Source organism: Oncorhynchus mykiss, chromosome 12, assembly GCF_013265735.2.
Source record: "Oncorhynchus mykiss isolate Arlee chromosome 12, USDA_OmykA_1.1, whole genome shotgun sequence".
Lineage (NCBI taxonomy): Eukaryota > Metazoa > Chordata > Actinopteri > Salmoniformes > Salmonidae > Oncorhynchus > Oncorhynchus mykiss.
In genome coordinates this window covers 2,050,003-2,122,091 of record NC_048576.1, presented here as the reverse complement: position 1 = coordinate 2,122,091, position 72,089 = coordinate 2,050,003, and positions in this window count along the sequence as shown.

The following is a 72,089-nucleotide window of genomic DNA, read 5'->3' as shown; positions in this document are numbered from 1 at the left end:
CCAGTCCAGTTTCTAGTAGTTGTGTTGTAGTCGGGAGTCCCCCAGTCCAGTTTCTAGTAGTTGTGTTGTAGTCGGGAATCTTCCAGTCCAGTTTCTAGTAGTTGTGTTGTAGTCGGGAATCCTCCAGTCCAGTTTCTAGTAGTTGTGTTGTAGTCGGGAGTCCCCCAGTCCAGTTTCTAGTAGTTGTGTTGTAGTCGGGAATCCTCCAGTCCAGTTTCTAATAGTTGGATTCACAGTGATTCAAAATGAACTTTAAAGTCTTGTTTGCTGACAGATTAAAGCTTAATCTACTGGAAGCCAAATAGAGTGTGTTAGGTATTCAGCGGCAGGGCCAATTGATAAAGCCATGTGCAAATGGACCCTGTTGAAATAGTGACGACGCATAGTAGTGTTGTAGTCGGGAATCCCCCAGTCCAGTTTCTAGTAGTTGTGATGTAGTCTGGAGCCAGTTTCTAAGCCAGATGTAATACATACAGCAAAATAATATATAATATACATATAATACATAATACATAATATATAATACATAATATATAATACATAATACATAATACATAATATATAATACATAATATATAATACATAATATATAATACATAATATATAATACAAAATATATATATATATAATATACATATAATACATAATATATAATACATAATATATAATACATAATACAGAATATATAATACATCATATATAATGTACATATAATACATAACATATGATACATAATACATAATATATAATATACATATAATATATAATACATAATATATAATATATATATATATAATAGTATATAATACGTAATATATATATATATAATAATATATCATATATAATACCTAGTATATGTAGTAATATATAATACATAATATATAATATATAATTGTATATAATACATAATATATAATACATAATATATTTAATAATATATAATACATAATATATATATATATAATACTGTATATTACGTAATATATATATATATAATATATAATACATAATACATAATATATATAGTAATATATAATACATAATATAAATATAATTATATACAATACATACTATATAATACATAATATATATAATAATATATATTACATAAAAATAATACATCATGTATATATAATAATATATAATAAATAATATATATAATGATATATAATACATAGTATATAATACATAATATATAATAAATAATATATATAATGATATATAATACATAGTATATAATACATAATATATAATAAATAATATATATAAAATAATATATAATACATAATATATATATAATAATATATGATACATAATATATAATACATAATATATATATAATAATATATGATACATAATATATAATACATAATATATATGTAATACACAATACATAATATATATATAATACTATATAATACATAATATATAATACGTAACATATAATACATATTATATATATAATAATATATAGTACATAACATATAATACATAATATATAATACATAATACATAATATATATAATGATATATAATACATAATATATATATATATATATATATATAATACATAATATATAATACTTACTATATAATACATAATATATAATATATAATACATAATATATAATACATAATATATATATAATAACATATAATACATAATATATATATAATAATATATAATACATCATATATATATAATAATATATAATACATCATATATATATAATAATATATAATACAGCAATATAATAGGCAGTTTCTATTGAGTCTATTTCTATAATATATAAAAGGCAGTTTCTATTGAGTCTATTTCTATAATATATAATAGGCAGTTTCTATTGAGTCTATTTCTATAATATATAAAAGGCAGTTTCTATTGAGTCTATTTCTATAATATATAACAGGCAGTTTCTATTGAGTCTATTTCTATAATATATAAAAGGCAGTTTCTATTGAGTTTATTTCTATAATATATAATAGGCAGTCTCTCTGTCTCTCTCTCTCTCCCTCCCTCCCTCTCTCTCTCTCTCTCTCTCTCTCTCTCTCTCTCTCTCCCTCCCTCCCTCCCTCCCTCTCTCTCTCTCACCTCCTTTCTCTCTCTCCCTCTCCTTCTTTCTCTCTCTCTCTCTCTCTTTCTCCTTCTTTCTCTCTACTTTCTCTCTCTCTCCTTCTTTCTCTCTACTCTCTCTCTCCTTTCTCTCTCTCTCTCCTTCTCTCTCTGTTTTGTTTGTAGTGAAGATGTATCGTGACGACCTCATTAAGTGTACTGTTAGTGAGATCAGTAAATTTCAGGCAGCTCTGCCTGGCCCTCTGCTCTGCTTTCAGGGAAGATAGGGATTCAATAGTCAGACGGGGTTAAAATACGAGAGGAGAGAAAGGTTTGTTTTATTTCTTAATTTAATGAGCTGTAGGATGGTATCACAGTGGACCAGAGCAAACTTTACACTGCTAATTACCACATAACCCCTCAGCCCACCTTCCCTTCCTCACTCCATCTCTCTGCCACTTTCTCTCTCTTTGCTCTCTCCCTTTTGAATCTCCCTAACCTCTTTCCCCCCTCCCTCTCTCTCTCTCTCTCTCTGTCAGATGTGGAGTCAGTATAATGACATGGTAGGTATTGATCCTAACAGTAGCTCTCTCTCCCTCCTCTCTCTCTCTGCAGAGGCGTGGAGAAGAGAGGAAAAAGAGGAGGATAGAGAGACTTTAATATTAACCAGCTCTGTTCTGTTGTTCTTCATCTGGGGAAGAAGCTGCTTGATATCTGGATTAGGAGGAGAAATTAAAGAAAATGACATTAAATAGGGATTGTTCCATTTACTGGCTCTCATGTCTGGGTGTTATGTTCCCCTCCGTTTTGTTTTGTGGTGAATCTGGAACATTCCAGAGCCATCAGACAGCAATTAGTGTTCCCACTGCCTTTAGTAGAGATGGAGCTGTGTGTGATTTGTCTGATTTTACACGTCCCTCTCTTTTCCACATGAATGGATGTTGATATCAAAACTGTCACACTGCTCTCGATGAATAATATCAAATCCCCAGAAGTCTCACATCTCTCCACCTCCACTATTGACTAACATATTTACAGTGTATTCCACCTCTTTGTTTTGACAGATGTTTAATTAGTCTAGAGGATAGTAATAGCCCATGTTAATCAGCCGTATTGAAAGACAATGGAGACGTTAGTTTGTGTATTAAGGTACATCACACAGCGAAAGATGACAGGAGGAGCGGAGAGAGAGGGGGGAGAGAGAGGGGGGAGAGGGGAGCGGAGTGAGATAATAAGAATTGAACCCATAAATGAAAAAGAGGATCGTTTCCCTCAGGGAAATGGCCGACAGGCTCATTGTAACATTTGAGGACCTTGAAATCTCAAAGTGAATTTTAATATGAAACAGGGAACGAGGGAGGAGAGAGAGGGGGGGGGGGGGGGGGAGAGGGGGGTACATGCTGTCCGTCTGTCCCTGTAGTCCTCTCCTCCAGATTCTCCCTCTCTTCTGAATCCCTCTCCTACTGATTCCCTCTCCTCCAGATTCCCTCTCTTCCAGATTCCCTCTCCTCCAGATTCCCTGTCCTCCAGATTCCCTCTCTTCCAGATTCCCTCTCCTCCTGATTCCCTCTCCTCCAGATTCCCTCTCCTCCAGATTCCCTCTCTTCCAGATTCCCTCTCCTCCAGATTCCCTCTCCTCCTGATTCCCTCTCCTCCAGATTCCCTCTCTTCCAGATTCCCTCTCCTCCAGATTCCCTCTCCTCCAGATTCCCTCTCCTCCTGATTCCCTCTCCTCCAGATTCCCTCTCCTCCAGATTCCCTCTCTTCCAGATTCCCTCTCCTCCAGATTCCCTCTCCTCCAGATTCCCTCTCTTCCAGATTCCCTCTCCTCCAGATTCCCTCTCCTCCTGATTCCCTCTCCTCCAGATTCCCTCTCCTCCAGATTCCCTCTCCTCCAGATTCCCTCTCCTCCAGATTCCCTCTCCTCCAGATTCCTTATGAGTCTCTCCTGGAAGCATACAGTGTATCTGAAGATGGGTGTATGTTCGGTTCTGTGCCTGGTTTAAACTATTGAAATAGATGTAACCTTCCCAATACAGGCTGTGGATGGGCAGCCAGACATAGGATTATTGTCCTGCATCCTCTAATCTTATTCTCCTAAATTGTGTTTTCAATTATAGATTGTGGTCTTGTTGACATTTTCTGGGTAACAACCTCCTTTTGTCTTAACTTGACTTTTATAAAATAAATAAAATAAAAAACTTTTGCTGTTTTTGAAAAGTCTTATTTTGTAAGTTTTGTTTTTTTTTGTTCAGAAAAATCTCACTGTTTTTTATTTTATATACGATATATTTTATTTTCCACCCATTAATTTGGGCTTCATATTGATCTCCTTCCACAATCCCTGGCTATCACATTCACCCGTCTGCTTATCGACGATCAATGTAGCCCCACACTGTCTGTGGGAGAGTAGAGGAGACGGTGTTCCGGCTGTGTCCACTCAGCATCATCGCTGAAAAGCAGTGGGTTGCTATTACACTGTTTAGGTGAAGGCATGGGGTTATTGCAAAGTGTCAGTTTCCCTGACCCAGATGAAGCCTAATCCTGCAGATTTTTTCCATTTATAATGATAATCCAGGATCTGTTTCTGGGAAATCTGTGCCTACATGTACCTATGCCTATATGCGGGGTACCGTCCATCCCCAACATTAGTCTTAGAATGGAAAAACAACATTTTTCCTCAGAGGGAACTGCACTATGAAAAGGTTTGGGGGTCAATATCCATTTCAATGTAGTCAGTTCAGGAAGTAAATCAAACGTGTCTAATTATCCAAACCTGGTTAGTAATGGTGGGAATGTCATCGGGACTGTTCTCAAGCACTCTTCACTGTCTCCTGTTGTGTCCTCGGAGTCCTCCCAGTTACATTTAATTTCAGTCAATGTAGCCTAAACTGAAATACCAATTCTTATTTCCTCCTGAATAGACCGTAGTTCTTGGAATGTTATCAAGAGTGTGTTCCGTGTATGTTTAAGGGGCCTCAGTCTTCCCTGTGTGCTTCTCAAATGGCACCCTATTCCTTATATAGTGCACTACTTTTGACCAGTGGCCCATAGGGCTCTGATCTAAAGTAGTGTACTATATAGAAGACATTAGGTCAGTGGTCCCCCATTACATTCAGCCGTGGGCATGTTTTTCCTGGAGCGGATGGTCTGGTGGCTGGAACATAGTTATAAATCATTTGAACGCTGCAAATTGACTACAAGAATCCCAACCAGATATGGTATTTGACAAAAACAAAATCATTTCAAACCTAGATTCCATTGGGATATGCCTCTATTTATGCGTGGGAATACTTGGGAACAGATTCCCTGAATTAAAATCACTTGGAGCTGATTTCCTGAATTAAAATCACTTGGAGCTGATTTCCTGAATTAAAATCACTTGGAGCTGATTTCCTGGTGATTTCACAGTCTTATGTCCAAAAACAATGATGTTTTTATTTTATATACAGGACCAGTTAAAAGTTTGGAGACACCTACTCATTCCAGGGTTTTTCTTTATAATTTACTATTTTCTACATTGTAGAATAATAGTGAAGACATCAAAACTATGAAATAACACATATGGAATCATGTAGTAACCAAAAAATGTGTTAAACAAATAAAAAATATATTGCATATTTGAGATTCTTAAAAGTAGTTACCGTTTGCCTTGATGACAGCTTAGCACACTCTTGGCATTCTCTCAACCAGTTTCACCTGGAATGATTTTTCTAACAGTCTTGAAGGAGTTCCCACATATTGCTGAGAACAAACCATCTCAATTGGGTTGAGGTCTGGTGATTGTGGAGGCCAGGTCATCTGATGCAGCACTCCATCACCCTCCTTCTTCGTCAAATAGCTCTTAAACAGCCTGGAGGTGTGTTGGGTCATTGTCCTGTTGAAAAACAAATGATAGTCCCACCAAGCGCAAACCAGATGGGATGACGTATCGCTGCATAATGCTGTAGTAGCCAAGCTGGTTAAGTGGGCCTTGAATTCTAAATAAATCAAAGACAGTATCACCAGCATACCAGAGATCATCCGTTCACCTACTCTGCGTCTCACAAAGACGCGGTGGTTGGAACCAAAAATCGCAAATTCCCACCGATCTAATGTCCAATGCTTGTGTTTCTTGGCCCAAGCAAGTCTCTTCTTATTATTGGTGTCCTTTGGTAGTGGTTTCTTTGAGGAAATTCGACCATGAAGGCCTGATTCACGCAGTCTCATCTGAACAGTTGATGTTGAGATGTGTCTGTTACTTGAACTCTGTGAAGCATTTTTTTTGGGATGCAATTTCTGAGGCTGGTAACTCTAATGAACTTACAGCAGAGGTAACTCTGGGTCTTCCTTTCCTGTGGCGGTCTTCATGAGAGCCAGTTTCATCATAGTGCTCGATGGTTTTTGCGACTACGTTGACTGACCTTCACGTCTTAAAGTAATGATGGACTGTTGTTTCTCTTTGCTTATCTGAGCTGTTCTTGCCGTAATATAGACTTGTTGTTTTACCAAATAGGGCTCTCTTCTGTTCTGTATACCACTGCTACCTTGTCACAACACAACTGATTGGCTCAAACATATTAAGAAGGAAATACATTTCACAAATTAACTTTTAATAAGGCTCACCTGTTAATTAAGGACTGGCGTCCCATCAACGGGACAGTTGTAAATCATGCAGCGCGTTATGTCAAGATAGGGGGGTGGCACACAATCCAGGTAGCCATTTGATTACGTGTCCAGGTGTCTTATGGCTTGGGGGTAAAAACTATTGAGAAGCCTTTTTGTCCTAGACTTGGCACTCCGGTACCGCTTGCCATGCGATAGTAGAGTGAACAGTCTATGACTGGGGTGGCTGGGGTCTTTGACACTTTTTAGGGCCTTCCTCTGACACTGCCCGGTGCAGAGGTCCTGGATGGCAGGCAGCTTTGCCCCAGTGATGTACTGGGCCCTACGCACTACCCTCTGTAGTGCCTTGCGGTCAGAGGCCGACCAATTGCCGTACCAGGCAGTGATGCAACCAGTCAGGATGCTCTCGATGTTGCAGCTGTAGAAGCTTCTGAGGATCTCAGGACCCATGCCATATCTTTTCAGGTTCCTGAGGGGGAATAGGCTTTGTCGTGCCCTCTTCACGACTGTCTCGGTGTGTTTGGACCATTCTAGTTTGTTGTTGATGTGGACAGCAAGGAACTTGAAGCTCTCAACCTGCTCCACTACAGCCCCGTCGATGAGAATGGGAGCGTGCTCGGTCCTCCTTTTCCTGTAATCCACAATCATCTCCTTAGTCTTGGTTACATTGAGGGATAGGTGGTTATTCTGGCACCACCCGGCCAGGTCTCTGACATCCTCCCTATAGGCTGTCTCGTTGTTGTCGGTGATCAGGCCAACCACTGTTGTGTCGTCTGCAAACTTAATGATGGTGTTGGAATCGTGCCTGGCCATGCAGTCGTGGGTGAACAGGGAGTTCAGGAGGGGACTGAGCACGCACCCCTGGGGAGCTCCAGTGTTGAGGATCAGCGTAGCAGATGTGTTGCTACATACCGTTGAACGCTGAGTTGTAGTCAATGAACAGCATTCTCATATAAGTGTTCCTTTTGTCCAGGTGGGAGAGGGCAGTGTGGAGTGCAATAGAGATTGCATCATCTGTGGATCTGTTAGGGCGGTATGCAAATTGGAGTTGGTCTATGGTTTCTGGGATAATAGTGTTGATGTGAGCCATTACCAACCTTTCAAAGCACTTCATGGCTACAGACGGGAGTCTGTAGTCATTTAGGCTGGTTGCCTTTGTGTTCCTGGGAACAGGGACTATGGTGGTCTGCTTGAAACATGTTGGTATTACAGACTCAATCAGGGACATTTTGAAAATGTCAGTGAAGACACCTGCCAGTTGGTCAACACATGCCCGGGGCACACATCCTGGTAATCCGTCTGGCCCCGCAGCCTTGTGTATGTTGACCTGTTTAAAGGTCTTACTCACGTCGGCTACGGAGAGCGTGATTGCACAGTCGTCCGGAACAGCTGATGCTCTCATGCATGCCTCAGTGTTGCTTGCCTCGATGCGAGCATAGATTTAGCTCGTCTGGTAGGCTCGTGTCACTGGGCAGCTCGTGGCTGTGCTTCCCTTTGTAATCTGTAATAGTTTGCCAGCCCTGCCACATAAGAGGAGCGTCGGAGCCGGTGTAGTACGATTCAATCTTAGCCCTGTATTGACGCTTTGCCTGTTTGTTGGTTCGTCACAGGGCATAGCAGGATTTCTTGTAAGCTTCCGGGTTAGAGTCCTCTACTTTGAAAGCGGCAGCTCTACCCTTTAGCTCAGGACGACTGTATCTTTGCCAAATAAGCACAAATCGGGGTCAAACAAAGCTTGGTAGATAGCCATGGGAGAATCCGGAAACCCTGTCTTGGTCGCTAACCTTTTGTGACAGCATGCCTTTTCCCTTTGGACACAACGTATAAGAATATTCAGAATTATGAAGTTATGAAAACTGGTTGTTTTGCAAATGTTGAACATATAACATGGCTACTAATACTTGGAAAGCTAAATCAAAGTCCAAGTATACAGATGTTATGATGTTCTTGCAGAAAATGAAATACGAATGCGAACGTCTCCTTCACGATTTGCCCAAATGTACCTGGGGACTTCACACTAAAAAAAGTCTTCTGAAATGTGGCAAATACACTGCTGCCATCTTGTGGACACGATCGGAAATACAACCAGAGTGATGGCGACAACTCTGTTGCATTTTAAAGATGGTGGTAGAAAAAAAAGTGGTTGTTTTTTTTCTTTGTATTTTCTTCTACCAGGTCTATTGTGTTATATTCTCCTACATTCATTTCACATTTCCAGAAACTTCAAAGTGTTTTCTTTTAAATTTGACCAAGAATATGCATATCCTTGTTTCAGGGCCTGAGCTACTGAGCTACAGGCAGTTAGATTTGGGTATGTCATTTAGGCAAAAAAATTAAGAAAAGGGGGCTAACCCCTAAATTGAAATGCATTCCAGGTGACTACCTGATGAAGCTGGTTGAGAGAATGCCAAGAGTGTGCAAAGCTGTCATCAAGGCAAAGGATGGTCATTTTTGAAGAATCTTAATTCTAAAACATATTTTGATTTGTTTAACACTTTTTTAGTTACTACATGATTCCATGTGTTATTTCATAGGTTTGACGTCTTCACTATTATTCTACAATATAAAAAATAGTAAAAATAAAGAAATATATATAAAATGTATACAGTACCAGTCAAATGTTTGGACACAACTACTTTACCCCCCTCATAAAACTTGAGCGGCCAAAAAAACCCACACGTGGGCCTATTGGGGAACCCTGGAATAGGGCATGCTATTTGGGATGCACCCCTTGTCTCTCTAGTGGGGGCATCAGAAACAGGAGACAGTCTTTGTTCCAGCCCTGCCCCAGCAGCACATGGGGAGTGTTTAAAAGAGTGCGCTCAGGGGTATCGATTGTTTCAGGCACAAAGGAACAGCGCCGGCTTCATTTTGTTGTCTCCTCTCCTTCCTAAAGAACTAGCCCCTGCCTGCCCGTCTCCTCTCCTTCCTACAGGACTAGCCCCTGCCTGTCTCCTCTCCCTTCTAAAGGACTATCCCCTTCCTGTCTTCTCTCCCTCCTAAAGGACTAGCCCCTGCCTGTCTCCTCTCCTTCCTAAAGGACTAGCCCCTGCCTGTCTCCTCTCCTTCCTAAAGGTCTAGCCCCTGCCTGACTCCTCTCCTTCCTAAAGGACTATCCCCTTCCTGTCTTCTCTCCCTCCTAAAGGACTAGCCCCTGCCTGTCTCCTCTCCTTCCTAAAGGACTAGCCCCTGCCTGTCTCCTCTCCTTCCTACAGGACTAGCCCCTGCCTGTCTCCTCTCCTTCCTAAAGGACTAGCCCCTGCCTGTCTCCTCTCCCTCCTAAAGGACTAGCCCCTGCCTGCCTGTCTCTATCCTTCCTAAAGGACTAGCCCCTGCCTGCCTGTCTCCTCTCCTTCCTAAAGGACTAGACCCTGCCTGCCTGTCTCCTCTCCTTCCTAAAGGACTAGCCCCTGCCTGCCTGTCTCCTCTCCTTCCTAAAGGACTAGCCCCTGCCTGCCTGTCTCCTCTCCTTCCTAAAGGACTAGCCCCTGCCTGTCTCTATCCTTCGTAAAAGACTAGCCCCTGCCTGCCTGTCTCCTCTCTTTTCTAAAGGACTAGCCCCTGCCTGCCTGTCTCCTCTCCTTCCTAAAGGACTAGCCCCTGCCTGTCTCCTCTCCCTCCTAAAGGACTAGCCCCTGCCTGTCTCCTCTCCTTCCTAAAGGACTAGCCCCTGCCTGCCTGTCTCCTCTCCTTCCTAAAGGACTAGCCCCTGCCTGCCTGTCTCCTCTCCTTCCCAAAGGACTATCCCCTGCCTGCCTGTCTCCTCTCCTTCCTAAAGGACTAGCCCCTGCCTGTCTGTCTCCTCTCCTTCCTAAAGGACTAGCCCCTGCCTGTCTGTCTCCTCTCCTTCCCAAAGGACTATCCTCTGCCTGCCTGTCTCCTCTCCTTCCTAAAGGACTAGCCCCTGCCTGCCTGTCTCCTCTCCTTCCTAAAGGACTAGACCCTGCCTGCCTGTCTCCTCTCCTTCCTAAAGGACTAGACCCTGCCTGCCTGTCTCCTCTCCTTCCTAAAGGACTATCCCCTGCCTGCCTGTCTCCTCTCCTTCCTAAAGGACTAGCCCCTGCCTGTCTCCACTCCCTCCTAAAGGACTAGCCCCTGCCTGTCTCCTCTCCTTCCTAAAGGACTAGCCCCTGCCTGCCTGTCTCCTCTCCTTCCTAAAGGACTAGCCCCTGCCTGCCTGTCTCCTCTCCTTCCTAAAGGACTAGCCCCTGCCTGCCTGTCTCCTCTCCTTCCTAAAGGACTAGCCCCTGCCTGCCTGCCTGTCTCCTCTCCTTCCTAAAGGACTAGCCCCTGCCTGCCTGTCTCCTCTCCTTCCTAAAGGACTAGCCCCTGCATGCCTGTCTCCTCTCCTTCCTAAAGGACTAGCCCCTGCCTGCCTGTCTCCTCTCCTTCCTAAAGGACTAGCCCTTGCCTGCCTGTCTCCTCTCCCTCATAAAGGACTATCCCCTGCCTGCCTGTCTCCTCTCCTTCCTAAAGGACTAGCCCCTGCCTGTCTCCTCTCCCTCCTAAAGGACTAGCCCCTGCCTGTCTCCTCTCCTTCCTAAAGGACTAGCCCCTGCCTGCCTGTCTCCTCTCCTTCCTAAAGGACTAGCCCCTGCCTGCCCGTCTCCTCTCCTTCCTAAAGGACTAGCCCCTGCCTGCCTGTCTCCTCTCCTTCCTAAAGGACTAGCCCCTGCCTGTCTCCTCTCCTTCCTAAAGGACTATCCCCTGCCTGCCTGTCTCCTCTCCTTCCTAAAGGACTAGCCCCTGCCTGCCTGTCTCCTCTCCTTCCTAAAGGACTAGCCCCTGCCTGCCTGTCTCCTCTCCCTCATAAAGGACTATCCCCTGCCTGCCTGTCGCCTCTCCTTCCTAAAGGACTAGCCCCTGCCTGCCTGTCTCCTCTCCCTCATAAAGGACTATCCCCTGCCTGCCTGTCGCCTCTCCTTCCTAAAGGACTAGCCCCTGCCTGCCTGTCTCCTCTCCCTCATAAAGGACTATCCCCTGCCTGCCTGTCTCCTCTCCCTCCTAAAGGACTAGCCCCTGCCTGCCTGTCTCCTCTCCCTCCTAAAGGACTAGCCCCTGCCTGTCTCCTCTCCTTCCTAAAGGACTTGCCCCTGCCTGCCTGTCTCCTCTTCTTCCTAAAGGACTAGCCCCTGCCTGCCTGTCTCCTCTCCTCCCTAAAGGACTAGCCCCGGCCTGCCTGTCTCCTCTCCTTCCTAAAGGACTAGCCCCTGCCTGCCTGTCTCCTCTCCTTCCTAAAGGACTATCCCCTGCCTGCCTGTCTCCTCTCCTTCCTAAAGGACTAGCCCCTCCCTGCCTGTCTCCTCTCCTTCCTAAAGGACTAGCCCCTCCCTGCCTGTCTCCTCTCCTTCCTAAAGGACTAGCCCCTGCCTGCCTGTCTCCTCTCCTTCCTAAAGGACTAGCCCCTGCCTGCCTGTCTCCTCTCCCTCCTAAAGGACTAGCCCCTGCCTGCCTGACTCCTCTCCTTCCTAAAGGACTATCCCCTGCCTGCCTGTCTCCTCTCCTTCCTAAAGGACTAGCCCCTGCCTGCCTGTCTCCTCTCCCTCCTAAAGGACTAGCCACTGCCTGCCTGTCTCCTCTCCTTCCTAAAGGACTATCCCCTGCCAGCCTGTCTCCTCTACTTCCTAAAGGACTAGCCCCTGCCTGCCTGTCTCCTCTTCCCCTGTCACTGACTGAACCACAGTGCCAAATGGAGACTTCCTTCACCACGATATTCTATCAGCTCCTTCCCCTCCTTTATTCACCAGTCCATTCCCTCTCCTCTTTTGATGTGCCTGTTTCAACACCAGACATGTAACCTCCCATTAAAGGGGGCTTATTTGACCAACATTCGGTGTGATTGGCTTGATGTTTCTGCTCTCTGTCTGTAATTCAGACCAATCACTGTCAGAAGAATCACTGCCTCTGTTAGAGTTCAGAGCGAGAGACCAGAGAGGGAGGAGCCTATAGAGAGAAGCGCGCTATTGAAAGAGGGGCCTATAGAGAGAGGGGCCCTATAGAGAGAGGGGCCTATAGAGGGAGGAGCCTATAGAGAGAGGGGCCTATAGAGGGAGGGGCCTACAGAGAGAGGGGCCTATAGAGAGAAGGGTCTTATAGTTAGAGGGGGCCTATAGAGAGAGGGGGCCTATAGAGAGAGGAGCCTATAGAGAGAGGGGTCTTATAGTTAGAGGGGCCTATAGAGAGAGGGGGCCTATAGAGAGAGGAGCTTATAGAGAGTGGAGCCTATAGAAAGAGGAGCCTATAGAGAGAGGGGGCCTAAAGAGAGAGGGGCCTTTAGAGAGAAGGGTCTTACAGTTAGAGGGAGCCTATAGAGAGAGGGGGCCTATAGAGAGAGGGGCCCTATAGAGAGAGGGGCCTATAGAGAGAGGGACCTATAGAGAGAGGGGCCCTATAGAGAGAGAGGGACCCTATAGAGAGAGGGGCCTATAGAGAGAGAGGCCTATAGAGAGAGAGGCCTATAGAGAGAGGGGCCTATAGAGAGAGAGGGGCCTATAGAGAGAGGGGCCCTATAGAGAGAGGGACCTATAGAGAGAGGGGCCCTATAGAGAGAGGGGCCCTATAGAGAGAGGGACCCTATAGAGAGAGGGGCCCTATAGAGAGAGGGGCCCTATAGAGAGAGGGGCCTATAGAGAGAGAGGGACCCTATAGAGAGAGGGGCCCTATAGAGAGAGGGACCCTATAGAGAGAGGGGCCCTATAGAGAGAGAGGGACCCTATAGAGAGAGGGGCCTATAGAGAGAGAGGCCTATAGAGAGAGAGGCCTATAGAGAGAGGGGCCTATAGAGAGAGAGGAGCCCTATAGAGAGAGGGACCTATAGAAAGAGGGGCCTATAGAGAGAGGGACCCTATAGAGAGAGGGGCCTATAGAGAGAGGGACCTATAGAGACAGGGGCCTATAGAGAGAGGGGCCCTATAGAGAGAGGGACCTATAGAAAGAGGGGCCTATAGAGAGAGGGACCTATGGAAAGAGGGTCCTATAGAGAGAGGGACCTATAGAGAGAGGGGCCTATAGAGAGAGGGACCTATAGAGAGAGGGACCTATAGAGAGAGGGGCCTATAGAGAGAGGGGCCTATAGAGAGAGGGGCCTATAGATAGAGGGGGCCTATAGATAGAGGGGCCCTATAGAAAGAGGGCCCTATAGAGAGAGGGACCTATAGAGAGAGGGGCCTATAGAGAGAGGGACCTATAGAGAGAGGGGCCTATAGAGAGAGGGGCCTATAGAGAGATGACCTGCTGACTATTCCATATGACTCAGTTTAATACATAAAGAATACAGAAATATAATCTATTAGTTTTGCTGACACACTGTCTGTATTTATATTTATGTAAGAATCATATAGCTGTGTTTTGGTAAAAATATTCTTGGAATAATTGCGTCTTTGCTCTCCGAGGTTCTTACTTTCCTTTACCACGTTTCTGCTCCTTTTAATTATTGCGTTCCTCTGTTCTTTTCATAATTGCATTTCAACAAGAGTTCAACTCGGGCCTGAGACATCCACCCTTTTTTTTTAAAGATGAAATGGTGGAGAGAAAGAAGCGTTTGTCCTTTTTAGTTGATTAAGTTATGTTTTTGAAACCAGGAGGCAGCAAATGGGATTTGGATACAATGTCATTAAAATGGATCTCTCTGTATTACAGGTATAGGATCAATACGGTTGCAAAAATCTATACTTAAAAAAAAACATTTTTTACACAGACTCCTGTTGAATAAGGCTGAGAGGAAATATGAAAATTACTATGATGTTCTGTGATATAGCCATTCTTATTTTTAAAACGTTTTTTTTTTTTTACCACAAGAAAAAATAAAAACAGTTAGAGCTCAGAAATGGCTCAAAATATATTGATTATCATTTTTCTTTCTATGTAGGCAATTTCTTATATAACATAAAAACAATAAGTACTTTTTTGATTATAATTATACTTTTCATTATATTAATATTAGTGACACTATTAATAGGACAGAGAGTATTATGGTGAACTAAGGACTCTACAGGGGACGAGACAGAGAGTATTATGGTGAACTAAGGACTCTACAGGGGACGAGACAGAGAGTATTATGGTGAACTAAGGACTCTACAGGGGACGAGACAGAGAGTATTATGGTGAACTAAGGACTCTACAGGGGACGAGACAGAGAGTATTATGGTGAACTAAGGACTCTACAGGGGGAAGAGACAGTATTATGGTGAACTAAGGACTCTACAGGGGGACGAGACAGTATTATGGTGAACTAAGGACTCTACAGGGGGAAGAGACAGTATTATGGTGAACTAAGGACTCTACAGGGAGACGAGACAGAGAGTATTATGGTGAACTAAGGACTCTACAGGGGACGAGACAGAGAGTATTATGGTGAACTAAGGACTCTACAGGGGACGAGACAGAGAGTATTATGGTGAACTAAGGACTCTACAGGGGGAAGAGACAGTATTATGGTGAACTAAGGACTCTACAGGGGGAAGAGACAGAGAGTATTATGGTGAACTAAGGACTCTACAGGGGATGAGACAGAGAGTATTATGGTGAACTAAGGACTCTACAGGGGGACGAGACAGTATTATGGTGAACTAAGGACTCTACAGGGGACGAGACAGAGAGTATTATGGTGAACTAAGGACTCTACAGGGGACGAGACAGAGAGTATTATGGTGAACTAAGGACTCTACAGGGGACGAGACCGAGAGTATTATGGTGAACTAAGGACTCTACAGGGGGACGAGACAGAGAGTATTATGGGGAACTAAGGACTCTACAGGGGACGAGACAGAGAGTATTATGGTGAACTAAGGACTCTACAGGGGACGAGACAGAGAGTATTATGGTGAACTAAGGACTCTACAGGGGGACGAGACAGAGAGTATTATGGGGAACTAAGGACTCTACAGGGGACGAGACAGAGAGTATTATGGGGAACTAAGGACACTACAGGGGGAAGAGACAGTATTATGGTGAACTAAGGACTCTACAGGGGGACGAGACAGAGAGTATTATGGGGAACTAAGGACTCTACAGGGGGAAGAGACAGAGAATATTATGGTGAACTAAGGACTCTACAGGGGACGAGACAGAGAGTATTATGGTGAACTAAGGACTCTACAGGGGGACGAGACAGAGAGTATTATGGGGAACTAAGGACTCTACAGGGGGAAGAGACAGTATTATGGTGAACTAAGGACTCTACAGGGGGAAGAGACAGAGAGTATTATGGTGAACTAAGGTGTAAAGCCATAACACACACGTTTTTTTACAGCAGCAGCAGACTATTGGTAATCAATAATACCAAAAAGACGCACTGAAGTCTAACAAAACAGCCCCCACAATATTTTTATCATCAAATTCTCAACCATCAGTCATTTGTGTAAGTGCTGTGCTTGTTGAATGTCTTTCCCTATAAGCGTGCTGAAAGTCTGTAAAATAGCATTGTATCTGGTGAAACACAATTTTAGGGTTTATAACAAGCCTATTGGTCAACTATTTGTGCCAGTAAAGGGGGCCTTACTGTTATTGGGTAGTGGAAGGACCTTAGTTTCCCTCCAGGCCTGAGGGCACACACTCTCTTGTAGACTTAGATTGAATATATGGCAAATAGGAGTACCAATATCGTCCGCTATTATCCTCAGTAATTTTCCATCCATGTTGCACTTCACATCCAAGTATAACTGACCAAATTATGATAGACGAGCGTTGTAATTTTGAATTCCGTAAAGGGAGTGTGGAAGAGTTGAACAAAATGATTGTTGTCTATCAACAATGACAAGCCCCTGGGGTCTAATCGGCGTTTGTTGCTGGCATGTCATGCCTGAATTTGCTTATTTTGCCAATGAAAAAAATCATTAAAGTAGTTGGTAATATCTGCGTTTTGTGATGAATGAGGCATCTGATTCAATGAGTAATGGAGCTGAGTTTGCCTTTTTGCCCAAAATTGTCATTTAAGGTCCTCCAAGGCTTTTTACTCTAATTCTTTAAGCAATTTATATTTGTTTCATAGTATAGTTTCTTCTTTTTATTCAGTGTATTCACATGATTTCTCAATTCACAGTACGTTTGCCAATCGGTTGTGCAGCCAGATTTATTTACCTTTGGCCTCATCCTTCTCAGTCTCAAACTATTTTTCATTCATGTGCTGTTTGTAACTACCTAGGTTGACTGATAACCTGAACCAGGTTGCAGGCACTGGTTACAGTTTGAAGCTTTATCTTGAGTGGGCAGCTTGATGAAAGCCAGTCAATATTGAAATCACCCAGGAAATATACCTCTGTTGATATCACATTCATTATCAAGCATTTCATACATATTATCGAGATACTGACTGTTAGCAACTTGGTGGTCTATAGCAGCTTCCCACCAGAATGGGCTTTAGGTGAGACAGATGAACCTGTAGCCATTATTACTTCAACAGTATTTAACATGAGATCCTCTCCAAGCTTCACAGGAATGTGGTTCTGAATATAGTTTGCATCACCGCCCCCCCCCACTGGCATTTCTCTCTTTTCTGTAGATGTTATAACCATGTATTGCTACCGCTGTATTCGTCAATGTATTGTAGTGAGTTTTAGAGAATATGAATGTCATCTGTTACTCGGATGTTGTTGATTTCATGAACATTGTTTCTACGTATGTTAATAAGGTGGGATATTTCTTTAGCACTTCTGGGATGCGTGATTGTTTTTAATGCTTTACTGGGAAGTTTAGCAGAAGTAGACATGCTCATGTTATTTATATTGAAGATGTTAGTGCACAGTGGACTTCCTGCTTGGGCAAAACCGCCTCAGTGGACTTCCTGCTAGGGCAAACCGCCTCAGTGCTAACAGTGGACTTCCTGCTTGGGCAAACCGCCTCAGTGGACTTCCTGCTTGGGCAAACCGCCTCAGTGCTAACAGTGGACTTCCTGCTTGGGCAAACCGCCTCAGTGGACTTCCTGCTTGGGCAAACCGCCTCAGTGGACTTCCTGCTTGGGCAAACCGCCTCAGTGCTAACAGTGGACTTTCTGCTTGGGCAAACCGCCTCAGTGGACGTCCTGCTTGGGCAAACCGCCTCAGTGCTAACAGTGGACTTCCTGCTTGGGCAAACCGCCTCAGTGCTAACAGTGTAAGTCAGGTTCATAGGGACATGATTACTGCATACAGTAGCTATAGGATCGACAGAGGCATTCAGGGCTGTTAGAGGGACATAAATTAGGCTACTTACATTGTGTCTGCCAACGCCCCTGGGATAATGTACATTTTCTGCAGCGTTATGACAACTCAGCGACACAATGGTATGGATTAACTGAGCTGTTCTTGGGTTATTGATAAGTCAGTCTTATGGTAAAATAAGGACTCTACAGGGGAAGAAACAGTCTTATTGTAAAATAAGGACTCTTCAGGGGAAGAGACAGAGACAGTCAAATCACTTAGTGAATAGACGAAGCCCATTCAGACGGATACACAAAAAAAATGCACACACAGGGAATTTTCATCAGTGGTCTCCGTAGTACACTCATCTGCTGAGTGTGAGTGAGTGAGAGAGTGTGTTTTGTTAATCAGCAGTGTATCTTAGAGTAGTATAGTGGCATCACCAGCCCTTTAGGATTAGCTCTCTGCCACTCCTTAACCAGCTTAAAGTGGGCAAATTGGGTTTCGGTTGGTCGGACCGACCAGACATGCACACAAACAGGGTAGGTAGAAAGACAAGCAGACAGACAGACAGACAAGGTAGACAGACATACGTAAAGACAGAAAGACCGAACAGACAGACAGACAGACAGACAGACAGACAGACAGACAGACAGACAGACAGACAGACAGACAGACAGACAGACAGACAGACTGACAGACTGACAGACTGACAGACTGACAAGGTTGGCAGACAGACAGACAGACAGACAGACAGACAGACAGACAGACAGACAAGGTTGGCAGACAGACAGACAGACAGACAGACAGGCTGGATGCAGGCTGGATGAGAGGAGAGGATCAGGGATTGACACGGCCAGGATGACCCTGTTTAATTTAGAAAGTATTCCTGATGACCTGTCTGTGGTTAAAGATGAGAAAGGAGGGGTGGAGAGGGGGGTGGTGGGGTGTTTGTTGTTGTGACGTAAGGTGGGAGAGGGGGATGGTGGGGTGTTTGTTGTTGTGATGTAAGGTGGGAGAGGGGGGTGGTGGGGTGTTTGTTGTTGTGATGTAAGGTGGGAGAGGGGGGTGGTGGGGTGTTTGTTGTTGTGATGTAAGGTGGGAGAGGGGGATGGTGGGGTGTTTGTTGTTGTGACGTAAGCTGGGAGAGGGGGGTGGTGGGGTGTTTGTTGTGACGTAAACTGGGAGAGGGGGATGGTGGGGTGTTTGTTGTGACGTAAACTGGGAGAGGGGGATGGTGGGGAGTTTGTTGTGACGTAAACTGGGAGAGGGGGATGGTGGGGTGTTTGTTGTGACGTAAGCTGGGAGAGGGGGATGGTGTGGTGGTTGTTGTGACGTAAACTGGGAGAGGGGGATGGTGGGGTGTTTGTTGTTGCGACGTAAGCTGGGAGAGGGGGACTTGGTACTGGTACCCCTTGTATATAGCCTAGTTATCATTACTCAGTACTGGTACCTCTTGTATATAGCCTAGTTATCATTACTCAGTACTGGTACCTCTTGTATATAGCCTAGTTATCATTACTCAGTACTGGCACCCTTTGTATATAGCCTAGTTATCATTACTCAGTACTGGTACCCCTTGTATATAGCCTAGTTATCATTACTCAGTACTGGTACCTCTTGTATATAGCCTAGTTATCATTACTCAGTACTGGCACCCCTTGTATATAGCCTAGTTATCATTACACAGTACTGGTACCCCTTGTATATGGAGGTTGGGGTGTTTGTTGTTGTGACGTAAGCTGGGAGAGGGGGACTTGGTACGGGTACTACTTCTATACATATTATTACGTGTTATTACTTTTCTATCTATTCTCTCTATTTTCTTTCTCTCTGCGTTGTTGAAAAAGGACCCGCAGGCATTTCACTGTTAGTCTACACCTGTTGTTTTACAAAGCAATGTGACAAAAAATAACATTTGATTTGATTTGTGAGAAGCTAGCTGGTCGGTGGGTTGTGAGCGAGTGGGAAGGGTGTTTTAATGGTTGTAGTAACGACAGCTCTCATTGGTCCTGCTGTACCACATGGTCTATATCTCATAGCTTCTGGACAGGTTTATTTGGTTTCACCTTGAATGGGAGCAGAGCCGTATTGATTCCATCTGTAGTGTGTGTCTCTGCACAGGGCTCATTACCGGCTGCTGCTCAGACACACCCAGTCTATAGGATAGGCTATGGTAGGGGTCCTTTAGGTGCAGGGTGGGAGTGGGGTTGTACGGTGTGTGTGTGTTTAGGAGGTGGGTTGTACTGTGTATGTGTGTGTGTGTGGGAGGGGGGCTGTACTGTGTGTTTGTGTGTGTGTGTGTGTGTGTGGGGGGGAGGGAGGGGGTTGTACAGTGTGTGTGTGTGGGAGGGGGGTTGTACTGTGTGTGTGTGTGTGGGAGGGGGGTTGTACAGTTTGTGTGTGTGTGTGTGGGGGGGGGGGGGGGTTGTACAGTTTATGTGTGTGGGGGGGGGGGGGGTTATACTGTGTGTGGGGGGGGGTTGTACAGTGTGTGTGTGTGTGTGTGGGGGGGGGTTGTACAGTGTGTGGGGGGGTTGTACAGTGTGTGTGTGTGGGGGGGGGGGGGATTGTAGAGTGTGTGTGTGTGTGGGGGGGGGGGGTTATTTACCTCAACCTCCCAGTCATATTGCCAGGGTGAAGACTATCAGCCTTTTATGTTGTTGAAAGCCTGGGTGAAATATAATGTTGTTGAAAGCCTTGTTGAAGTATAATGTTGTTGAAAGCCTTGGTGAAATATAATGTTGTTGAAAGCCTGGGTGAAATATAATGTTGTTGAAAGCCTTGTTGAAGTATAATGTTGTTGAAAGCCTTGGTGAAATATAATGTTGTTGAAAGCCTGGACAGAGGATAATGTTGTTGAAAGCCTTGGTGAAATATAATGTTGTTGAAAGCCTTGGTGAAATATATTGTTGTTGAAAGCCTTGGTGAAATATAATGTTGTTGAAAGCCTGGGTAAAATATAATGTTGTTGAAAGCCTTGGTGAAATATAATGTTGAAAGCCTGGGTGGAATATGCTGTAGAAAGCCTGGATGGAGGATAATGTTGTTGAAAGTCTGTTTCAAATATAATGTTGTTGAAAGCCTTGATGAAATATATTGTTGTTGAAAGCCTTGGTGAAATATAATGTTGTTGAAGGCCTGGGTGAAATATAATGTTGTTGAAAGCCTGGGTGGAATATAATGTTGTTGAAAGCCTGGGTGAAATATAATGTTGTTGAAAGCCTGGGTGAAATATAATGTTGTTAAAAGCCTTGATGAAATATAATGTTGTTGAAAGCCTGGGCGGAGGATAATGTTGTTGAAAGCCTGGGCGGAGGATAATGTTGTTGAAAGCCTGGGCGGAGGATAATGTTGTTGAAAGCCTGGGCAGAGGATAATGTTGTTGAAAGCCTGGGCGGAGGATAATGTTGTTGAAAGCCTGGGCAGAGGATAATGTTGTTGAATGCCTGGGTGGAGGATAATGTTGAAAGCCTGGGCAGAGGATAATGTTGTTGAATGCCTGGGTGGAGGATAATGTTGTTGAAAGCCTGGATGGAGGATAATGTTGTTGAAAGCCTGGGCTGAGGATAATGTTGTTGAAAGCCTGGGCGGAGGATAATGTTGTTGAAAGCCTGGATGGAGGATAATGTTGTTGAAAGCCTGGATGGAGGATAATGTTGTTGAAAGCCTGGGCTGAGGATAATGTTGTTGAAAGCCTGGGCGGAGGATAATGTTGTTGAAAGCCTGGATGGAGGATAATGTTGTTGAAAGCCTGGATGGAGGATAATGTTGTTGAAAGCCTGGGCGGAGGATAATGTTTTTGAATGCCTGGGCAGAGGATAATGTTGTTGAAAGCCTGCAGCTACATTTGAAGTGTACACCCCATAAACGATTTGTACAGAATTTTTATAAAGAAATCATTGTATTCTTATTTTTATTTCAAAGTTATTTATAAATCAAATTGATTTCTAAGTAAAATCCCTCCGTACTTCACTACTGTTACCAAAATGTGTTTTGGAAAAAAGTAATGTTTATATCTGATATAAATCCAGCCTCTCGTCCTATAGTTTGGGAGTCCTTTGACGGTAGTATCTTAATGCATTTACAGTATATCCTGTCCCAGGTTAATCTGCTGAATGACAGAGAAATATAATCTAGTTACTTCAGGCTACTGGGCCAAAAGCCAAACGACTAGCTCCTACCTCCACAATCCCATTACAGAGCCTCTTATGTAAATGGGAGAGGAGCTTCAGAGGCTAGATCTCTCTGTAGCCCATAGACATACCTGCAATTTAGGAAATAGACTCCATAGGAAGGGCTTGAAACCTCTAACCCTGGCAATTGGATTTAAACTCATGGGTACATTCCCTATGACTCCACCCATTATGCCATCAGTGACTTGAATGTAGAGGCCCATTCTATGAATTCTATTTCTATGCCCGCAACAACCAGGACCACAACAACCAGGACCAATACAACTACTACAACCAGGACCACAACAACCAGGACCAATACAACCACAACAACCACTACAACCACTACAACCCAGGACCACTACAACCACAACAACCACTACAACCAGGACCACAACAACCAGGACCAATACAACCACAACAACCACTACAACTACAACCACGACAACCACTACAACCAGGACCACAACAACAACTACAACCAGGACTACTACTACAAGCAGGACCACTACAACCACTACAACCAGGACCACTACAACCACTACAACTACAACCACTACAACCAGGACCACTACAACCACTACAACCAGGACCACTACAACAACTACAACCAGGACTACTACAGCCAGGACCAATACAACCAGGACCAATACAACCACTACAACCAGGACCAATACAACCAGGGCCAATACAGCCAGGACCAATACAACCAGGACTAATACAACCACTACAACCAGGACCAATACAACCAGGACTAATACAACCACTACAACCAGAACCAATACAACCAGGACCAATACAACCACTACAACCAGGACCAATACAACCACTACAAGCAGGACCAATACAACCAGGACCAATACAACCACTACAACCAGGACCAATACAACCAGGACCAATACAACCACTACAACCAGGACCAATACAACCAGGACCAATACAACCACTACAACCAGGACCAATACAACCACTACAAGCAGGACCAATACAACCAGGACCAATACAACCACTACAACCAGGACCAATACAACCAGGACCAATACAACCACTACAACCAGGACCAATACAACCACTACAACCAGGACCAATACAACCAGGACCAATACAACCACTACAACCAGGACCAATACAACCAGGACCAATACAACCACTACAACCAGGACCAATACAACCAGGACCTATAAAACCACTACAACCAGGATCCCTATAAAACCACTACAATCAGGATCCCTATAAAACCTCTACAACCAGGACCCCTATAAAACCACTACAACCAGGACCCCTATAAAACCTCTACAACCAGGACCACTATATGCACTATAACCGTGATGCGTCATGCTTAAGAACAGCCCTTAGCCGAGGTATATTGTCCATATACCACACCCCCTCGTACCTAATTGCTTAATTAGAAACTGGGTGGTTCGAGCCCTGAATGCTGATTGGCTGAAAGTCTTGGCATATCAGACCGTATACCACGGGGTATGACAATTTTTTTTTTACTGTTCTAAATACATTTGTAACCAGTTTAGAAACGCAATAAGGTTCCTCGGGGGTTTGTGGTATATGGCCAATATACCACGGCTAAGGGCTGTATCCAGACGCGTTGCGTCTTGCATAAGAGCAGCCCTTAGCCGTCGTATATTGCCTATTTACCACACCACCTCGTGCCTTATTGGTTAAATCTACAGGAAGGAACTGCACAGTGTTTCGGGATCAACAGTCACCTACAATCTAGCTACTGTGTCCAGTTCCTGTGACGAGGACGACTACTACAGTGTTATTTAGCTCTGCCGTTGCTGACATGACGGCGTCTGTACTCCGCTGTGATGACTGGAGCTGCTAGTGGCTACCAATAGCAAGCTGTACATTTAGCTTAGCCGCTAGCAAGAATACATAGAGCCTGCCTCCCCTCCCCTCTCCCTCCCCAGCTTCAGCCCTATACCCCAGCTTCTGCTCTAAACCCCTGCTTCAGCCCTAAACCCCAGATTCAGCCCTATCTATACCCCCAGCCCTATACCCCAGCTTCAGCCCTATACCCCAGCTTCAGCCCTATACCCCAACTTCAGCCCTATACCCCAGCTTCAGCCCTATACCCCCAGCCCTATATCCCAGCTTCAGCCCTATACCCCAGCTTCAGCCCTATCTATACCCCCAGCCCTAAACCCCAGCTTCAGCCCTATCTATACCCCCAGCCCTAAACCCCAGCTTCAGCCCTATACCCCAGCTTCAGCCCTATACCCCAGCTTCAGCCCTATATCCCAGCTTCAGCTCTAAACCCCAGCTTCAGCCCTATACCCCAGCTTCAGCCCTATACCCCCAGCTTCAGCCCTATACCCCAGCTTCAGCCCTATACCCCAGCTTCAGCCCTAAACCCCAGCTTCAGCCCTAAACCCCCAGCTTCAGCCCTATACCCCAGCTTCAGCCCTATACCCCAGCTTCAGCCCTATACCCCAGCTTCAGCCCTATATCCCAGCTTCAGCCCTATACCCCCAGCTTCAGCCCTATACCCCAGCTTCAGCCCTATACCCCAGCCCCAGCCCTGCCTCCCTCCCTATTCTGCCCCGTCCCAACCTCCCTCCCCTCTCCCCAGGCCTATCCTATTGATCAGGCCCCCTGCACGTGGGTCCCCCCTGCTCCAGCAGCTGCCTCATTGGCCTCTCTCAACGCCTGCTCCAGCGCATTAGAATAGAAATCCATAACCGGGGCTGTGCTCACCCAAGCAGTGGAACAAACCAAATGAAATGCTATAAAGCAATCTCAGCCACCGAGAGCCGCTACCCATTCATCCTGATCTCAGAATGTCATGCCAGCTCACTATCTCTCACCTTCTCTGTTTCTCTCACCATCTCTCTCTTTCTCTCACTATCCCTCACCATCTTTCACCATCTGTCACCATCTCTCTCTTTCTCTCACCATCTCTCTCTTTCTCTCACCGTCTCTCTCCTTCTCTCTCCTTCTCTCTCTTTCTCTCACTATCCCTCACCATCTCTCTCTTTCTCTCACTATCCCTCACCATCTTTCACCATCTGTCACCATCTCTCTCTTTCTCTCACCATCTCTCTCCTTCTCTCTCCTTCTCTCACCATCTCTCTACTTCTCTCTCCTTCTCTCGCCATCTCTCTTCCTGTTCTGCTCTTTTTCACTAATGATCCCTCACACACACCTTTACTCCTGCTCTCTCTCTCTCTCTCTCTCTCTCTCTCTCTCTCTCTCTCTACTCACCTTCCCTCCCTCCTGTCTCTCTCTACTCACCTTCCCTCCCTCCTGTCTCTCTCTCTCGCCCTCCTTCCTTCCTTCCTTCCTTCCTTCCTTCCTTCCTTCCTTCCTTCCTTCCTTCCTTCCCCCCTCTGAGGGATTAGATGGGGGGAGAAGGAAAAGGAGGGGGCGAAGGTTGACCGGTGAGGCGGTGCGTCTGCAGAGGTCAGGTGACCAAACGGTTAGCCCTGCAGTCTGAAGCACAGCCATGGCTGGGCCTTTGTTCTCAACACACAGACAAACACATACACACACACACACACACACACACACACACACACACACACACACACACACACACACACACACACACACACACACACAGAGAGAGACAGAGACACAGAGACACAGACACAGACAGACAGACAAAATGTGACATACAGCACAGTCTCTCTGTATTTCATATGTCTTACTGTTGTTTCTGTTTTGAGTGAATGCCTATGTCAGAGCCACACTTCCAGATGGTTTGGTTTGTGTATCTCAATGTGTCGATACAGACACAATGTTACTTTTCCTTTAGTGTAGGCGTGTACCCCTAAACCACTGAGTCAGTTTTAGGGGCGTTGCATTGAGCTTTGAGGGAGGCTCCTATCTGGTGTTGTGGCAGGCTTGAGGGGAGTTAAGCAGGAGGGGGTCCTGAGGTGCACGCCCCAAAACGACAATAGACCTCTTCCCGAAACAGAGGCCCCTCTTACACACACACACACACACACACACACACACAGACACACACACACACACACACAGTTTGCTAGTACCAGCAAGCTACCCTCTATTCATCTGTTAGTAGCAGCTAGCTACCCTCTATTCATCTCTGTGTTAGTAGCAGCTAGCTACCCTCTATTCATCTCTGTGTTAGCAGCAGCTAGCTACCCTCTATTCATCTGTTAGTAGCAGCTGGCTACCCTCTATTCATCTCTGTGTTAGTAGCAGCTAGCTACCCTCTCTTCATCTGTTAGTAGCAGCTAGCTACCCTCTATTCATCTGTTAGTAGCAACTAGCTACCCTCTATTCATCTGTTAGTAGCAGCTAGCTACCCTCTATTCATCTCTGTGTTAGTAGCAGCTAGCTACGCTCTATTCATCTGTTAGTAGCAGCTAGCTACCCTCTATTCATCTCTGTGTTAGTAGCGGCTAGCTATCCTCTATTCATCTCTGTGTTAGTAGCAGCTAGCTACCCTCTATTCATCTCTGTGTTAGTAGCAGCTAGCTACCCTCTCTTCATCTGTTAGTAGCAGCTAGCTACCCTCTATTCATCTGTTAGTAGCAGCTAGCTATCCTCTATTCATCTCTGTGTTAGTAGCAGCTAGCTACCCTCTCTTCATCTGTTAGTAGCAGCTAGCTACCCTCTATTCATCTGTTAGTAGCAACTAGCTACCCTCTATTCAACTGTTAGTAGCAGCTAGCTACCCTCTATTCATCTGTTAGTAGCAGCTAGCTACCCTCTATTCATCTCTGTGTTAGTAGCAGCTAGCTACGCTCTATTCATCTGTTAGTAGCAGCTAGCTACCCTCTATTCATCTCTGTGTTAGTAGCGGCTAGCTATCCTCTATTCATCTCTGTGTTAGTAGCAGCTAGCTACCCTCTATTCATCTCTGTGTTAGTAGCAGCTAGCTACCCTCTCTTCATCTGTTAGTAGCAGCTAGCTACCCTCTATTCATCTGTTAGTAGCAGCTAGCTATCCTCTATTCATCTCTGTGTTAGTAGCAGCTAGCTACCCTCTCTTCATCTGTTAGTAGCAGCTAGCTACCCTCTATTCATCTGTTAGTAGCAACTAGCTACCCTCTATTCAACTGTTAGTAGCAGCTAGCTACCCTCTATTCATCTGTTAGTAGCAGCTAGCTACCCTCTATTCATCTCTGTGTTAGTAGCAGCTAGCTACCCTCTATTCATCTGTTAGTAGCAGCTAGCTACCCTCTATTCATCTGTTAGTAGCAGCTAGCTACCCTCTATTCATCTGTTAGTAGCAGCTAGCTACCCTCTATTCATCTGTTAGTAGCAGCTAGCTACCCTCTATTCATCTGTTAGTAGCAACTAGCTACCCTCTATTCATCTGTTAGTAGCAGCTAGCTACCCTCTATTCATCTGTTAGTAGCAACTAGCTACCCTCTATTCATCTGTTAGTAGCAGCTAGCTACCCTCTATTCATCTGTTAGTAGCAGCTAGCTACCCTCTATTCATCTGTTAGTAGCAACTAGCTACCCTCTATTCATCTGTTAGTAGCAGCTAGCTACCCTCTATTCATCTGTTAGTAGCAGCTAGCTACCCTCTATTCATCTCTGTGTTAGTAGCAGCTAGCTACCCTCTATTCATCTCTGTGTTAGTAGCAGCTAGCTACCCTCTATTCATCTGTTAGTAGCAGCTAGTTCCAACATTCAGCTGACTGTCCTCAGCAGCCTCTGGTATCTTGTAAATACATACAGGTGAAGGTAGGCCAATCAAAATCACACGTTTGATTGTATTCATCAGATTTGCACATTTTGAGATAGAGAGGGAGAAAGGGAGACAGTGGGACTGACATTCTGACAGTGATCTGATACTACTGCTACAGACGGGAGGTTACTAATATTACTGCTACAGACGGGAGGTTACTAATATTACTGCTACAGACGGGAGGTTACTAATATTACTGCTACAGATGGGAGGTTACTAATATTACTGCTACAGATGGGAGGTCTACAACAGAGTTACTAATATTACTGCTACAGACGGGAGGTTACTAATATTACTGCTACAGATGGGAGGTTACTAATATTACTGCTACAGATGGGAGGTTACTAATATTACTGCTACAGATGGGAGGTCTACAACAGAGTTACTAATATTACTGCTACAGACGGGAGGTTACTAATATTACTGCTACAGATGGGAGGTCTACAACAGAGTTACTAATATTACTGCTACAGACGGGAGGTTACTAATATTACTGCTACAGATGGGAGGTCTACAACAGAGTTACTAATATTACTGCTACATATGGGAGGTCTAAAACAGAGTTACTAATATTACTGCTACAGATGGGAGGTCTACAACAGAGTTACTAATATTACTGCTACAGATGGGAGGTCTACAACAGAGTTACTAATATTACTGCTACAGATGGGAGGTCTACAACAGAGTTACTAATATTACTGCTACAGATGGGAGGTTACTAATATTACTGCTACAGATGGGAGGTCTGCAACAGAGTTACTAATATTACTGCTACAGATGGGAGGTCTACAACAGAGTTACTAATATTACTGCTACAGATGGGAGGTCTACAACAGAGTTACTAATTATCAAATCAAATGAACTTGTATTAGTCACATGCGTCGGTTACAACAGGTGTAGTAGACCTTACATTGAAATGCTTATTTACCACCAACCAACAATACAGTTTTAAAAAATACGGACAAGAATAAGAGATAAAAGTAACAAGTAATTAATGAGCAGCAGTAAAATGACAATAGCGAGACTATATACAGGGGGTACCGGTGCAGAGTCAATGTGGAGACTATATACAGGTGGTACCGGTGCAGAGTCAATGTGGAGGCTATATACAGGGGGTACCGGTGCAGAGTCAATGTGGAGGCTACATACAGGGGGTACTGGTGCAGAGTCAATGTGGAGACTATATACAGGTGGTACCGGTGCAGAGTCAATGTGGAGACTATATACAGGGGGTACCGGTGCAGAGTCAATGTGGAGGCTATATACAGGGGGTACCGGTGCAGAGTCAATGTGGAGGCTATATACAGGGGGTACCGGTGCAGAGTCAATGTGGAGACTATATACAGGGGGTACCGGTGCAGAGTCAATGTGGAGGCTATATACAGGGGGTACCGGTGCAGAGTCAATGTGGAGGCTATATACAGGGGGTACCGGTGCAGAGTCAATGTGGAGGCTATATACAGGGGGTACCGGTGCACAGTCAATGTGGAGACTATATACAGGGGGTACCGGTGCAGAGTCAATGTGGAGACTATATACAGGGGGTACCGGTGCAGAGTCAATGTGGAGACTATATACAGGGGGTACCGGTACAGAGTCAATGTGGAGGCTATATACAGGGGGTACCGGTGCAGAGTCAATGTGGAGGCTATATACAGGGGCTAACGGTGCAGAGTCAATGTGGAGACTATATACAGGGGGTACCGGTGCAGAGTCAATGTGGAGACTATATACAGGGGGTACCGGTGCAGAGTCAATGTGGAGGCTATATACAGTGGGTACCGGTGCAGAGTCAATGTGGAGGCTATATACAGGGGGTACTGGTGCACAGTCAATGTGGAGACTATATACAGGGGGTACCGGTGCAGAGTCAATGTGGAGACTATATACAGGGGGTACCGGTACAGAGTCAATGTGGAGGCTATATACAGGGGGTACCGGTACAGAGTCAATGTGGAGGCTTTATACAGGGGGTACCGGTACAGAGTCAATGTGGAGACTATATACAGGGTGTTACGGTACAGAGTCAATGTGGAGACTATATACAGGGGGTACCGGTACAGAGTCAATGTGGAGGCTATATACAGGGGGTACCGGTACAGAGTCAATGTGGAGGCTTTATACAGGGGGTACCGGTGCAGAGTCAATGTGGAGGCTATATACAGGGGGTACCGGTACAGAGTCAATGTGGAGGCTTTATACAGGGGGTACCGGTGCAGAGTCGATGTGGAGGCTATATACAGGGGGGTACCGGTACAGAGTCAATGTGCAGGGGCACCGGTTAGTTGAGGTAGTATGTACGTGTAGGTAGAGTTATTGAAGTGACTATGCATAGATGATAACAACAGAGAGTAGCACAGGGATAAAGGGGGGGGGTCACACTGCAAATAGTGTTATGTTCAGGAATCTTGTGACTTGGGGGTAGAAGCTGTTTAGAAGCCTCTTGGACCTAGACTTGGCGCTCCGGTACCGGTTGCTGTGCGGTAGCAGAGAGAACAGTCTATGACAAGGGTGGCAGGAGTCTTTGACAATTTAGGGCCTTCCTCTGACACCGCCTGATATAGAGGTCCAGGATGGCAGGCAGCTTAGCCCCAGTGATGTACTGGGCCGTACGCACTACCCTCTGTAGTGCCTTGCGGTCGGAGGCCCGCGCAGTTGCCGTACCAGGCAGTGCAGCTGTAGAACCTTTTGAGGATCTGAGGACCCATGCCAAATCTTTTCAGTCTCCTGAGGGGGAATAGGTTTTGTCGTGCCCTCTTCACGACTGTCTTGGTGTGCTTGGACCATGTTTGTTGGTGATGTGGACACCATTGAACATGAAGCTCTCAACCTGCTCCACTGCAGCCCCATCAATGAGAATGGGGGAGTGCTCGGCCCTTCTTTTCCTGTAGTCCACAATCATCTCCTTTGTCTTGATCACGTTGAGGTAGATCATACGGCCAGGTCTCTGACCTCCTCCCTATAGGCTGACTCATCGTTGTCGGTGATCAGGCCTACCACTGTTGTGTCATTGGCAAATTTAATGATGGTGTTGGAGTCGTGTCTGGCCGTGCACTCATGAGTGAACAGAGAGTACAGGAGGGGACTGAGAACGCACCCCTGAGGGGCCCCTGTGTTGAGGATCAGTGTGGCGGATGTGTTGTTACCTACCCTTACCACCTGGGGGCGGCCCGTCAGGAAGTCCAGGATCCAGTTGCAGAGGGAGGTGTTTAGTCCCAGGATCCTTAGCTAAGTGGTGAGCCTTGAGGGCACTATGGTGTTGAACGCTGAGCTGTAGTCAATGAACAGCATTCTCACATAAGTGTTCCTTTTGTCCAGGTGAGAAAGGGCAGTGTGGAGTGCAATAGAGGTTGCATTATCTGTGGATATGCTTGGGCGGTATGCAAATTGGAGTGGGTCTAGGTTTTCTGGGATAATGGTGTTGATGTGAACCATGACCAGGCTTTGAAAGCACTTCATGGCTACAGATGTGAGTGCTACAGTAGTCATTTAGGCAGGTTACCTTCGTGTTCTTGGGCACAGGGACTATGGTGATCTGTTTAAAACATGTTGGTATTACAGACTGGGTCAGGGGGAGGTTGAAAATGTAATTGAAGACACAGGGTTGTTGTAGATGGGCTCCTCCCAGGCCTACGGCCAAGCCCCCCCCCAGCAGCTGCCAGGCCCTCAGTACTGCAGCATAGAAATCAGAGACCCCTGCTGTGTTTAGTCTCTCCGGCTGCATGAGGAAAGCTGCAGGTCCTGCCCTGCCCCTCCATATCCCACATAAGAGACTCACTTTTGCACAAGTTCACCCTAGGAGAAGACTCACTGAAACTAGTCTCCATGGCCCATAGGTCCTGCTCATCCCTAACCATCACTGGGACATCAGCGTATTCTGACACTGCTACGTCTGTCCCCGACCCTACGACTGTCCTCGACCCTACGCCTACGCTTGTCCCCGACCCTACGTCTGTCCCCGACCCTACGCCCCTGTTACGCGTCTATGAAGAGGGAACGCAACACCCTGCTACAACTAAACTCTCCGTGAAGTGAAAGAGGTATGGACTGTAGGTGCGAGTAAGAATGACAGACAGAATGTGGTACCGTTTACAAGGACTTTATTCCTTTACACGGTAATATGGGGAAAAGGGGCTGGACGGAACCAAAGCAAAGAAAGTAAATCTCAAAGCCCCCCCCTCTCCTATCTCACCTGCCTACCCACTACTTACCTAATTTAGCACCACCTGGTGCCCTAACCAAAATACAGGGGGTGGTCCGCCCAGGTCTTACCTAGTGTGCCTAGACAGTGAATATACTACGGGTATATGTATGCCCGCGGGCCTCTTGCCTAAGCACTCCCAAGGTGCCTTCCCCTTCCCCCCTGGGAACAAATTAAACAGAATATTAAACAATTTCACAAACAAACTAAGAAACAAAGGACATCAAATAAGCTCTACCTGAGCAACAAACTCACAGAACATACCAACTTCCCAGCAATGAACTCCCATCAAATTATCTAGCAAAATCTCTCTAAAATGACCTCCCAGCAAATCTCTCTCAGTAATCCCTACCTCCAAAATCTCTCTCTCCTGAACAGAACACTGGCTTTTATATAGCTTCAGAAGGAATGGGTAATTGGAGACAGCTGTGTCTTGACGAGGGGGCGGGGTCAGCTCTCCAATTAGCCCTGGAGTCGACCAATCAGCTGCTTGAGGGATTTCAGGAAGCCATTTCCTGAAATAACCACATGCAAATACACAAACTACAACACAAACTGGGGAACGTAACAGCCCCCTACGCTTGTCCCCGACCATACGCCTGTCTCCAACCCTACGCCTGTCTCCGACCCTACGCTTGTCCCCGACCCTACGCCTGTCCCCGACCCTACGCCTGTCCCCGACCATACGCCTGTCTCCAACCCTACGCCTGTCTCCGACCCTACGCTTGTCCCCGATTCTACGTCTGTCTCCAACCCTACGCCTGTCCCCGACCATATGCCTGTCTCCAACCCTACGCCTGTCTCCGACCCTACTACTGTCCCCGACCCTACGCTTGTCCCCGACCCTACGCCTGTCTCCAACCCTACACCTGTTTCCAACCCTACACCTGTTTCCAACCCTACGCCTGTCTCCAACCCTACGCCTGTCCCCAACCCTACACCTGTTTCCAACCCTACGCCTGTCTCCAACCCTACGCCTGTCCCCAACCCTACACCTGGCTCCGACCCTACGCCTGTCCCCAACCCTACACCTGGCTCCGACCCTACGCCTGTCCCCAACCCTACACCTGTCTCCTGACCCTACGCCTGTCCCCAACCCTACACCTGTCTCCGACCCTACACCTGTCTCCAACCCTACACCTGTCTCCAACCCTGCACCTGTCTCCAACCCTACGCCTGTCTCCCGACTCTACGCCTGTCCCCTGACCCTAAGCCTGTCCCCTGACCCTACGCCTGTCCCCTGACCCTACGCCTGTCCCCAACCCTACGCCTGTCTCCCACCCTACACCTGTTTCCAACCCTACGCCTGTCTCCAACCCTACGCCTGTCTCCTGACCCTACACCTGTCCCCAACCCTACGCCTGTCTCCAACCCTACGCCTGTCTCCTGACCCTACACCTGTTTCCAACCCTACGCCTGTTTCCAACCCTACACCTGTCTCCAACCCTACGCCTGTCTCCGACCCTACGCCTGTTTCCAACCCTACGCCTGTTTCCAACCCTACGCCTGTTTCCAACCCTACGCCTGTTTCCAACCCTACGCCTGTCCCCTGACCCTACGCCTGTCCCATGACCCTACACCTGTCCCCAACCACACGCCTGTCCCCAACCCTACGCCTGTCCCATGACCCTACGCCTGTCCCCAACCCTACGCCTGTCCCCAACCCTACGCCTGTTTCCAACCCTACGCCTGTTTCCAACCCTACGACTATCCCATGACCCTACGCCTGTCCCCAACCCTACGCCTGTCCCCAACCCTACGCCTGGTTAGATACTAAAGTCCTGTAGGGTTAGATACTAAAGTCCTGTAGGGTTAGATACTAAAGTCCTATAGGGTTAGATACTAAAGTCCTATAGGGTTAGATACTAAAGTCCTGTAGGGTTAGATACTAAAGTCCTGTAGGGTTAGATACTAAAGTCCTGTAGGGTTAGATACTAAAGTCCTGTAGGGTTAGATACTAAAGTCCTGTAGGGTTAGATACTAAAGTCCTATAGGGTTAGATACTAAAGTCCTATAAGGATAGATACTAAAGTCCTGTAGGGTTAGATACTAAAGTCCTGTAGGGTTAGATACTAAAGTCCTGTAGGGTTAGATACTAAAGTCCTGTAGGGTTAGATACTAAAGTCCTGTAGGGTTAGAATAGTTGAGTCAATACGGATCTACCCCTTTTTTTTCAATTTTCGCCTAAAATGACATAGCCAAATGTAATGGCTTTTATTAAATGCAAAATGTTAAACCTTTCTTGACTTAATCAAAATGTTCAAGTTGATACAACTCAGTTCAACTGTGTTTCCACAAACGTTGTGAGTAATGACAACACGTTGGGGTTTTACAGTGCAGTATAGCTTTAAAACCTTAATTTATATGTGGACCCTGAAGGTCCTTCATTTCCCAAAAAGTGGCCCTCAGGCAAAATGAAAGGTATCAACACACCTGACCTATGACCTGTGACTGTTGCGATAGAAATAACATTATTTTACTGGCTACTCTAGGACCTTGTTACTTTCTGGACTTGGCCTTGATTAGTCAGAGCTGAAGTATTGGTAGCTTAGAAATACCACCCTGAATGGGGTGTGTGGACTGGGTCTGCAGATACTGATAGATTACTGAATGAGGTGTGTGGACTGGGTCTGTAAATACTGATAGGTTACTGAATGGGGTCTGTGGACTGGGTCTGTAAATACTGAAAGGTTACTGAATGTGGTGTGTGGACTGGGTAGGTTACTGAATGGGGTGTGTGAACTGGGTTTGCAAATACTGATAGGTTACTGAATGGGGAGTGTGGACTGTGTCTGCAGATACTGATAGGTTACTGAATGGGGAGTGTGGGCTGGGTAGGTTACTGAATGGGGTGTGTGGACTGGGTCTGTAAATACTGATAGGTTACTGAATGGGGAGTGTGGACTGTGTCTGTAAATACTGATAGGTTACTGAATGGGGTGTGCGGACTGGATCTGCAAATACTGATAGGTTACTGAATGGGGTGTGTGGACTGGGTCTGTAAATACTGATGGGTTACTGAATGGGGAGCGTGGGCTGGGTCTTTAGATACTGATAGGTTACTGAATGGGGAGTGTGGACTGGGTCTGTAAATACTGATGGGTTACTGAATGGGGAGAGTGGGCTGGGTCTGTAGATACTGATAGGTTACTGAATGGGGAGTGTGGACTGGGTAGGTTACTGAATGGGGAGTGTGGACTGGGTCTGCAGATACTGATAGGTTACTGAATGGGGAGTGTGGACTGGATCTGCAAATACTGATAGGTTACTGAATGGGTTGTGTGGACTGGATCTGTAAATACTTATGGGTTACTGAATGGGGTGTGTGGACTGGGTCTGTAAATACTTATGGGTTACTGGGGTGAAGTTGAGCCTCAACTCTCCCATTCCGCACGCACACGCACGCACGCACGCACACACACACACACACACACACACACACACACACACACACACACACACACACACAGCATATTAGAGCTCAGAACATGTTCCATGATGCATCTGAGTTTGATATGATCATATTCGTTCACCACGATAAGACTGTTGTGTTTCTTACAATGAACAAGATACTTTAAATTAATGCCTATTTCTAGGGCCTATTGACGACAGTAAATGTATTTATTTTTTTCCACAGTGCCATTAAGGGATTGCATGTGGGTACATGAATGAAATGAGATTCAGAGAATGAAGCTCTCTCTCGATCAGGAAGCTGAGGAGGGGACATGTAGCATGTTTGTTAATGTGTGAAAATATCAGGTCAAACCATTCAGTTGATACTGTAGGATTAAATCATCTTGGACCATAAAGGTTATATACTGGCCTGAAGTACAACAACAGTATATATTTCTGAAGGTACACGCACGCACGCACGCACGCACGCACGCACGCACGCACGCACACACACACACACACACACACACACACACACACACACACACACACACACACACACACACACACACACACACACACACACACACACACACACACACACACACACCTCCATAAAGACAGATAGAGCCAGCAGATACACCCAGCCCGCCCCACTCGGGTCCCGGTCCCTGGTCCCCAACCCAATAATCAATATTAAGTCCTCCAGTCTCCGTGGCGATGGCGTGCTGGGAGTCTGCCATAGATAATCAATGTGATTGGCTCTGTGTGTTCTCATCTAGGCTCAGACCTACAATCCCGTATGCTAGCGTCTCAAATGGCACCCTATACTCCATTTAGTGCACTACTTTTGACTAGGTACCCATAGGGGACTGATTAAAAGTCATGTACTATATAGGGAATAGGTGTCAATTCGGGACGCACTCTGAGTGGAGAATATGTACTGCTCCTAGCCAATAACCCATCTAGCAGGGCAATATATAGTTCTGATCCCCCGGGGGCAGAGCCTTTATCAAGTGTGTAAGGTAATATCTCTCTGGGTTATTGGAACTATGTGACCAGCCACTAAGCAAAACTCTATGGTGCAAGGAGCAAAGGGGGAGGAGGGTGAGAGAAGGGGAGGAAGGGGAGAGAAGAAGGGGAGGAGGGAGAGAGAAGAAGGGGAGGAGGGAGCGAGAAGAAGGGGAGGAGGGAGAGAGAAGAAGGGGAGGAGGGAGAGAGAAGGGGAGGAGGAGAGAGAAGGGGAGGATGTAGAGAAGAGGAGGATGTAGATAGGAGGGGGAGGAGGGAGAGAAGAAGGGGAGGAGGGAGAGAAGAAGAGGAGGAGGGAGAGAAAAAAGGGGAGGAGGAAGATGAGGGGGAGGAGGAAGATAAGAAGGGAAGGAGGAAAGGAGGAGGAAGAGATGTGACACTTGGTATTCTGGCCAAAGAGTTCATTCTTGGTATCATCAGACCAGAGAATCTTGTTTCTCATGGTTAGTCCTTTAGCTGCCTTTTCGCAAACTCAAAGCGGGCTCTCATGTGCCTTTTACTGAGGAGTGGCTTCCGTCTGGCTTCTCTACCATAAAGGCCTGATTGGTGGAGTGCTGCAGAGATGGTTGTCCTTCTGGAATATTCTCCCGTTCCACAGAGGAACTCTGAATCTCTGTCAGAGTGACCATCTGGTTCTTGGTCACCTCCCTGATCAAGACCCTTCTCCCCCGATTGCTCACTTTGGCCGGGCGGCCAGCTCTAGAAAGAGTCTTGGTGGTTCCAAACTTTTTCCATTTAAGAATGAAAGATGCCACTGTGTTCTTGGGGACCTTCAATGCTGCAGAAATGTTAGTTTTTTTACCCTTCCCCAGATCTGTGCCTCGACACAATCCTGCCTCAGAGCTCTACCTGTCTCTGAGCTCTACCTGTCTCTGAGCTCTACCTGTCTCTGAGCTCTACCTGTCTCTGAGCTCTACCTGTCTCTGAGCTCTACCTGTCTCTGAGCTCTACCTGTCTCTGAGCTCTACCTGTCTCTGAGCTCTACCTGTCTCTGAGCTCAACCTGTCTCTGAGCTCTACCTGTCTCTGAGCTCTACCTTTGACCTCATGGCTTGGTTTTTGCTCTGACATGCATTGTCAACTGTGGGACCTTATATAAACAGGTCTGTGCCTCGACACAATCCAGCCTCGGAGCTCTACGGACAATTCCTTTAACCTCACGGCATGGTTTTTTGCTCTGACAGGCACTGTCAACTGTGGGACCTTATATAGACAGGGGTTGTGCCTTTCCAAATCATGTCCAGTCAATTGAATTTACCACGGGTGGACTCCAATCAAGTTGTAGAAACAGCTCAAGGATGATCAGTGGAAACAGGATGCACTTGATCTCAATTTAGAGTCTCATAGCAAAGGGTCTGAATGCCTATGTAAATAAGGGATTTCTGGGGGATAAAAAATAAAATAAAAAAAACCTGTATTCATTTTGTTATTATGGGGTATTGTGCAGATTGAGGATTTAATGTGGAAAAATGGAAGGGGTCTTAACACTTTCCCGAATGCATATATATACTGAAAAAAATATATAAATGCAACATGTAAAGGTCCCATGTTTCATGAGTTAAAATAAAAGATCTCAGAAATTTTTTTGAAAGCTTTTTTGTCCTCAAAAAATGTTGTGCACAATTTAGTTTACATCCCTGTTAGTGAGCATTTCTCTGTTTACAACATGTTACATGACTTGTCAGTGAGTCTATCCAAGAGAACACACACCGAACAAAAATGTAAACAACATGTCAAGTGTTGACCCACTGTTTCATTAACTAAAATAAAAATGTTCCATAAAAAATGTTCCATAAAAAATGTTCCATAAAAAATGTTCCATAAAAAGCTTATTTCTCTCAAATGTGTTTACATCCCTGTTAGTGAGCATTTCTCCTTTGCCAAGATAATCCAACTACCTGACAGGTGTGGCATATATCAATAAGCTGATTTCACAGCATGATCATTTCACAGGTGCACCTTGTGCTGGGGACAATAAAAGGCCACTCTAAAATATGCAGTTTTGTCACACAACACAATGCTCACCAAGGGTCTTGATGTGCAGTGTGGTGTTGTAACCGACTTAATCTTCTTCCTCTTCATCTTCTTCGATGGCCCCTAGCACGCTGGATGAGTGTGCTCTCTCACGGACGAGTCCCGTTTTCAACTGTACCGGGCAGATGGAAGGGTGTATGGGTGTCGTGTGTGCGAGTGGTTTGCTGATGTCAACATTGTGAACAGAGTGCCTCATGGTGAGATTATGGGCAGACTTAAAGCTACGGACAATGAACGCAATTGTCTTTTATCGATGGCAATTTGAATGCGCAGAGATATCGTGACGAGATCTTGAGGCCCGTTGCCGATCATCTGCCGCCATTCGTCTCATGTTTCAGCATGTCACCCATTGAGCATGTTTGGGATGCTCTGGATCGACGTCTACGACAACCTGATCAACTCTATGCAAAGGAGCTGTGTCGTGCTGCATGAGGCAAATGGTGGTCACACCAGACACTGACTGGTTTTCTGATCCACGACCCTACCTTTTTGTTTTGGTATCTGTGACTAAAAGATGCATATCTCTATTCTCGTTCATGTGAAATCCATAGATTAGGGTCACATTAATTTATTTCAATTGACTTATTTCTTTATATGAACTGTAACTCAATAAAATCTTAGAAATTGTTACCTGTTGCGTTTATAGTTTTGTTCAGTGTTTATATATATAAATATATATATATATACAGTACCAGTCAAAAGTTTGGACACACCTAGTCATTCCAGGGTTTTTCTTTATTTGTACTATTTTCTACATTGTAGAATACTACTGATGACATCAACACTCTGAAATAACACATATGGAATCATGTAGTAAACAAAACAGTGTTAAAACTTCTTATGGCTGCAATCCCGTTAACGGGATCGATATGACAACAGCCAGTGAAAGTGCAGGGCGCCAAATTCAAAACAACAGAATTCTCATAATTAGAATTCCTCAAACATACATGTATCGTATACCATTTTAAAGGTCATCTTGTTGTTAATCCCACCAAAGTGTCTGATTTCAAATAGTCTTTACAGCGAAAGCACCACAAACGATTATGTTAGGTCACCGCCAAGTCACAGAAAAATTCTGCCATTTTTTTTCAGACAAAGAAAGGAGTCACAAAAAGCACAAATAGAGATAAAACGAATCACTAACCTTTGATGATCTTCATCAGATGACACTCATAGGACTTCATGTTACACAATACAGGTATGTTTTGTTCGATAAAGTGCATATTTATATAAAAAAAATCTCACTATACTTAGTTCCAAAAACATCCAGTGATATTGCAGAGAGCCACATAATTTTACAATAATACTCATTATAAATATCGATGAAAATACAATTGTTAGATAATGGAAATATAGATACACTTCTCCTTAATGCAACCGCTGTGTCAGATTTTTTTAAAAGCAAACCATGCAATACTCTGAGTACAGCTTTCAGATAACAAAGCAGCCAAAAAAGATATCCACCATATTGGGTTGTCAACAGAAGTCAGAAAAAGCATTTATAAATATTCACCTACCTTTGATGATCTTCATCAGAATTCACTCCCAGGAATCCCAGTTCCACATTAGATGTTTGATTTGTTCGATAATGTCCATCATTTATATCCAAAGAGCTACTTTTGTTAGCACGTTTGGTAAACAAATCCAAAGTCATGAAGCGCGTTCCCTAGTTGCAGACGAAATGTAAAAAAAAAGTTGTTACTGTCCATAGAAACATGTCAAACGACGTATGGAAATCAATCTTTAGGATGTTTTTAACATAAAACGTCACTAACGTTCCAACTGGAGAATTCCTATGTCTGTAGAAAAGCAATGGAACGAGAGCTAACTCTCTCGTGACCGCGCCTCAGAGCCCGTGGCAATCTGCCAGACCTCTGGCTCAAACAGCCATTATGATCCCCCTCTACTTCACAGTAGGATCCTCAAACAAAGTTCTAAAGACTGTTGACATCTAGTGGAAGCCTTCGGAAGTGCAATATCGACCAACCTCAGATTTCCCACTTCCTGTTTGGATTTCTTCTCAGGGTTTTGCCTGCCATATGAGTTCTGTTATACTCACAGACATCATTCAAACAGTTTTAGAAACGTCAGAGTGTTTTCTATCCAATACTAATAATAATATGCATATATTAGCAACTGGGACTGAGGAGCAGGCCGTTTACTCTGGGCACCTCTGGGCACCTTTCATCCAAGCTACTCAATACTGCCCCTGCAGCCACGAGAAGTTTTAAACAAATCAAAATATATTTTATATTTGACATTTTTCATAGCCATCCTTTGCCTTGATGATAGCTTTGCACACTCTTGTCATTCTCTCAACCAGCTTCACCTGGGATGCTTTTCCAACATTCTTGAAGGAGTTCCCACATATGCTGAATGCTAGTTAGCTACTTTGAAGAATCTAAATATAAAATATACTTGGATTGGTTTACAACTTTTTGGTTACTACGTAATTCCATATGTGTTATTTCATAGTTTTGATGTCTTCACTATTATTCTACAATGTAGAAAATAATAAAAAATAAAGAAAAACCCTTGAATGAGTAGGTGTGTCCAAACTTTTGACTTGTTCTGTGTGGCGCAGCGGTCTAAGGCACTGCATCTCCGTCCCTGGTTCGAATCCAGGCTGAATCACATCCGGCCGTGATTGGGAGTCCCATAGGGCTTTCACAATTGGCCAGGTGTCGTCCAGGTTTGCCGTAGGCCGTCACGTCATACAATTGTTCTTAACTGACTTGCCTAGTTGAAGAAAAGGTTTAAAATATGTATATATTTATATGTATATATGTATATATTTATAGCTACTGTATAATATATAGCTCTCGCATGTACACTACATACTATCAACATGTTGATTTCTCTGATGATTCTTTACCTGGTGCCAGAGGAATTAGCATTTAAAGTGACAATCTGCAATAGTTATAGGGGTTCAATGTTTTTTTTTAAATAAGTGTAATTTGCAAAAAAAGCGGCGCTACTGTTTTGGCTGATAAACGAATTACAGATTGTGGCTTTAACGATGATGATCTCTATAATTCTACTGTTTTTCCCCAGAGATAGCTGAGATTAACACTGTGTGTCTTTAGATAGCTGAGATTAACACTGTGTGTCTTTAGATAGCTGAGATTAACACTGTGTGTCTGTAGATAGCTGAGATTAACATTGTGTGTCTTTAGATAGCTGAGATTAACACTGTGTGTCTTTAGATAGCTGAGATTAACACTGTGTGTCTTTAGATAGCTGAGATTAACACTGTCTGTCTTTAGATAGCTGAGATTAACACTGTGTGTCTTTAGATAGCTGAGATTAACACTGTGTGTCTTTAGATAGCTGAGATTAACACTGTGTGTCTTTAGATGGCTGAGATTAACACTGTGTGTCTTTAGATAGCTGAGATTAACACTGTGTCTTTAGAGGGCTGAGATTAACACTGTGTGTCTGTAGATAGCTGAGATTAACACTGTGTGTCTTTAGATAGCTGAGATTAACACTGTGTGTCTTTAGATAGCTGAGATTAACACTGTGTGTCTTTAGATAGCTGAGATTAACACTGTGTGTCTTTAGATAGCTGAGATTAACACTGTGTGTCTTTAGAGGGCTGAGATTAACACTGTGTGTCTTTAGATAGCTGAGATTAACACTGTGTGTCTATAGATAGCTGAGATTAACACTGTGTGTCTTTAGAGGGCTGAGATTAACACTGTGTCTCTTTAGATAGCTGAGATTAACACTGTGTGTCTTTAGATAGCTGAGATTAACACCGTGTGTCTGTAGATAGCTGAGATTAACACTGTGTGTCTTTAGATAGCTGAGATTAACACCGTGTGTCTTTAGAGGGCTGAGATTAACACTGTGTGTCTTTAGATAGCTGAGATTAACACCGTGTGTCTTTAGATAGCTGAGATTAACACTGTGTGTCTTTAGATAGCTGAGATTAACACTGTGTGTCTTTAGAGGGCTGAGATTAACACTGTGTGTCTTTAGAGGGCTGAGATTAACATTGTGTGTCTGTAGATAGCTGAGATTAACACTGTGTGTCTTTAGATAGCTGAGATTAACACTGTGTCTCTTTAGATAGCTGAGATGAACATTGTGTGTCTGTAGATAGCTGAGATTAACACTGTGTGTCTTTAGATAGCTGAGATTAACACTGTGTGTATTTAGAGGGCTGAGGTTAACACTGTGTCTTTAGAGGGCTGAGATTAACACTGTGTGTTTTTAGATAGCTGAGATTAACACTGTGTGTCTTTAGATAGCTGAGATTAACACTGTGTGTCTTTAGATAGCTGAGATTAACATTGTGTGTCTTTAGATAGCTGAGTTTAACATTGTGTGTCTGTAGATAGCTGAGATTAACACTGTGTGTCTGTAGATAACTGAGATTAACATTGTGTGTCCTTAGATAGCTGAGATTAACACTGTGTGTCTTTAGATAGCGGAGATTAACACTGTGTGTCTTTAGATAGCGGAGATTAACACTGTGTGTCTTTAGATACCTGAGATTAACACTGTGTCTTTAGAGGGCTGAGATTAACACTGTGTGTCTTTAGATAGCGGAGATTAACACTGTGTCTTTAGAGGGCTGAGATTAAAACTGTGTGTCTTTAGATACCTGAGATTAACACTGTGTCTTTAGAGGGCTGAGATTAACACTGTGTGTCATTAGATAGCGGAGATTAACACTGTGTGTCTTTAGATAGCTGAGATTAACACTGTGTGTCTTTAGATAGCTGAGATTAACATTGTGTGCCTTTAGATAGCTGAGATTAACACTGTGTGTCTTTAGATAGCTGAGATTAACATTGTGTGCCTTTAGATAGCTGAGATTAACACTGTGTGTCTTTAGATAGCTGAGATTGAGATTATTTTCAAAACATCTAGTAACTACATTGGAAAAATGCTCCTACAAGCAAGACATCGACTTCAGTTATCACGTGTATAATTTAAATTAGTTTGTAATGCTGATATATTGTTTTGTCATATAGACCTGATTCACTGTTTAAATGACCATCCGTTTGTTGCTCCTCTGAATCAGCTCTACTCGGCAGCTGAAACAGGGCACAGAAGAAAGACGCCTCATGGAGAACAGGAGATAGACGCCTCATGGAGAACAGGAGAAAGACGCCTCATGGAGAACAGGAGATAGACGCCTCATGGAGAACATCTCTGGTTAAAATGATAACGCTGTCTCTCGTCAGCATCCATCCGATCTATGGAGTTGTTTGAGCATTAGTAAACAGTAGCGGTTCACACCCACACACACACGCACGCACACACACGCAAACATGCACGCACACACACGCACACAGACACACACAGACACACACAGACACACACACGCACACACACACACACACACACACACACACACACACACACACACACACACACACACACACACACACACACATAGGTCCATACTATGATGAGTAACTGGCAGGGATTAATTGCCTTAGACAAGCCTGAGGGCAGGAATTATCCTGCAGGCTAACAAGGACCTCCTCTCTCTCTCTGTGTGTGTGTGTGTGTGTGTGTGTGTGTGTGCGTGCGCGCGTGTGTGTGCGTGCGTGCCTGTGTGTGTGTGTGTGCGTGCGTGCCTGTGTGTGTGTATTGCTTCAGAGAGGTGTTATATCTACAGTGGGCTGGTCAGCAGGGACCTCAGAAAAAACTGTCGGCGATCTGTCAAATTATAAATGAAAATATCCCTGTCTGGGTTTGGGTGTGTGTGTGTGTGTGTGTGGGTGTGTGTGTACGTGTACATCGGAGGCGGCTGGTGCCACCTTAATTAGGGAGGACAGGCTTATAGTAATGGCTGGAACAGAATGAATGGAATGGTATCAAACCATTTCTGTATGGACCTCGCTTTGTGGCAACAGTTTGGGGAAGGCCCTTTCCTGTTTCAGCGTGACATGGCTCCCTGTGCACAAAGCGAGGTCCCATACAGAAATGGTTTGTCAACATCGGTGTGGAAGAACTTGACTGGCCAGCACAGAGCCCTGACTTTTAGGATGAATTGGAACGCTGACTGCGAGCCAGGCCTAATCGCCCAACATCAGTGTCCGACCTCACTTTATGCTCTTGTGGCTGAATGGAAGCAAGTCTTCGCAGCAATGTTCCAGCATCTAGTGGAAAGCCTTCCCAGAAGAGTGGAGGCTGTTATAGCAGCAATGTTCCAGCATCTAGTGGAAAGCCTTCCCAGAAGACTGGAGGCTGTTGTAGCAGCAATGTTCCAGCACCTAGTGGAAAGCCTTCCCAGAAGAGTGGAGGCTGTTATAGCAGCAATGTTCCAGCATCTAGTGGAAAGCCTTCCCAGAAGAGTGGAGGCTGTTATAGCAGCAATGTTCCAACATCTAGTGGAAAGCCTTCCCAGAAGAGTGGAGGCTGTTATAGCAGCAATGTTCCAGCATCTAGTGGAAAGCCTTCCCAGAAGAGTGGAGGCTGTTATAACAGCAAAGGGGGGGACCAACTCCATATTAATGCCCATGATTTTGGAATAAGATGATCGAGAAGAGCGCTGACCACATACTTTTGATAATAAAGTGTACCATTCCATTCACTCCATTCCTCGTGTGTGTGTGTGTGTGTGTGTGTGTGTGCGTGCGTGTGTGTGTGTGTGTTTGTGCTGTAGGAGTTCAAGGTAGCACAGTATGCAGGGCTCAGAGAGCCTCAGGCATTGTCCTGTTCAGTGATGTGTAAGATGCACTCTCTCTCTGTGTGTGTGTGTGTGTGTGTGTGTGTGTGTGTGTGTGTGTGTGTGCGCGCGTGTGCGTGTGCGCGTGTGTGTGTGTGTGTGTGTGTGTGTGTGTGTGTGTGTGTGTGTGTGTGTGTGTGTGTGTATTAACCATGGTGGTTTACCAAGGTCAAGGTGGTCTTATAGAGGTTATTGGCAGTATGTTCTTAGGTAAAGAGATTCCACACACTGACATTTTCTTTTTTTGTAGAGCTGAGAGGACTTTAGGTTTCCTGGCCTGTTTCTGTCGTGTCTCTGTCCCTGTCGTGTCTCTGTCCCTGTCGTGTCTCTGTCAATGTCGTGTCTCTGTCCCTGTCGTGTCCCTGTACATGTCTCTGTCGTGTTTCTGTCCCTGTACCTGTACCTGTCGTGTCTCTGTCAATGTCGTGTCTCTGTCCTTGTCGTGTCCCTGTACATGTCTCTGTCGTGTCTCTGTCCCTGTCGTGTCTCTGTCCCTGTCGTGTCTCTGTCCCTGCCATGTCTTTGTCCCTGTCCCTGTCCTGTCTCTCTGTCCCTGTCCTGTCTCTCTGTCACTGTCGTGTCTCTGTCCCTGTCCCCGTCGTGTCTCTGTCCCTGTCGTGTCCCTGTCCCTGTCGTGTCCCTGTCTCTGTCGTGTCTCTGTCCCTGTCGTGTCCCTGTCCCTGTCGTGTCCCTGTACCTGTCTCTGTCGTGTCTCTGTCTCTGTCGTGTCTCTGTCCCTGTCGTGTCCCTGTCCCTGTCCTGTCTCTCTGTCCCTGTCCTGTCTCTCTGTCACTGTCGTGTCTCTGTCCCTGTCCCCGTCGTGTCTCTGTCCCTGTCGTGTCCCTGTCCCTGTCGTGTCCCTGTCTCTGTCGTGCCTCTGTCCCTGTCGTGTCCCTGTCCCTGTCGTGTCCCTGTACCTGTCTCTGTCGTGTCTCTGTCCCTGTCGTGTCCCTGTCGTGTCTCTGTCCCTGTCGTGTCTCTGTCCCTGTCGTTTCTCTCTGTCCCTGTACCTGTACCTGTCGTGTCTCTGTCAATGTCGTGTCTCTGTCCCTGTCGTGTCCCTGTACCTGTCTCTGTCGTGTCTCTGTCCCTGTCGTGTCTCTGTCCCTGTCGTGTCCCTGTACCTGTCCCTGTCGTGTCTCTGTCCCTGTCGTGTCTCTGTCCCTGCCGTGTCTCTGTCCCTGTCCCTCTCCTGTCTCTCTGTCCCTGTCCTGTCTCTCTGTCACGGTCGTGTCTCTGTCCCTGGCCTGTCTCTGTCCCTGTCCCTGTTGTGTCTCTGTCACTGTCATGTCTCTGTCCCTGTCCTGTCTCTCTGTCCCTGTCATGTCTCTCTCCTGTCTCTGTCCCTGTCCCTGTCGGGTCTTTGTCCCTGTCATGTCTCTAACCCTGGCCTGTCCCTGTCCTGTCTCTCTGTCCCTGGCCTGTCCCTGTCCTGTCTCTCTGTCCCTGGCCTGTCCCTGTCCTGTCTCTCTGTCCCTGGCCTGTCCCTGTCCTGTCTCTCTGTCCCTGTCCTGTCTCTCTGTCCCTGGCCTGTCCTTGCCCTGTCTCTCTGTCTCTCTGTCCCTGGTCTGGCCCTGTCCTGTCTCCCTGTCTCTCTGTCCCTGGCCTGTCCCACTCCCTGTCCTGTCTCTCTGTCCCTGGCCTGTCCCTCTCCTGTCTCTCTGTCCCCGGCCTGTCCCTGTCCTGTCTCTCTGTCCCCGTCCTATGTCTCTGTCCCTGTCCTGTCTGTCTGTCCCTTTCCTGTCTATCTGTCCCCGGCCTGTCCCTGTCCTGTCTCTCTGTCCCCGTCCTGTCTCTCTGTCCCTGTCCTGTCTCTCTGTCCCTGTCCTGTCTCTCTGTCCCCGGCCTGTCCCTGTCCTGTCTCTCTGTCCCCAGCCTGTCCCTGTCCTGTCTCTCTGTCTCCGTCCCCGTCTCTGTGTCCCTGTCCTGTCTCTCTGTCCCCGGCCTGTCCCTGTCCCTGTCCTGTCTCTCTGTCTCTCTGTCCCTGTCCTGTCTCTCTGTCCCTGTCCTGTCTCTCTGTCCCCAGCCTGTCCCTGTCCTGTCTCTCTGTCTCCGTCCCCGTCTCTGTGTCCCTGTCCTGTCTCTCTGTCCCCGGCCTGTCCCTGTCCCTGTCCTGTCTCTCTGTCTCTCTGTCCCTGGCCTGTCCCTGTCCTGTCTCTCTGTCCCTGGCCTGTCCCTGTCCCTGTCCTGTCTCTCTGTCCCTGTCATGTCCCTCTGTCTCTCTGTCCCTGGCCTGTCCCTGTCCTGTCTCTCTGTCCCTGTCATGTCCTTCTGTCTCTCTGTCCCTGGCCTGTCCCTGTCCCTGTCCTGTCTCTCTGTCCCTGTCATGTCCCGTCTCTCTGTCCCTGTCATGTCCCTCTGTCTCTCTGTCCCTGTTCCTGTCCTGTCTCTCTGTCTCCGTCCCCATCTCTGTCTCTCTGTCTGCCAGACGGTTGGTTGACGATTACAACCTTTTGGCTAAGTGTATTTGGGTTATTTGATGCCAACTCTGCCCCCTTACGAACAGTTGTAGAGAGAGGAGGGCAAGCAAGAGGTCAGACATAGAGTATGTTCTGTGTCTGCTACAGCTGTGAGTTCAGACATATATGCAGTACCAGTCATATATATAGACTTTACAATTAAAATAAAACATTAAAGAGGGCAAATGAAAACACAGACAGTGGACAGAGGAACTCTGGCTAGAAGGACAGCATCCCGGAGTCGCCTCTTCACTGTTGACGTTGAGACTGGACAGAGGAACTCTGCCTAGAAGGACAGCATCCCGGAGTAGTCTCTTCACTGTTGACGTTGAGACTGGACAGAGGAACTCTGCCTAGAAGGACAGCATCCCGGAGTAGTCTCTTCACTGTTGACGTTGAGACTGGACAGAGGAACTCTGCCTAGAAGGACAGCATCCCGGAGTAGTCTCTTCACTGTTGACGTTGAGACTGGACAGAGGAACTCTGCCTAGAAGGACAGCATCCCGGAGTAGTCTCTTCACTGTTGACGTTGAGACTGGACAGAGGAACTCTGCCTAGAAGGACAGCATCCCGGAGTAGTCTCTTCACTGTTGACGTTGAGACTGGACAGAGGATCTCTGCCTAGAAGGACAGCATCCCGGAGTCGCCTCTTCACTGTCGACGTTGAGACTGGTGTTTTGCGGGTACTATTTAATGAAGTTGCCAAACAGGTTTTCTAATGATCAATTAGCCTTTTAAAATGCTAAACTTGGACTAGCTATCACAACGTGCCATTGGAACACAGGAGTGATGGTTGCTGATAATGGGCCTCTGTACGTCCATGTTTATACATACATGTATGTATATATTTTTTAATCAGCCATTTCCAGCTACAGTCATTTACAACATTAACAATGTCTACACTGTTTTTCTGATCAATTTGATGCTATTTTAATGGACAAAAAGCCTCCCCCATTTCTCCTTCACCCAAATCCTGGTAGCTGATGTTCTGAAAGAGCTGCAAAACCTGGACCCGTACAAATCAGCTGGGCGGGTCGGAGGACCTGTTGTCCGGGCCTCTGGCAGTCTCAATGGGGGTGCCACAGGGTTCAAATCTTGGACCGACTCTCTTCTCTGTGTCCATCAATGATGTCGCTCTTGCTGCTGGTGAGTCTCTGATCCACCTCTATGCAGACAACACCATTCTGTATACTTCTGGCCCTTCTTTGGACACTGTGTTAACAATCCTCCAGGCAAGCTTCAATGCCATACAACTCTCCTTCCGTGGCCTCCAACTGCTCTTAAATACAAGTAAAACTAAATGCATGCTCTTCAACCGATCTCTACCTGCACCTGCCTGCCTGTCCAACATCACTACCCTGGACGGTTCTGACTTAGAATATGTGGACAACTACAAATACCTGGGTGTCTGGCTAGACTGTAAACTCTCCTTCCAGACTCATATTAAGCATCTCCAATCCAAAATTAAATCTAGAATTAGCTTCCTATTTCGCAACAAAGCATCCTTCTCTCATGCTGCCAAACATACCCTCGTAAAACTGACCATCCTACCGATCCTCAACTTCGGCAATGTCATTTCCAAAATAGCCTCCAACACTCAACTCAATAAATTGGATGCAGTCTATCACAGTGCCATCTGTTTTGTTGGTTGGCCCTCGCTTCATACTCGTCGCCTAAACCCACTGGCTACAGGTAATCTTCAAGACCCTGCTAGGTAAAGTCACCCCTTTTCTCAGCTCGCTGGTCACCATAGCAGCACCCACCTGTAGCACACGCTCCAGCAGGTAGTATATCTCTCTGGTCACCCCCAAAACCTATTCTTCCTTTGGTCGCCTCTCCTTCCAGTTCTCTGCTGCCAATGACTGGAACGAACTACAAAAGTCTCTGAAACTGGAGAAAAAAAGAAACTGGAGAAAAAAAAGAAACTGGAGACACTTATCTCCCTCACTAGCTTTAAACACAGATCACAGATTACTGCACCTGTACATAGCCCACCTATAATTTAGCCCAAACAACTACCTCTCCCCCTACTGTATTTATTTATTTTACTCCTTTGCACCTCATTATTTCTATCTCTACTTTGCACATTCTTCCACTGCAAATCTACCTTTCCGGTGTTTTACTTGCTATATTGTATTTACCTCTCTACCATGGCCTGTTTTTTGCCTTTACCTCCCTTATCTCACCTCATTTGCTCACATCGTATATAGACTTGTTTATACTGTATTATTGACTGTATGTTTGTTTTACTCCATGTGTAACTCTGTGTCGTTGTATGTGTCCAACTGCTTTGCTTTATCTTGGCCAGGTCGCAATTGTAAATGAGAACTTGTTCTCAACTTGCCTACCTGGTTAAATAAAGGTGAAGGTGTTAGCAAACTAACCAGTATTTGGCAACTATTTATTTATTTTTATTTCTCCTCCCCTCCACTAGTCTTGCCCAGGTGAAATAATATATATATATTTAAATATGTATATATATATACTCTCATCTGGCAGGATAGAGATTGTGTGTCCGTGTGTCCGTGTGTGCGTGTGTGCGTGTGTGTGTGTGCTCGTGCGTGCGTGTGTGCGCGTGCGCGCGTGGGTGTGTGTGTGTTTGGTGTTTTTGTGTGTGTGTGTGTGTGTGTGTGAGAGAGTGGGAGAGAAAGATGGAGTGTGTTTGTGTGTGTCAGGGGGCCTTTGGGGACCTCCTTCCTACGCCCTGCGGCCTCTTCCTGCCCTGGAGGGGGGATCAGCCAGTGGGCCGGGCTGCATGGGCCAGTGGCCCCTTACCAGCCATTTGAACCAGGACCCGCTAAGGTGAATAACCAGGGCCTGTGTCAGGGGATTGGACCTCCCTCCTGCAGTTTAGCCTCGGGCCCTGAGCAGGCCGGACTTCTAGTAGGTGGGCCATTCAAAGCTCCTCTCGGGCCCCGAGCAGGCCGGACCTACAGTAGGTGGGCCATTCAAAGCTCCTCTCTGGCCCCGAGCAGGCCGGACCTACAGTGGGTGGGCCATTCAAAGCTCCTCTCGGGCCCCGAGCAGGCCAGACCTACAGTAGGTGGGCCATTCAAAGCTCCTCTCGGGCCCCGAGCAGGCCGGACCTACAGTAGGTGGGCCATTCAAAGCTCCTCTCGGGCCCCGAGCAGGCCAGACCTACAGTAGGTGGGCCATTCAAAGCTCCTCTCGGGCCCCGAGCAGGCCGGACCTACAGTAGGTGGGCCATTCAAAGCTCCTCTCGGGCCCCGAACAGGCCGGACTTCTAGTAGGTGGTTCATTCAAAGCTCCTCTCGGGCCCCGAGCAGGCCAGACCTACAGTAGGTGGGCCATTCAAAGCTCCTCTCGGGCCCCGAGCAGGCCGGACCTACAGTGGGTGGGCCATTCAAAGCTCCTCTCGGGCCCCGAGCAGGCCGGACCTACAGTAGGTGGGCCATTCAAAGCTCCTCTCGGGCCCCGAACAGGCCGGACTTCTAGTAGGTGGTTCATTCAAAGCTCCTCTCGGGCCCCTCTGCTCAGCCCCTCTCTGCCTGGATGTGTCTGACTGTTTGTGGTGCCTGATGGGGATGAAAGGTGCTGGAAACACACTGGGCAGCGGTTTCAACTCCTTCCATTATTCATGGTAAAGGAGAAGGGAGAGCTGACCTGAAATCCGTCCTCTTACCTCTAGCTGGTCCTCGCCCCTGGTTGGATCGACCTGTTGCCTTGCCTCTTGCTTGGGACCATACCACTGCAGGCGCCCGCAGGCTATGACACGACAAAATGTGGAATAAGTCAAGGGGGTATGAGGACTTTCTGAAGGCACTGTAGGAACATATCGAACTCAATTTCCTCGTTTCCCTGCGCATCGGCTCGGTACTGGTACCCCGTTTATCTTTACTCATTGTGGATTTATTCCTTGTGTTTATATCTTGGTTATAAATGTTTTATTTTTCTCTCTGCATTGTTGGGAAGGGCCCGTAAGTAAGCATTTCACTGTTTAGGCTCTGTATACTGTGTTCTGTTTGGTCCTGCAGTAGGAGAACACTGCTGTTTAGGCGTCTGTATACTGGGTTCTGTTTGGTCCTACAGTAGGAGAACACTGCTGTTTAGGCGTCTGTATACTGGGTTCTGTTTGGTCCTACAGTAGGAGAACACTGCTGTTTAGGCGTCTGTATACTAGGTTCTGTTTGGTCCTACAGTAGCAGAACTCTGCTGTTTAGGCGTCTGTATACTGGGTTCTGTTTGGTCCTACAGTAGGAGAACACTGCTGTTTAGGCGTCTGTATACTAGGTTCTGTTTGGTCCTACAGTAGCAGAACTCAGCTGTTAAGGCATCTGTATACTAGGTTATGTTGTCCTGTCTAGCCAGGCTAGTGGAGGGGAGGAGGAGGTCTCTGGGCCAGACTAGTGGAAGGGAGGAGAGGAGGTCCCTTGGGCCAGGCTAGTGGAGGGGAGGAGGTTCCTGGGCCAGACTAGTGGAGGGGAGGAGATCCCTGGGATGTCCCTGGGCCAGACTAGTGGAAGGGAGGATGTCCATAGGAGGTCCCTGGGCCAGACTAGTGGAGGGGAGGAGGTCCCTGGGCCAGACTAGTGGAAGGGAGGAGAGGAGGTCCCTTGGGCCAGGCTAGTGGATGGGAGGAGGTTCCTGGGCCAGAATAGTGGAGGGGAGGAGGAGATCCCTGAGCCAGGCTAGTGGAGGGGAGGAGGTCCCTGGTCTAGGTTAGAGAAGGGTCTCCTCCCCTCACTAGACTGACCCAGGGACCTCCTCCCCTCCACTCGCCTGATCCAGGGACCTCCTCCCATCCACTAGCCTGACGCAGTGACCTCCTGGCCCAGGGATCTACCAGGGACTTTCGCCCCTCCACTAGTCTGGCTCAGGGACTTCCCAGGGATCTCCCAGAGACCTCCTCCCCTCCACTAGTCTGGCCCAGGGATCTCCTCCCCTCTTCTAGTCTGTGCCAGGGACCTCCCAGGGACCTCCTCCCCTCCACTAGTCTGGCCCAGGGACCTCTCAGGGACATCCTCCCTTCCACTAGTCTGGCCCAGGGACCTCCCAGGGATCTCCTCCCCTCCACTAGTCTGGACTAGGGACCTCCCAGGGACCTCCTCCCCTTCACAAGTCTGGCCCAGGGACCTCTCAGGGATCTCCTCCCCTCCACTAGTATGGCTCATGGACCTTTCAGGGATCTCCTCCCCTCCTCTAGTCTGGCTCAGGGACCTCCCAGGGACCTCCTCCCCTCCACTAGTCTGGCCCAGGGACCTCTCAGGGATCTCCTCCCCTCCACTAGTCTGGCTCATGGACCTTCCAGGGATCTCCTCCCCTCCTCTAGTATGGCTCAGGGACCTCCCAGGGACCTCCTCCCCTCCACTAGTCTGGCTCAGGGACCTCCTCTCCTCCACTAGTCTGGCTCAGGGACCTCCCAGGGACCTCCTCCCCTCCACTAGTCTGGCTCAGGGACCTCCCAGGGACCTCCTCCCCTCCACTAGTCTGGCTCAGGGACCTCCCAGGGACCTCCTCCTCTCCACTAGTCTGGCTCACGGACCTCCCAGGGACCTCCCAGGGACCTCCTCCCCTCCACTAGTCTGGCTCAGGGACCTCCCAGGGACCTCCTCCCCTCCACTAGTCTGGCCCAGGGACCTCAACCCTTCCACTAGTCTGGCCCAGGGACCTCCCAGAGATGTCCTCCCCTCCACTAGTCTGGCCCAGAGACCTCCTAGGGACCTCCCTTCCACTAGTCTGGCCCAGGGACCTCCCAGGGTTCTCCTCCCTTCCACTAGTCTGGCCCAGGGACCTCCCAGGGACCTCCTCCCCTCCACAAGTCTGTCCCAGGGACCTCTCAGGGACCTCCTCCCCTCCACTAGTCTGGCTCAGGGACCTCCCAGGGATCTCCTCCCCTCCACAAGTCTGTCCCAGGGACCTCTAAGGGACCTCCTCCCCTCCACTAGTCTGGCTCAGGGACCTCCCAGGGATCTCCTCCCCTCCACTAGTCTGGCTCAGGGACCTCCCAGGGACCTCCTCCCCTCCACTAATCTGGCTCAGGGACCTCCCAGGGATCTCCTCCCCTCCACTAGTCTTGCCCAGGGACCTCCCAGGGACCTCCCAGGGACCTCCTCCCCTCCACTAGTCTGGCTCAGGGACCTCCCAGGGACCTCCTCTCCTCCACTAGTCTGGCTCAGGGACCTCCCAGGGACCTCCTCCCCTCCACTAGTCTGGCTCAGGGACCTCCCAGGGACCTCCTCCCCTCCACTAGTCTGGCTCAGGGACCTCCCAGGGACCTCCTCCTCTCCACTAGTCTGGCTCACGGACCTCCCAGGGACCTCCCAGGGACCTCATCCCCTCCACTAGTCTGGCTCAGGGACCTCCCAGGGACCTCCTCCCCTCCACTAGTCTGGCCCAGGGACCTCCCAGGGACCTCCTCCTCTCCACTAGTCTGGCTCAGGGACCTCAACCCTTCCACTAGTCTGGCCCAGGGACCTCCCAGAGACGTCCTCCCCTCCACTAGTCTGGCCCAGAGACCTCCCAGGGACCTCCTCCCCTCCACTAGTCTGGCTCAGGGACCTCCCAGGGACCTCCTCCCCTCCACTAGTCTGGCTCAGGGACCTCCCAGGGACCTCCTCCTCTCCACTAGTCTGGCTCACGGACCTCCCAGGGACCTCCCAGGGACCTCATCCCCTCCACTAGTCTGGCTCAGGGACCTCCCAGGGACCTCCTCCCCTCCACTAGTCTGGCCCAGGGACCTCCCAGGGACCTCCTCCTCTCCACTAGTCTGGCTCAGGGACCTCAACCCTTCCACTAGTCTGGCCCAGGGACCTCCCAGAGACGTCCTCCCCTCCACTAGTCTGGCCCAGAGACCTCCTAGGGACCTCCCTTCCACTAGTCTGGCCCAGGGACCTCCCAGGGTTCTCCTCCCTTCCACTAGTCTGGCCCAGGGACCTCCCAGGGACCTCCTCCCCTCCACAAGTCTGTCCCAGGGACCTCTCAGGGACCTCCTCCCCTCCACTAGTCTGGCTCAGGGACCTCCCAGGGATCTCCTCCCCTCCACTAGTCTGGCTCAGGCACCTCCCAGGGACCTCCTCCCCTCCACTAATCTGGCTCAGGGACCTCCCAGGGATCTCCTCCCCTCCACTAGTCTTGCCCAGGGACCTCCCAGGGACCTCCTCCCCTCCACTAGTCTGGCTCAGGGACCTCCCAGGGACCTCCTCTCCTCCACTAGTCTGGCTCAGGGACCTCCCAGGGACCTCCTCCCCTCCACTAGTCTGGCTCAGGGACCTCCAAGGGACCTCCTCCCCTCCACTAGTCTGGCTCAGGGACCTCCCAGAGACCTCCTCCCCTCCACTAGTCTGGCTCAGGGACCTCCCAGAGACCTCCTCCCCTCCACTAGTCTGGCCCAGGGACCTCACAGGGACCTCCTCCTCTCCACTTGTCTGGCCCAGAGACCTCCCAGGGACCTCCTCCCCTCCACTAGTCTGGCTCAGGGACCTCCCAGGGATCTCCTCCCCTCCACTAGTCTGGCTCAGGGACCTCCCAGGGACCTCCTCCCCTCCACTAGTCTGGCTCAGGGACCTCCCAGGGACCTCCTCCCCTCCACCAGTCTGGCTCAGGGACCTCCCAGGGACCTCCTCCTCTCCACTAGTCTGGCTCACGGACCTCCCAGGGACCTCCCAGGGACCTCCTCCCCTCCACTAGTCTGGCTCAGAGACCTCACAGGGACCTCCTCCCCTCCACTAGTCTGGCTCAGGGACCTCCCAGAGACCTCCTCCCCTCCACTAGTCTGGCTCAGGGACCTCCCAGAGACCTCCTCCCCTCCACTAGTCTGGCCCAGGGACCTCACAGGGACCTCCTCCTCTCCACTTGTCTGTCCCAGAGACCTCCCAGGGACCTCCTCCTCTCCCCTAGTGTAGAGCAGCACCCTATTAGAATCTGTTATTGCTTTAAAAAAAGTTAAAATAGGCAATTATGGGCACCCTGTTTTTTCAGAGGCAGTTTATAAGCCCAAGGATACTATATCTGTTACAGTCAGGGTCCAGACAGCCAGGGTCCAGACAGCCAGGGTCCAGACAGTCAGGGTCCAGACAGCCAGGGTCCAGACAGCCAGGGTCCAGACAGTCAGGGTCCAGTCATCCTACAACATAAAGGCACAGGCACTCTTTCTCTCTATTTATCTCGCTCTCTCATTTTCTCTATCTGTCTCCTTCTCCTTCTTCATCTCTCTCTCTCTCTCTCCCGCCATCTATTGAACACTGTGGACGGATACCCCTGATGTGAAATTGAAAGATGGATAGATGTTGTTGACATAGAAAGGTAAGGAGCCCGGTGATTAATGTGTGCTGTCATGGTATTGATGCTTCTATAGGAGTTTGAAAGAGAGGGAGGGAGGGAGGGAGGGAGGGAGGGAGGGAGGGAGGGAGGGAGAGGGGGCGAGAGAGAGAGGGAGAGAAAGGGGAGATATGGGAGGATGGGAGAGAGAGAGATGGAGAGAGGAGATGTGGGAGGGAGGGAGATCCAAAGAGAGAGGAGATGTGGAAGGGAGGGAGGGAGGGAGGGAGGGAGGGAGATCCAAAGAGAGAGAAAGTGGAGATGAGGGAGGAGATGTGGGAGGATGGGACACTGTTCATATATGAACAAACTGTAGTATTCATACTGTATTTTCATTTAGTTTATGTTTGATTTGAAAAGTTAATAGGGAGAAACATAATGACACATTGAATAAACAGTCATTGTGCATCATAGTGTGTATAACTCATTCTAAACCTGCTCTTTCTGTTGTGGGACTTGTGTGGAGGTTATTAGCGTGTGCTTGCGGGGTTCTTGGTACACCTCTTTGTCAAACCCAGCCACATCTGTAGAGCCAGATTCCCTGCTTCCCTTTCTTTCCCTCTAAAGCCAGTTTCATCCCTGCTCTCTTCTCATCTTCCACTCTCCTTCCAGTTCCCAACATTGATTTTGCCTTCACTTTCGATCAGAGCTCTGTGGGAGCTGAGGAGATGGAAGAGAGGAGTGGAGCTGTGCTGCTGTCACGGTAACAAGGCTCCTGTAGGAATACGGTCGGAATACACCCACAGTATTGGCCAGGTTGGATGCGATGTGCTGGTCTCTGTTAGTCTCTCCCAAATGACACCCTATTCCCTACATAGTTCACTACTTTGGACCAAGGCCCTATGGGGAATAAGGTACCAATTGGGATGCAGACTCCATTCTGCTTGTCTTCGTCTGATCTCCAAGCAGTTGGCCCAAACCTATTACAGCTGGCAGGAGGACAGAGCGGAGGGGGGGATGAGGAGGGGTGGAGGGTCTAGTGTGGAGTGGGGGGTCTAGTGTGGAGTGGGGGGTCTAGTGGAGTGGGGGGGTCTAGTGTGGAGTGGGGGGGTCTAGTGTGGAGTGGGGGGTCTAGTGTGGAGTGGGGGGGTCTAGTGTGGAGTGGGGGGGGTCTAGTGTGGAGTGGGGGGTCTAGTGTGGAGTGGGAGTCAAGTGTGGAGTGGGGGGTCTAGTGTGGAGTGAGGGGTCTAGTGTGGAGTGGGGGGGTCTAGTGTGGAGTGAGGGGTCTAGTGTGGAGTGGGGGGGTCTAGTGTGGAGTGGGGGTCTAGTGTGGAGTGGGGGTCTAGTGTGGAGTGGGGGGGTCTAGTGTGGAGTGGGGGGGTTTAGTGTGGAGTGGGGGGGTCTAGTGTGGAGTGGGGGGGTCTAGTGTGGAGTGGGGGTCTAGTGTGGAGTGGGGGGTCTAGTGTGGAGTGGGAGTCTAGTGTGGAGTGGGGGTCTAGTGTGGAGTGGGGGGTCTAGTGTGGAGTGGGGGGTCTAGTGTGGAGTGGGAGGTCTAGTGTTGGAGTGGGGGGGGTCTAGTGTGGAGTGGGGGGTCTAGTGTGGAGTGGGGGGTCTAGTGTGGAGTGGGGGGGTCTAGTGTGGAGTGGGGGGGTCTAGTATGGAGTGGGGGTCTAGTGTGTGGTGGGAGTCATGCGGAGTGCGGGTCTAGTGTGGAGTGGGGGTCTAGTGTGGAGTGGGGGGTTTAGTGTGTGGGGGTAGTCTAGTGTGGAGTGGGGGTCTAGTGTGGAGTGGGGGGTTTAGTGTGTGGGGGGAGTCTAGTGTGGAGTGGGGAGTCTAGTGTGGAGTGGGGGTCTAGTGTGGAGTGGGGGTCTAGTGTGGAGTGGGGGTGTAGTGTGGAGTGGGGGTCTAGTGTGGAGTGGGGGGTCTAGTGTGGAGTGGGGGTCTAGTGTGGAGTGTGGGGTCTAGTGTGGAGTGGGGGTCTAGTGTGGTGTAGGGTCTAGTGTGGAGTGAGGGGCTAGTGTGGTGTAGGGTCTAGTCTGGATTTGACTTGTGGGGGTCTAGTGTGGAGTGGGGGGTCTAGTGTGGAGTGGGGGTCTAGTGTGGAGTGGGGGTCTAGTGTGGAGTGGGGGTCTAGTGTGGAGTGGGGCGTCTAGTGTGGTGTGGGGTGTGTAGTGTGATGTGGGGGGTCTTGTGTGGAGTGGGGGTCTAGTGTGTGGGTGGAGTCTAGTGTGGAGTGGGGGTCTAGTGTGGAGTGGGGGTCTAGTGTGGAGTGGGGGGTCTAGTGTGGAGTGGGGGTCTAGTGTGGAGTGGGGGGTCTAGTCTGGATTTGACTTGTGTCTGAGACAAGTTAGTGTCCATTGACTGTAGTGCTGCCTGTGTCAGAGATACAGTGCTGTCCTGTAGCCATCTCTAGACTATAGTCAGAGGTTTGGCTGCACTCTCACATCAGTGTCCCCTCCACCTTCTCTACCACCTCCACCTCCTCTTCCTCCTCCACCTCCACCTCCTCTTCCTCCTTTTCCTTCTCCTCTTCCTCCTTCTCCTCTTCTTCTTCAATTCCCTCCACCTCCCCTTCCTCCTCTTCCTCCTCCTCCTCCACCTCCTCTTCCTCCTCCACCTCCACCTCCTCTTCCTCCTTTTCCTTCTCCTCTTCCTCCTCCTCTTCTTCTTCCTCAATTCCCTCCACCTCTCCTTCCTCCTCTTCCTCCTCCTCCGTTTCCTTCTCCTCTTCCTCCTTCTCTTCTTCTCCCTCATTTTCCTCCTCCACTTGCTGTCTCTAATTAGCTGTTACCGGGAAGATTCTAATGTGACATGTTTATTGCCTTAACTAACAGCTCATTGGCTTAGCTGATGTTTTGTCAATATTAATTCATTCATTAAGGCCAAGGCAACGCTTAAACAAAGATGTCTGCTCTGAGAAATTGACTCAGCCTATCTGGGCTGGAGACTGGATGGGACCGACCGGACTAGTTCCCGGGGGGGACGTTACCATGTTGTGGGTAATTAAGAGACCCCCCCCCCTCTCTTCTCTTTCAGCTGGAAACAGTGTGTGTGTGTGTGTGTGTGTGTGTGTGTGTGTGTGTGTGTGTGTGTGTGTGTGTGTGTGTGTGTGTGTGTGTGTGTGTGTGTGTGTGTGTGTGTGTGTGTGTGTGTGTGTGTGTGTGTGTGTGTGTGTGTTTGTGCGATTGTTCTCTGGGTCCGTGGATGGATGAGGTCTGGACATCACTAATACTGTGGTGTGAGCCAAGTGTGGCCTCACTAGCCTGTAGTTAAGCGTTCGGACATGCTCTGTGTTGACGTGTGTATGTGTGTGTGTGTGCGTGTGAAGCTGATACATTATAATTGCTGTGAACTCCGGAGCTTGCGGAATCAATGTCACCATCACTACCTTCATGACCCGTTTCTATTTCTTACAACACACACACACACACACACACACACACACACACACACACAACCCTTTCCTTCTTTAAGTGGTAAGACCAAAGAGAGCCCACTGCATGTATCGCGTTATGTTATTAATTAAAATATAATAGAATTGAGGCAAAGCAAAGCCTCACTGCAATAATGTTTCACCTGATGAATATTATAGGAGTGTTTTGGATGAGAACATGATAATTCATTCAGCCATTTAGTCAGTCATTCATGCATTCAGTCATTGAGCCATTCAGAATCAGTCATTCAGCCATTGTCATTCAGTCAGTCAGTCATTTTCAGTCTTTCAGTTAGTCGGTCAGTCGGTCATTCAGTCAGTCACTCAGTCAGCCGTTCAGTCAGTCAGTCAGTCAGTCAGTCGTTCAGTCAGCCGTTCAGTCGTTCAGTCAGTCGTTCAGTCAGTCAGACGTTCAGTCAGTCGTTCAGTCAGTCGTTCAGTCAATCGTTCAGTCAGTCGTTCGGTCAGTCGTTCGGTCAGTCATTCAGTCGTTCAGTCGTTCAGTCAGTCAGCCGTTCAGTCAGTCATTCAGTCGTTCAGTCATTCAGTCAGTCGTTCAGTCAGTCATTCAGTCGTTCAGTCAGTCAATCGTTCAGTCGTTCAGTCAGTCAGCCGTTCAGTCAGTCATTCAATCAGTCGTTCAGTCAGTCATTCAGTCGTTCAGTCAGTCAGCCGTTCAGTTGTTCAGTCAGTCAGCCGTTCAGTCGTTCAGTCAGTCAGCCGTTCAGTCGTTCATTCATTCATTCATTCATTAATGTAATATTTTAGTCGTACATGACGACAGAGACCTACATATGTAGCAGCACTGTTTATTCATCTGATAACACATATCATATCCAATCACTTTCTGGCAAGACAAAAACAGTCGTCCAGGAAGAAAGACCAGTATTTTATTAAATGAACTATGCCCTTCAGCATTCATCAGTATGTCAGCCCAGTACCCACCTACTGCTACTCTCAATATAACTTTATTGGGGAGAGAAGAAAAGGATTCCTCCCTCTCTCCCTGACCTTCTGTCAATCACAAGGTAACTAATTAAGTCTAACCACTTTATGTTGTTGAAGGAGGAGTGTCTGGTTCCAGAGTGGTGCCTTTTTAAAATGGCGGCAGGAAGAACACTGAGAGGAAGGGAGCAGGGAGGAGGGAGAGGAGGGAGAGGAGGGAGGGGGGAGAGGAGTGAGGGGGGAGAGGAGGGAGAGGAGTGTAGGGGGGAGAGGAGGGAGGGGGAGAGGAGAGGAAGGAGGGGGGGAAGAGGGAGGGGGAGAGGAGGGAGGGGGAGATGAGGGGGGGAGGGGGAGAGGAGGAAGGGGAAGAGGGGGAGAGGAGGAAGGGGAAGAGGAGGGAGGGAGGGAGAGAGGAGGGAGGGGGGAGTCCGAGAGATAAAGAAGTTTACTGTGAGGTGTAGTCTATGCTGAAGCATTTAGGCAGAATCTCCTTCCTCTGTCTACTTCGATTACCCTGCCTCATTGCCTCATTGTTCTTAATGCCATACTCCCTTCTTAGGAAGGGGTTAGGAAGTAATTCACCTGGTGAGGTGATGGGTTAGGAAGTTATTCACCTGGTGAGGTGATGGGTTAGGAAGTTATTCACCTGGTCTGGTGATGGGTTAGGAAGTTATTCACCTGGTGAGGTGATGGGTTAGGAAGTTATTCACCTGGTCTGGTGATGGGTTAGGAAGTTATTCACCTGGTGAGGTGATGGGTTAGGAAGTTATTCACCTGGTCTGGTGATGGGTTAGGAAGTTATTCACCTGGTGAGGTGATGGGTTAGGAAGTTATTCACCTGGTCTGGTGATGGGTTAGGAAGTTATTCACCTGGTCTGGTGATGGGTTAGGAAGTTATTCACCTGGTGAGGTGATGGGTTAGGAAGTTATTCACCTGGTCTGGTGATGGGTTAGGAAGTTATTCACCTGGTGAGGTGATGGGTTAGGAAGTTATTCAACTGGTGAGGTGATGGGTTAGGAAGTTATTCACCTGGTGAGGTGATGGGTTAGGAAGTTATTCACCTGGTCTGGTGATGGGTTAGGAAGTTATTCACCTGGTCTGGTGATGGGTTAGGAAGTTATTCACCTGGTGAGGTGATGGGTTAGGAAGTTATTCACCTGGTGAGGTGATGGGTTAGGAAGTTATTCACCTGGTCTGGTGATGGGTTAGGAAGTTATTCACCTGGTCTGGTGATGGGTTAGGAAGTTATTCACCTGGTGAGGTGATGGGTTAGGAAGTTATTCATCTGGTCTGGTGATGGGTTAGGAAGTTATTCACCTGGTCTGGTGATGGGTTAGGAAGTTATTCACCTGGTGAGGTGATGGGTTAGGAAGTTATTCACCTGGTCTGGTGATGGGTTAGGAAGTTATTCACCTGGTGAGGTGATGGGTTAGGAAGTTATTCAGAGGAGAGGAGGAGAGGGAGGAGGGATATAATGATAGATAGGGGAGAGGGAGAAGGGATAGAATGATAGATAGAGGAGAGGGAGGAGGGATAGAATGATAGATAGAGGAGAGGGAGGAGGGATATAATGATAGATAGAGGAGAGGGAGGAGGGATAGAATGATAGATAGAGGAGAGGGAGGAGGGATAGAATGATAGATAGAGGACAAGGAGGAGGGATAGATAGAGGACAGGGAGGAGGGATAGAATGATAGATAGAGGACATGGAGGAGGGATAGAATGATAGATGGAGGACAGGGAGGAGGGATAGATATAGGACAGGGAGGAGGGATAGAATGATAGAGGACGTGGAGGAGGGATAGAATGATAGATGGAGGGATAGATAGAGGACAGGGAGGAGGGATAGAATGATAGATAGAGGACAGTGAGAAGGGATATATAGAGAACAGGGAGGAGGGACAGATAGAGGACAGGGAGGAGGGATAGAATGATAGATAGAGGACAGGGGAAGAAGGGATAGAATGATAGATAGAGGACAGGGAGGAGGGATAGATAGAGGACAGGGAGGAGGGATAGATAGAGGACAGGGAGAAGGGATAGATAGAGGACAGGGAGGAGGGATAGAATGATAGATATAGGACAGGGAGGAGGGATAGAATGATAGATAGAGGACAGGGAGGAGGGATAGAATGATAGATAGAGGACAGGGAGAAGGGATAGATAGAGAACAGGGAGGAGGGACAGACAGAGGACAGGGAGGAGGGATAGAATGATAGATAGAGAACAGGGAGGAGGGATAGAATGATAGATAGAGGACAGGGAGGAGGGATAGATAGAGGACAGGGAGGAGGGATAGAATGATAGATAGAGGACATGGAGGAGGGATAGAATGATAGATAGAGGACAGGGGGAGTGATAGTTAGAGGACAGGGAGGAGGGATAAAATGATAGATAGAGGACAGGGAGGAGGGATAGAATGATAGATAGAGGACAAGGGGAGTGATAGTTAGAGGACAGGGAGGAGGGATAGATAGAGGACAGGGAGGAGGGATAAAATGATAGATAGAGGAGAGGGAGGAGGGATAGAATGATAGATAGAGGAGAGGGAGAAGGGATAGAATGATAGATAGAGGAGAGGGAGGAGGGATAGAATGATAGATAGAGGAGAGGGAGAAGGGATAGAATGATAGATAGAGGAGAGGGAGAAGGGATAGAATGATAGATAGAGGAGAGGGAGGAGGGATAGAATGATAGATAGAGGAGAGGGAGAAGGGATAGAATGATAGATAGAGGAGAGGGAGAAGGGATAGAATGATAGATAGAGGACAGGGAGAAGGGATAGAATGATAGATAGAGGAGAGGGAGGGGGGATAGAATGATAGATAGAGGAGAGGGAGAAGGGATAGAATGATAGATAGAGGAGAGGGTAGAGGGATAGATAGAGGAGAGGGAAGAGGGACAGATAGAGGACAGGGAGGAGGGATAGAATGATAGATAGAGGACAGGGAGGAGGGATAGATAGAGGACAGGGAGGAGGGATAGAATGATTGACAGAGGACAGGGAGGATGGATAGAATGATAGATAGAGGACAGGGGGAGTGATAGTTAGTGGACAGGGAGGAGGGATAGATAGAGGACAGGGAGGAGGGATAGAATGATAGATAGAGGACAGGGGGAGTGATAGTTAGAGGACAGGGAGGAGGGATAGAATGATAGATAGAGGACAGGGAGGAGGGATAGAATGATAGATAGAGGACAGGGGGAGTGATAGTTAGAGGACAGGGAGGAGGGATAGATAGAGTACAGGGAGGAGGGATAAAATGATAGATAGAGGAGAGGGAGGAGGGATGGAATGATAGATAGAGGAGAGGGAGAAGGGATAGAATGATAGATAGAGGAGAGGGAGGAGGGATAGAATGATAGATAGAGGAGAGGGAGAAGGGATAGAATGATAGATAGAGGACAGGGAGGAGGGATAGAATGATAGATAGAGGACAGGGAGAAGGGATAGATAGAGAACAGGGAGGAGGGACAGACAGAGGACAGGGAGGAGGGATAGAATGATAGATAGAGAACAGGGAGGAGGGATAGTTAGAGGACAGGGAGGAGGGATAGATAGAGGACAGGGAGGAGGGATAACATGATAGATAGAGGAGCGGGAGGAGGGATAGATAGAGGACAGGGAGGAGGGATAGAATGATAGATAGAGGACAGGGAGGAGGGATAGAATGATAGATAGAGGACAGGGGGAGTGATAGTTAGAGGACAGGGAGGAGGGATAGAATGATAGATAGAGGACAGGGAGGAGGGATAGAATGATAGATAGAGGACAGGGGGAGTGATAGTTAGAGGACAGGGAGGAGGGATAGATAGAGGACAGGGAGGAGGGATAAAATGATAGATAGAGGAGCGGGAGGAGGGATAGAATGATAGATAGAGGAGAGGGAGAAGGGATACAATGATAGATAGAGGAGAGGGAGGAGGGATAGAATGATAGATAGAGGACAGGGAGAAGGGATAGAATGATAGATAGAGGAGAGGGAGGGGGGATAGAATGATAGATAGAGGAGAGGGAGAAGGGATAGAATGATAGATAGAGGAGAGGGTAGAGGGATAGAATGAAAGATAGAGGAGAGGGAGAAGGGATAGAATGATAGATAGAGGAGAGGGTAGAGGGATAGAATGATAGATAGAGGAGAGGGAGAAGGGATAGAATGAAAGATAGAGGAGAGGGAGAAGGGATAGAATGATAAATAGAGGAGAGGGTAGAGGGATAGAATGATAGTTAGAGGACAGGGAGGAGGGATAGAATGATAGATAGAGGAGAGGGTAGAGGGATAGAATGATAGTTAGAGGACAGGGAGGAGGGATAGAATGATAGATAGAAGAGAGGGAGAAGGGATAGAATGATAGATAGAGGAGAGGGAGGAGGGATAGAATGATAGATTGAGGAGAGGGAGGAGGGATAGAATGATAGATAGAGGACAGGGAGGAGGGATATAATGATAGATAGAGGACAGGGAGAATGGATAGAATGATAGATAGAGGACAGGGAGGAGGGATAGAATGATAGATAGAGGACAGGTTTAGAAGGGATAGAATGATAGATAGAGGACAGGGGGAGTGATAGTTAGAGGACAGGGAGGAGGGATTGATAGAGGACAGGGAGGAGAGATAGAATGATAGATAGAGGACAGGGAGGAGGGATAGAATGATAGATAGAGGACAGGGGAGTGATAGTTAGAGGACAGGGAGGAGGGATAGATAGAGGACAGGGAGGAGGGATAGATAGAGGACAGAGAGGAGGGATAGAATGATAGATAGAGGACAGGGAGGAGGGATAGAATGATAGATAGAGGACAGGGAGGAGGGATAGAATGATAGATAGAGGACAGGTTGAGAAGGGATAGAATGATAGATAGAGGACAGGGGGAGTGATAGTTAGAGGACAGGGAGGAGGGATGGATAGAGGAGAGGGAGGAGGGATGGAATGATAGATAGAGGAGAGGGAGAAGGGATAGAATGATAGATAGAGGAGAGGGAGGAGGGATAGAATGATAGATAGAGGAGAGGGAGAAGGGATAGAATGATAGATAGAGGACAGGGAGGAGGGATAGAATGATAGATAGAGGACATGGAGAAGGGATAGATAGAGAACAGGGAGGAGGGACAGACAGAGGACAGGGAGGAGGGATAGAATGATAGATAGAGAACAGGGAGGAGGGATAGTTAGAGGACAGGGAGGAGGGATAGATAGAGGACAGGGAGGAGGGATAAAATGATAGATAGAGGAGCGGGAGGAGGGATAGATAGAGGACAGGGAGGAGGGATAGAATGATAGATAGAGGACAGGGGGAGTGATAGTTAGAGGACAGGGAGGAGGGATAGAATGATAGATAGAGGACAGGGAGGAGGGATAGAATGATAGATAGAGGACAGGGGGAGTGATAGTTAGAGGACAGGGAGGAGGGATAGATAGAGGACAGGGAGGAGGGATAAAATTATAGATAGAGGAGCGGGAGGAGGGATAGAATGATAGATAGAGGAGAGGGAGAAGGGATAGAATGATAGATAGAGGAGAGGGAGGAGGGATAGAATGATAGATAGAGGACAGGGAGAAGGGATAGAATGATAGATAGAGGGAGGGAGGGGGGATAGAATGATAGATAGAGGAGAGGGAGAAGGGATAGAATGATAGATAGAGGAGAGGGTAGAGGGATAGAATGATAGATAGAGGAGAGGGAGAAGGGATAGAATGATAGATAGAGGAGAGGGTAGAGGGATAGAATGATAGATAGACGAGAGGGAGAAGGGATAGAATGATAGATAGAGGAGAGGGAGAAGGGATAGAATGATAGATAGAGGAGAGGGTAGAGGGATAGAATGATAGTTAGAGGACAGGGAGGAGGGATAGAATGATAGATAGAGGAGAGGGTAGAGGGATAGAATGATAGATAGAAGAGAGGGAGAAGGGATAGAATGATAGATAGAGGAGAGGGAGGAGGGATAGAATGATAGATTGAGGAGAGGGAGGAGGGATAGAATGATAGATAGAGGACAGGGAGGAGGGATATAATGATAGATAGAGGACAGGGAGGAGGGATGGAATGATAGATAGAGGACAGGTTGAGAAGGGATAGAATGATAGATAGAGGACAGGGGGAGTGATAGTTAGAGGACAGGGAGGAGGGATAGATAGAGGACAGGGAGGAGGGATAGAATGATAGATAGAGGACAGGGAGGAGGGATAGAATGATAGATAGAGGACAGGGAGGAGGGATAGAATGATAGATAGAGGACAGGGAGGAGGGATAGAATGATAGATAGAGGACAGGTTGAGAAGGGATAGAATGATAGATAGAGGACAGGGGGAGTGATAGTTAGAGGACAGGGAGGAGGGATAGATAGAGGACAGGGAGGAGGGATAGAATGATAGATAGAGGACAGGGAGGAGGGATAGAATGATAGATAGAGGACAGGGGAGTGATAGTTAGAGGACAGGGAGGAGGGATAGATAGAGGACAGGGAGGAGGGATAGATAGAGGACAGAGAGGAGGGATATAATGATAGATAGAGGACAGGGAGGAGGGATAGAATGATAGATAGAGGACAGGGAGGAGGGATAGAATGATAGATAGAGGACAGGGAGAAGGGATAGATAGAGAACAGGGAGGAGGGACAGATAGAGGACAGGGAGGAGGGATAGAATGATAGATAGAGGACAGGGAGGAGGGATAGATAGAGGACAGGGAGGAGGGATAGAATGATTGATAGAGGACATGGAGGATTGATAGAATGATAGATAGAGGACAGGGGGAGTGATAGTTAGTGGACAGGGAGGAGGGATAGAATGATAGATAGAGGACAGGGAGGAGGGATAGAATGATAGATAGAGGACAGGGGGAGTGATAGTTAGAGGACAGGGAGGAGGGATAGATAGAGGACAGGGAGGAGGGATAGAATGATAGATAGAGGACAGGGAGGAGGGATAGCATGATGGATAGAGGACAGGGAGGAGGGGTAGAATGATAGATAGAGGAGACGGAGGAGGGATAGAATGATAGATAGAGGACAGGGAGGAGGGATAGATAGAGGACAGGGAGGAGGGATAGAATGATAGATAGAGGACAGGGAGGAGGGATAGATAGAGGACAGGGAGGAGGGATAGAATGATAGATAGAGGACAGGGAGGAGGGATAGAATGATAGATAGAGGACAGGGAGGAGGGATAGATAGAGGACAGGGAGGAGGGATAGAATGATAGAGGACAGGGAGAAGGGATAGAATGATAGATAGAGGACAGGGAGGAGGGATAGAATGATAGATAGAGGACAGGTAGGAGGGATAGAATGATAGATAGAGGAGAGGGAGGAGGGATAGAATGATAGATAGAGGACAGGGAGGAGGGATAGAATGATAGATAGAGGACAGGGAGGAGGGATAGAATGATAGATAGAGGACAGGGAGGAGGGATAGAATGATAGATAGAGGACAGGGAGGAGGGATAGAATGATAGATAGAGGACAGGGAGGAGGGATAGAATGATAGATAGAGGACAGGGAGGAGGGATAGAATGATAGATAGAGGACAGGGAGGAGGGATAGAATGATAGATAGAGGACAGGGAGGAGGGATAGATAGAGGACAGGGAGGAGGGATAGAATGATAGATAGAGGACAGGGAGGAAGGATAGAATGATAGATAGAGGACAGGGAGGAGGGATAGATAGAGGACAGGGAGGAGGGATAGAATGATAGATAGAGGACAGGGAGGAGGGATAGAATGATAGAGGACAGGGAGAAGGGATAGATAGAGAACAGGGAGGAGGGACAGATAGAGGACAGGGAGGAGGGATAGAATGATAGATAGAGGACAAGGAGGAGGGATAGATAGAGAACAGGGAGGAGGGATATAATGATAGATAGAGGACAGGGAGGAGGGATATCATGATAGATAGAGGACAGGGAGGAGGGACAGATAGAGGACAGGGAGGAGGGATAGAATGATAGATAGAGGACAGGGAGGAGGGATAGAATGATAGATAGAGGACAGGGAGGAGGGATAGAATGATAGATAGAGGACAGGGAGGAGGGATAGATCGAGGACAGGGAGCATGGATAGATAGAGGACAGGGAGCAGGGATAGATAGAGGACAGGGAGGGGGGATAGATAGAGGACATGGAGGGAGGGATAGATAGAGGACAGGGAGGGGGGATAGATAGAGGACAGGGGGAGGGATAGATAGAGGAGAGGGAGGAGGGATAGAATGATATATTGTGTGTGTGTGTGTGTGTGCGTGCGTGTGTGTGTGTGCAAGCTTCCTTTCCCCTCCCTTTGATTGTTGTGTTCTGCAAGCTGCAGAGAGAAAGAGTGAGCTGTTAGAAACCTGTCATTACTTTCACACCAACACGTCTCCTCTTGACGAGCAGCAATCATCTCAGTGAGGGGGTTTGGTCTGTGTCTCTGTGTGACTGAGAGACTGGCTGGGCAAATAGCCCCACATCAATATTACAACATTTGACTGAAGCATAGTGTTTATGTGGAGGGATAGCACTTTCCTCCTGAATGCTGCCGAATGACAGCAGCCCTATGTGGTTTTGATAATGGTGCCATTTTCTAACCGTCTATTCTATTCTACTGTCTACGTGCTCCTTGGTGTGCTTTGTGAAAGTGTTCAAGACTCATCGTCAGAGACCCATTGTAACAGTGTTTTCGTTTCATTTATGATTCCATATATCTTGACTACGTTGTGTTATATCTAGACTATGTTGTGTTATATCTAGACTACGTTGTGTTATATCTAGACTATGTTGTTGTATCTAGACTCCGTTGTGTTGTATCTAGACTATGTTGTGTTATATCTAGACTACGTTGTGTTGTATCTAGACTACGTTGTGTTATATCTAGACTACGTTGTGTTATATCTAGACTACGTTGTGTTATATCTAGACTATGTTGTGTTATATCTAGACTACGTTGTGTTATATCTAGACTATGTTGTGTTGTATCTAGACTACGTTGTGTTGTATCTAGACTACGTTGTGTTATATCTAGACTACGTTGTGTTATATCTAGACTACGTTGTGTTATATCTAGACTACGTTGTGTTGTATCTAGACTACGTTGTGTTATATCTAGACTACGTTGTGTTATATCTAGACTACGTTGTGTTATATCTAGACTATGTTGTGTTGTATCTAGACTACGTTGTGTTATATCTAGACTACGTTGTTATATCTAGACTACGTTGTGTTATATCTAGACTACGTTGTGTTGTATCTAGACTACGTTGTGTTATATCTAGACTACGTTGTGTTAATTCTAGACTACGTTGTGTTATATCTAGACTACGTTGTGTTAATTCTAGACTACGTTGTGTTATATCTAGACTACGTTGTGTTAATTCTAGACTACGTTGTGTTATATCTAGACTACGTTGTGTTATATCTAGACTACGTTGTGTTATATCTAGACTACGTTGTTATATCTAGACTACGTTGTGTTATATCTAGACTACGTTGTTATATCTAGAATACGTTGTGTTATATCTAGACTACATTGTGTTGTATCTAGACTACGTTGTGTTGTATCTAGACTACGTTGTATTGTATCTAGACTACATTGTGTTGTATCTACTCTACGTTGTGTTATATCTACTCTACGTTACATCTAGACTACATTGTGTTGTATCTAGACTACGTTGTATTGTATCTAGACTACGTTGTGTTGTATCTAGACTACGTTGTGTTATATCTACTCTACGTTGTGTTATATCTACTCTACGTTACATCTAGACTACATTGTGTTGTATCTAGACTACGTTGTATTGTATCTAGACTATGTTGTGTTATATCTAGACTACGTTGTGTTGTATCTAGACTACGTTGTGTTGTATCTAGACTACGTTGTGTTGTATCTAGACTACGTTGTGTTGTATCTAGACTACGTTGTGTTGTATCTAGACTACGTTGTGTTATATCTAGAATATGTTGTGTTGTATCTAGACTATGTTGTGTTATATCTAGACTACGTTGTGTTATATCTAGACTACGTTGTGTTATATCTAGACTACGTTGTGTTATATCTAGACTACGTTGTTATATCTAGACTACGTTGTTGTATCTAGACTACGTTGTGTTATATCTAGACTACGTTGTGTTATATCTAGACTACGTTGTTATATCTAGACTACGTTGTTGTATCTAGACTACGTTGTGTTGTATCTAGACTACGTTGTGTTGTATTTAGACTACGTTGTGTTATATCTAGACTATGTTGTGTTGTATCTAGACTATGTTGTGTTATATCTAGACTATGTTGTTGTATCTAGACTACGTTGTGTTGTATCTAGACTACGTTGTGTTGTATCTAGACTACGTTGTGTTGTATCTAGACTACGTTGTGTTATATCTAGACTATGTTGTTGTATCTAGACTACGTTGTGTTGTATCTAGACTACGTTGTGTTGTATCTAGACTACGTTGTGTTATATCTAGACTACGTTGTGTTTTATCTAGACTACGTTGTGTTATATCTAGACTACATTGTGTTGTATCTAGACTACGTTGTGTTATATCTAGACTACGTTGTGTTATATCTACTCTACGTTACATCTAGACTTCATTGTGTTGTATCTAGACTACGTTGTGTTATATCTACTCTACGTTACATCTAGACTACGTTGTGTTATATCTAGACTACGTTGTTATATCTAGACTACGTTGTGTTGTATCTAGACTACGTTGTGTTGTATCTAGACTACGTTGTGTTATATCTAGACTACGTTGTTATATCTAGACTACGTTGTTATATCTAGACTACGTTGTATTATATCTAGACTACGTTGTTATATCTAGACTACGTTGTGTTATATCTAGACTACGTTGTTATATCTAGACTACGTTGTGTTATATCTAGACTACGTTGTGTTGTATCTAGACTACGTTGTATTATATCTAGACTACGTTGTTATATCTAGACTACGTTGTGTTATATCTAGACTACGTTGTATTATATCTAGACTACGTTGTTATATCTAGACTACGTTGTGTTGTATCTAGACTACGTTGTGTTATATCTAGACTACGTTGTATTATATCTAGACTACGTTGTTATATCTAGACTACGTTGTGTTATATCTAGACTACGTTGTTATATCTAGACTACGTTGTGTTGTATCTAGACTATGTTGTGTTATATCTAGACTACGTTGTGTTATATCTAGACTACGTTGTGTTATATCTAGACTACGTTGTGTTATATCTAGACTACGTTGTTATATCTAGACTACGTTGTTATATCTAGACTACGTTGTTATATCTAGACTACGTTGTGTTATATCTAGACTACGTTGTGTTATATCTAGACTACGTTGTGTTATATCTAGACTACGTTGTGTTATATCTAGACTACGTTGTTACATCTAGACTACGTTGTATTATATCTAGACTACGTTGTTATATCTAGACTACGTTGTTATATCTAGACTACGTTGTGTTATATCTAGACTACGTTGTGTTATATCTAGACTACGTTGTGTTATATCTAGACTACGTTGTTATATCTAGACTACGTTGTTATATCTAGACTACGTTGTTATATCTAGACTACGTTGTTATATCTAGACTACGTTGTGTTATATCTAGACTACGTTGTGTTATATCTAGACTACGTTGTTATATCTAGACTATGTTGTGTTATATCTAGACTACGTTGTATTATATCTAGACTACGTTGTTATATCTAGACTATGTTGTGTTATATCTAGACTACGTTGTGTTATATCTAGACTACGTTGTGTTGTATCTAGACTACGTTGTGTTGTATCTAGACTACGTTGTTATATCTAGACTACGTTGTGTTATATCTAGACTATGTTGTGTTATATCTAGACTACGTTGTGTTATATCTAGACTACGTTGTTATATCTAGACTACGTTGTGTTGTATCTAGACTACGTTGTGTTATATCTAGACTACGTTGTGTTGTATCTAGACTACGTTGTGTTATATCTAGACTACGTTGTTATATCTAGACTACGTTGTTATATCTAGACTACGTTGTGTTGTATCTAGACTACGTTGTGTTATATCTAAACTACGTTGTTAT